The sequence below is a fragment of the Stomoxys calcitrans genome, chromosome 4 (genome assembly GCF_963082655.1).
Source record: "Stomoxys calcitrans chromosome 4, idStoCalc2.1, whole genome shotgun sequence".
NCBI lineage: Eukaryota > Metazoa > Arthropoda > Insecta > Diptera > Muscidae > Stomoxys > Stomoxys calcitrans.
This window is the reverse complement of record NC_081555.1, coordinates 30,515,340-30,587,428: the sequence shown is the minus strand read 5'-3', so window position 1 is coordinate 30,587,428 and position 72,089 is coordinate 30,515,340. Positions and strand designations below refer to the sequence as shown.

General features: G+C 40.6%; 1 protein-coding gene across 1 annotated transcript; it reads right to left on the bottom strand.

Annotated features, from left to right (window-relative positions):
* Window positions 1–21,021: 21,021 nt before the first annotated feature.
* On the bottom strand, window positions 21,022–69,623 carry LOC106087652 (homeobox protein unc-4). The gene is made up of 4 exons (XM_013252765.2): window positions 68,865–69,623; window positions 26,892–27,070; window positions 22,500–22,639; window positions 21,022–22,308 (listed from the first exon to the last, which is right to left on the bottom strand). The coding sequence occupies exons 1-4, from the start codon at window positions 69,448–69,450 to the stop codon at window positions 21,747–21,749; spliced, it is 1,467 nt and encodes a 488-aa protein (XP_013108219.2). The 5' UTR covers window positions 69,451–69,623; the 3' UTR covers window positions 21,022–21,746.
* Between the last annotated feature and the right edge of the window lie 2,466 nt (window positions 69,624–72,089).

Sequence of the window (72,089 nt, the reverse complement as noted above, 5' to 3'; positions counted from 1 at the left end):
CTATGGCAGCGGGTCTCGTAAATTAATAAAGATTTCTTATTGATTTTAAAGTGTTTCTCGTTGTCCGTTCACATGTTGGATTTAAGTTTTATAGCTCACAGTTGCAGTTTTTTCTTTACTGTACGTCTTCGAATGTGCGATATGCGTGATGGGGGACTACCACACCGAATGTGTGATCGTTTGCTTGGTGATTTCATTGAATTACCTTTGCCTCTTTATGGCAGAGATCGTAAATTCGTTAGCATTTTCTTTGAATTAAGTCTCATTTTGTTTGCTAGTGGGTATTTTGTTTTTTTTCTCCTACAAAAATCCTTTGATATAGCTTGAAAACTTACCAGATTGCCAACTGTTTAATTTTGGGTAATGTCTTAATTTGTTATTAGCGTCAGACTGGGATGTTCAGTTTAGGGGACCCACGCTTTAGTTTACTTTGGAGGAATACTTAAGTTTGGAAAAGATTTTCTAGCCAAGTCAAGGCTCTTTTTAAAGTTTCAAAAAATTAATTAACGAATAATCCTTTATCACTAAGCTAAAATTTTAATCAAACTTTTAATATAGTGGGCTAAAAGGCAAAATATAGCCTACTATTGGTAACTCTTGCTTTATAAAAGTTTGAAACTATCATCCCCACGGTGCCACTAATTAAACTTCCTTTAATATCTTTAAAAGGAACAGAGCTTTGAGCCAGAGAACAAGAGAATGGTAACAAATAAGAGCGTGCTAAGTTCGGCCGGGTCGAATCTTATATACCCTCCACCATGAATCGCATTTCTCGAGTTCTATACGCAGTATCTCTTTTTAGGCAAACAAAGAATATTGAATAAGTACGATTCGGACCATAAATGAATGCTGAACATTGTTGAAGCCATTGTGTAATATTTCAGTTCATTCGGATAAGAATTGCGCCTTGTAGGTGCTCAAGAAGCAAAATCGGGAGATCGGTTTTTTATGGGAGCTGTATCAAGCTATTAATCGATTCACACGTATGTTGAAGGTCATGAGAGAAGCCGTTGTACAAAATGTCTTCCAAATCGGATGAAAATTGCGCCCTCTAGAGGCTCAAGAAGTCAAGATCCCAGATCGGTTTATATGGCAGGTATATCAGATTATGCACCGATTTGCGCCATACTTAGCACAGTTATTGGAAGTCATAACAAAACACCTCATGCAAAATTTCAGTCAAATCAGACGAGAATTGCGCCCTCTAGAGGCTCAAGAAGTCAAGATCCCTGATCGGTTTGTATGGCAGCTATATCAAAACATGTACGGATTTGAACCATACTTAACACGGTTGTTAAAAATGATACCAAAACACCTCATGCAAAACTTCAGTCAAATCGGATGAGAATTGCACCCTCTAGAGGCTCAAGAAGTCAAGATCTCAGATCGGTTTGTATGGCAGCTATACCAGATTATGAACTGATTTGAATCATACTGAACACAGTTATAGGAAATGATACTAAATTATCACGTGCAAAATTTCAGTCAAATCAGACGAGAATTGCGCCCTCTAGAGTCTCAAGAAGTCAAGAAGTCAAGACCTAAGATCGATTTATATGGCAGCTATACCAAAACTTGGACCGATTTGAACCATACTTAACACGGTTGTTAAAAATGATACGGAAACACCTCATGTAAAATTTCAGTCAAATCAGACGAGAGTTACGCCCTCTAGAGGCTCAAGAAGTCAAGACCCAAGATCGATTTATATGGCAGCTATATCAAAACATTGACTGATTTGAACCATACATAGCACAGTTGTTGGAAGTCATAATAAAACACGTCATGAAAAATTTCAGTCAAATCGGATGAGAATTTCACCCTCTAGAGGCTCAAGAAATCAAGACCCAAGATCGGTTTATATGGCAGCTATATCAAAACATGGACCGATTTGGATCACACTGCGCACAGTTTTTGGAAGTGATATCAAAACACTATGTGCAAAATTTCAGTCAAATCGAATAAGAATTCCGCTTTCTAAAAGCTCAAGAAGTCAAGACCCAAGATCGGTTTATATGGCAGCTATATCAGGTTATGGACCGATTTGAACCATATACACGGAACAGTTGTTGAAAAAGATACCAAAACACCCAAGATCTGTTTATATGGCAGCTATATCAAAACATGGACCGATTTGGCCCATTTACAATCCCAACCGACCTACACTAATAAAAAGTATTTGTGCAAAATTTCAAACGGGTAGCGACAGACAGACGGACGGACATGGCTAGATCGACTTAAAATGATATGAAAAGCAGGAATTTATATACCTTATGGGGTCTCAGTCGCATCTTTCGAGGTGTTACTAACAGAATGACGAAGTTAGTATAGCCCCATCCCATGGTGGAGGGTATAAAAAGGACATCCCAAAGTTGACTCCTTGCAAACTAATTGGAGACCATGAGACACGAATCTGCAGCTGGAAAGTCCAAACTCTGTGCAGAGAAGATGCTCCTGAAACTCTATACAAAAGAAGACATCCACCGATGGAAACTGAAGTATGTCTAGCTCTTGGGTTCGAGGTACTGGCTGAGACACATTTCTTTGGTTGTTCGGACGTAGTGACGATTTATTCTCATAATAACGGAAAGTAAGGTAGTCTGGGCGGGATATTATTTGTAAACTGGACCGGGTGGCCTGCTTTGTTGGAAAGGTCGTGACCGTATGCCATGTGACTCCTTGGGGCGATTTTTAAGAGCTGCGTTTTGATGGACTATGTGACGATTGGGGCGGGAGATGAGAATGATTTTCATCTACTACCAACCCAAGGAACACCGGGGAAAGACCCGCAGTATGGCACTGTGCCCGGGAGGATGTTCGGTAGGAAGTGGGGGGTAACCCCCAAAATGGTTTATTGTAGGTATACGGCCATCGTGAGACCAGTACTGACCTATGAAGCACTGGTATGGTGGAATGCCGTAGAGAAGAGGACGCGTGCGAGGGAGTTCAGTAAGGACAAAAGACTGACCAGCGTAGGGGTCATAGGAGCATTGAGATCCGCACCGCAGTCATTCCTGGAGGCGATGCTGGATATGCAGCCCATTGAGGCTTATATTCGGAACTGCGCCGCAAAGGTCGCGCTTAGGCTGAGGGAGCTCGGCATGCTGAAGTAGGATGGTTGCGGCCACAGTTCGATTCTGAGTGTTATGGATGCGAAGGGTAGACTGAAGAGGATCTCCGACTTCCTGGCACCATTGCCGACTGTAGTGAGGGCATACGCGATTCGTTTTCCTAGGAGGGATAAATGTAGGGCGAATGGTGTACAAGAGGAGGATGACCCCTTCATCTACACTGATGGCTCCAAGATGGAGTCAGGGACTGAATTGGGGGTCTACTCTGACACACTCAATATCGGTATGTCTCTGAGATTGCCGGACGAGTGTACGGGCTTTCAGGCAGAGGTCTTTGCCATAGCAGTGGCCGCAAGGGAAATTCTGGTAAGGGACTTACCGCCCTCAAAACTCAGAATTTATGTGGACAGTATGGCGGCACTCAAGGCCTTTGGGGTCGAGGAGGGTGAGGTCGAGGTGCGTGGCGGATTGTTGGGAGTCCCTGGATAGGCTCCGGCCCCACGATGTGACACTGACATGGGTTCGTGGTCATGATAGGATTCCAGGAAACGGGAGGGCGGACGGGAGCGCCAGGAGGGGTTCTTCTGCGCCTGGCGGACCAGTCGCCGGTCTTGCCTACGTGCCATTTGTCGAGCTACTGAACATAATAGAGGGGATGACCAGGGCGACGTCGGTGGCGAGATGGAACCCGGTGAATGGTTGCCGGACTGCAAAGGCGCTCTGACCTGCCGTCGACCGTAGGAGGACGAGAGTGTTACTGGCGTTCGATAAGAGATCGTTGAGTACCTTAACAGGGTTCATAACCGGGCACTGTGCCATAGGCCGCATGGCGGCGCGCATGGGAATACCGCACAATGACTTCTGTAGTAGTTGCCTCGATGAAGAGGAGACTATTAAGCACTTGCTGTGTTCATATCAGGTTCTGCAGGGACGTAGGCTCTCCTTTCTGGGGAGCCGTTTCTTTTGTGATCTGGATGAACTTGCGAACGTACCTCTGGTAAGTCTTCTGAGATTTGTTGAAGGAACAAAATGGTTCCGACGCGGGGTGCCAAAAGCTCCGTCGTAGGTACATCCGTACTTCCGTGGGGATGGGTGTTTTTTAACCCCCGCTCAGGTTCTCCATTCCTCCTGTTTTTTTTTTATTCGTGTATAACTTCTAGTCCGTGGTCTCACATCTTCTTTCTCTTCCCTTTCATTCTTCTTTTATTTATTCGTGTATAACCTCTAGTCAGTGGTCTCACATCTTATTTCTCTTCCCTTTCTTTCTAGGGTACCGAAATGGGCCGGACTGGCCTCCGAGTGAACTCACCTATGGTGGACAACCCATTCAACCTAACCTGACCCAACACAAGGATTAGAAGCCAACACGCAATACTTGACAATGAGCTTCATAATATGATTTGCTACATTGCAGGAATATTGAAGGTGAGTGATTTTGACTTTGACGGTCTTCTTGGACATTGAATTTTTTGATTTTTGTGATGGACATGAGGATCCCACGCTATTAATAAATAAGTTGAATCGCGTTGACTGAAAAGGCTTCACTGACGGAAGGTTCGTTTACGAAGAGTACGAAGATTTCGACTAAGAGAAAAACTTCGGGGGTAGGTTTTTTACCTTATTTTGCGACTCAATGGAATTTTCAAGTCTTTTGGGTTCTGTGAACATAAAGGAGTCGGTCTGGAGGGGGTAAACCAACGGGCTTGGCATAAACACCAAAAAACCGAGCTGGTGCTTTTAACTAGGATGCTAAAGCTGTGTGTAGGGGATCTGTTCTGGTTGGATTGGAGCCGTTGCTCTTTCCAGTGGACAAGGGTCTGGCCCGCTTTTTAGTGTTTGTACTATCGCTACGATATGTGGTGAGAGTTCGCATGGCACCCTATTTGTGACTCATTTCCTTCCTGCCTTGCCTTTATCACCAGCCGTTGCTCTTTCCGGTGGACAAGGGTCTGGCCCGCTTTTTAATTTTTGTACCACTTTTACGATATGTGGTGAGAGTTCGCATGGCACCCTATTTGTGACTCATTTTCTTCTTGCCTTGCCTTTATCACCAGCCGTCGCAGCTCCGACGTGGGTGGCGGTGGCGGAGAGTAGAAAGGCCGTCTCCCTGTCTCATCACTGTTTCATCCAACGGAGAATGATTGTGAGTAAAGAATAATTGGTAGTGAGCAAAGAATAATTGGTAGATAATATGGTCAGAAACTTTGTGCCGGGTCATCCATGGCTCATGAATTAAGACAATATGAATCTTGTCCTTGGTGATTTTCACCATCAGAGCATGTGGAGCTATCTCGCTCCGGTGGAGTTTTATCCGGATGAGCTCAATCATTAGTCCTCTAGTAAAGCTTATTGGGATTGGGTGATGTCTCATCGTCTGCTCTTTGTTCTTAAGGCTGCATTGAGTTTCCTGTCACTGCTCTGCCTGATGTATGCTGGTGGCATCATTGGACCGTACTTCTTTAAAGATGATGCGAATCTTAATGTAACTGGGAATGGTAAGCGTTATCGTGAGATGATATCCAACATGTCGTTTCAACAAGACGATGCTACATGCCACACAGCACGCATAACAATGCTGGGCTTATTGAGAGGCTAGTTCGCTAAACATTTTATTATACGGTCGAGAGCGGTCAATTGACCGCCTAGATCGTGCGATTTAACGCCTTTAGACTATTTTTTGTTGGGCTATGTCAAAGCTCATGTCTATTGAGACAAGACCGCTTCAATTTACGCATTGGAAGACAACATTGAATCATTTATTGGTGAGATACCGGCCAAAATGTTGGAAAGAGTATTCAAAATTTGACCTAGCGGATGGACCATTCCAAGCGTAATCACGGACAACATTTGCATGAAATAATCATCAAAAATTAAATTATATGCACTATCGATTCAAATAAAGATTTTATGCATTTTTAGGAGTTTTATGTGTTTTTTGCTTTGAAAAAATTTCCTATAGCTCTTAAAAAGTTACCCTCTACAAATACAACACATTAGTTCTCGCATATATTAGCCTTATAAACATTTGTCAACATTTTGGAAGAGCACTCGTCCCCGCGATGAATAAAACAATCTTCTTTGAGGTTTTTACGCAATTGTTCTTCCGTATGAGTCGCTCTTCTATGATATCAATGGGCAATCCCTTGCGTCTGCGAATGTTTTTGTAATTCTTCTCTTACAACCAATTGCGTTATAATCGTCCGTATGACTCGTGCAACACTCTTCTAGGTTACTATTGGACACCCCGTGGCGTGTGCGGAAGTTTAAGCATCTCTTCGCGACGATGCACAACCGATTGCGTATAGTCGTCCGGAATATTTTTTATACCCACCGACATAGGTTGGGGTATACTAATCTCAGCATTCCGTTTGTAAGACCTCGAAATATTCGTCTTAGACCCCATAAATTATATATATTCTTGATCGTCTCGGCGTTCTGAGTCGATCTAGTCGATCATGTCCGTCCGTCTGTCGGACGACCTCACGATAGCGGTCGAACGCGCAAAGCTTCGTACAGATACTTTCTATTGATTAAGGTAGTTGGGGACTACAAATGGGCCATATCAGTTTAGATTCAGATATAGCTCCCATATAAACCGATCTCTCAAATTGACTTCTTGAGCCCCTGGAAGCCCCACCTTTTGTCCTTTTTGGCTGAAATTGTGCATGTGGCGTTCTGTTGTGACTTTCATTAACTCTGCCAAGTACTGTCCGAATCGGTCAATACTCCGATATAGCTCCCATATAAAGCGATCCCCCGATTTGATTTCTTGAGGCTCTGGAAGCCCAACCTTTTGTCCCTTTTCGCTGAAATTGTGCATGTTGTGTTCTCTTTTGACATTAACAATTGTGTGAGGTGAGTTCAAAATCGGTATATAACCTGATGTAGCTCCCATATAAACCGATCCCCCGATTTGATTTCTTGAGCCCCTGGAAGCCCAACCTTTTGTCCCTTTTCGCTGAAATTGTGCATGTGGCGTTCTGTTGTGACTTTCAATAACTATGCCAAGTATGGTCCGAATCGCTTAACACTCTGATATAGCTCCCATATAAACCGATCCCCCGATTTGACTTATTCAACCCCTGGAAGATGCAATTTTTGTCCGATTCGGCTGAAATTTTGCATGGTGTGCTCTCTTTTGACATCCAACAATTGTGTGAGGTGAGTTCCAAATCGGTATATAACCTGATATAGCTCCGATATAAACCGATCCCCCGATTTGACTTATTCAACCCCTGGAATGCGCAATTTTTGTCCGATTCGACTGAAATTGTGCATGTGGTGTTCTGTTATGACTTTCAACAACTGTGCTAAATACAGTCCATATCGGTCTATAACCTGATATAGCTCCCATATAAACCGATCTTCCATCTTGACTTCCTGAGCCCTTTTAAGCCGCAATTTTTGTCCCATTTGGCGAATGCTTTGCATGTAGTGTTCTCTTATCAAATCCAATAATTGTGCCAAGTACGTTTCAAATCGGTCAAGAACCTGATGTAGCTCCCATATATACCGATCTCCTGATTTGACTTATTGACTCCTTACAAGCCGCAATTTTTTCCGATTTGGCTGAAATTTTGCATTCGTTGTTCTGTTGCAACTTCCAATAACTATTTCAAGTACGGTCCAAATCAGTCTATAACCTGATATCCTTGTTCGGTTCGTAGAAGCTTTAAGTTTTGCTGGTTCGACATAGGTTTGGTATACAATTCTAGCTGAATCCATGGTAGTGGGTTTCCAAGATTTGGCCCGGCCAAATTTAGAACGCTTTTAGTTTTTTTATAAATCGCCTGAGTTAACTTTTCTCGATTGTTTTTATTTTCATGTCTGGTGCGTTTAGGACATGTATTGGATTATGTTATTCGATGTTTTGTTTTGAGTGGACAACTTCCACAAAACCAAACAGAATTCTCACTTGGCTTATATGAGAATTGGTACTTGGAATGGCGAACATGATGAGTATACAAATCTTCCAAAAGACTCATTTGTTACAAGACCACATGATTCTTGCACGATTCTATGATCTTCCAAGGCTCTTCTGACTAACTCTTTGGCAACTCTCATGGAAGATTCGCGGAACACTCTCTCAGGAGATTCGTCCTTACAACGGGGGAATCATCTACGATTCTTAGATGAGCTTGTCCGCGATCATAACCCTCATCTAGAAGATTCGCGGAAGATTATTTGGCGATCAGAAATGTTTGCAGGGAGATATCACTGGTGTTGTATTAGTGCACTAGGATGGTGTTTTTAATGACGCCGTTTTAGTTCGAAATTTGCCCCAATCAATATGTGTATGTTTGGCTGCCAGACTGGGTGACTGGTTGGATGGTTGGTTGGCTGGCTTGCTGGCTGGCTGATTTTCGTTTATTGTTAATTTGTTCAGTTATTTAATTAACATCCATAAAAACCAGATTTCCTGTTGCAAATTGATTTATGGCCAAATTAATTCTGTGTTTTTATAACTGCTTCTGCTGAAGTCGTCGTCGCCGTTGTATTACGATTTTATAACCATGTTTTTCATTTCTCATTTAAATTTGTCGATTCGTTTTTTTTTTGGCTTTTTGCTAGGCTTTGTATTCGTATATCGATGGTTTAATGGTTGTTGGGTCTTTGGTGTGTATGTCTGAGTGTGTTTTTCATTTGGGGTTTTGCGACCGAAATCAATTTGTTTATTATGACCATTAGTTTTGGCTGCAAACAACAGCCTCTCAAAACTGACCCACATCATGCACATGCCAGCCAAGCAGCCATTGAGCCAGTCCACCATGTTCGCCGAGATTGTGTGAATAAGTGCTGAATTCATTATAAATCAATTCTATTGAAGATAAACAACGACGGATCAGATTTTACGATCGATCGTTCGAAACTAGGTCCAACAACCAAATCCCATTGATTAGGATTAACAAAATGAAGCGTAAAGAAGCGTTGCTAGTAATAAATTTCGAATTTTGGCCACAGCAGTTCTTATAATGATTTAATTTGTATACCTGGTATGTATATGGCGCGTTTGGGGAAAGCTTTGTTAACAAATTAGTACCCATGGGAAATATTTGATGAATTTATTAATTTGGTGTTGAGAAATAGGTAGGTGATGATCAGTATTTGGGATTTGGCGAAATGTATGATGAGGAATTCCCTAAAATTTTGAGGATTTGTTCTAAGACAAAGGTTATGCTCTTAGAAGCTGTACATGTGTATGCGTACATTAGACTGTCCCATGCCATAAAGCAAACAATTTTTTGGCAAATAGGAAAACTGTTTTTCCATGTTTCGAAACGAAAATACGAAATATTATGACGATCGGTTAAAAGGCACACAAAGTTGGATGTAGTACTTTCTAAGCCATCCAGTTGACGATTTTAGTTCCTATCAAATAATTTGTAAACACAGTTCTCATTTTATGGCATTTATGACTTAAAAATAAATTATACCTTAAGCTTTTACTGTGGCTGTGATAAAATGTACGCTTTGACTCAAAAATTCTTTCTGATTCGACTTAGTCTATCCACATATCCTTTCTGTGCTGTCCGTCCGTGCTTCCGAGATCGGAATTGTTATCCAATCATCACCAGATATTCCACATATCACCCTTTCATTTTTTTATACCCTCCACCATAAGATGGGGGGTATACTAATTTCGTCATTCTGATTGTAACTACTCGAAATATTCATCTGAGACCCCATAAAGTATATATATTCTTGATCGTCGTGGAATTTTATGTCGATCTAGCCATGTCCGTCCGTCCGTCCGTCTGTCCGTCCGTCCGTCCGTCCGTCCGTCTGTCTGTTGAAAGCACGCTAACTTCCGAAGGAGTAAAGCTAGCCGCTTCAAATTTTGCACAAATACTTCTTATTAGTGTAGGTCGGTTAGTATTGTAAATGGGCCATATCGGTCCATGTTTTGATATAGCTGCCATATAAACCGATCTTGGGTCTTGACTTCTTGAGCCTCTAGAGTGCGCAATTCCTATCCGATTGGAATGAAATTTTGCACGACGTGTTTTGTTATGACATTAAACAACTGTGATAAGTATGGTTCAAATCGGTCGATAACCTGATATAGCTGCTATATAAACCGATCTTGGGTCTTGACTTCTTGAGCCTCTAGAGTGCGCAATTCTTATCCGATTGGAATGAAATTTTGCACGACGTGTTTTGTTATTATACCCAACAACCGTGCCAAGATGGTTCAAATCGGTACATAACCTGATATAGCTGCCATATACACCGATCTTGGGTCTTAACTTCTTGAGCCTCTAGAGGGCGCATTTCTTATCCAATTTGAATGAATTTTGGCACGTAGTAATTTGTTATGATATCCAACAACTGTGCCAAATATGGTTCAAATCGGTTCATAACCTGATATAGCTGCCATATAAACCGATCTGGGATCTTGACTTCTTGAGCCTTTAGAGGTCGCAATTATTATCCGATATGCCTGAAATTTTATACGACGGATTCTCTCATGACCATTAACATACGTGTTTATTATGGTCTGAATCGGTTTATAGCCTGATATAGCTCCCATATAAATCGATCTCTCTATTTTACTTCTTGAGCCCACAAAGGGCGCAATTCTTATTCGAATTGGCTGACAATTTACACAGGTCTCCAACATATAATTTAATTATGGTCCAAACCGGACCATATCTTAATATCGCTCTAATAGCAGAGCAAATCTTTTCTTATATCTTTTTTTCCTAAGAAGAGATGCCGGGAAAAGAACTCGACAAATGCGATCCATGGTGAAGGGTATATAAGATTCGGCCCGGCCGAACTTAGCACGCTTTTACTTGTTTTTGCCTACTCAATTCCCTACATATATTGGGGACATCCACTTCGTGTTGATTACGAGAAAAAAAGAAACAAACTCGTCATCGCAAACACTGCAAAAGTCTTACTCGCCTTGAGCGCAGCTCGGTCTCAAGGACTGACTTTGCCATGAACAGTCAGTCTTGGATCAGCTGAACAAAGATATGCTTTCCCAGCTTTATCCAGGATTAGCGACGTCTAATTCTAGGCCATAGGGCCTTCGCTACGCTGCAACCCACAGCAACACTCCACTGCTCAAACGCAAGATCACCATAGAAGGCATCCACCCTACCAAAAAGTTCGAACAGAGGATGGCTCACTGATTACGTTTCATAATCTGCAGTAATCAGCGATTTATTCAATGCACGGCTCGTGCGTTTCCCCAGCGATTGGGTCTATGCACCGTAACAACCATGTTTCGTATAGGGATTTTGCCAAACGCAAGGTCACCATAGAAGGCATCCACCCTACAAAAAGTTCGAACAGATGTTGGCTCACTGATTAAGTTTCATTATCTGCGATAATCAGCGAAACGGCTCGTGCGTTTCCCCAGCGATTGGGTCTATGGACCGTAACAACCATGTTTCATATAGGGATTTTGCCAAAGATAACTACTGCCACATGCAGGTATGTGGCAAGAACTTTACCAGTCTTGAACTCTCATGGGCCGAAGCCAAACTCTTAAGCGGCGACTGATTGTTCATGTCCTGATCGAGCCACCGCTCATACATCGACATCGTCTCCAGTGCTTTCAGAACCGCAAAGTCCTACGCCTGAAAGAAGCTGCACACCTGCAGACGCTTTTGCGAATCCCTGATTCCAATGAACTCAATGAAGACTTCTGGGTACAGAGCTCAATACCATAAAAGACATCCATAGGTGAAAATAGTCCGAACAACCGCAGATTAAAGATTAGATGTACCTTCCCCTCAACTCTCTCCTAACGAGCTGTGACAAGGGTAAAGCTTATTTAGTCCCCTTTGACCTTTTCTTCAACATTCCTTCTGCAGTTTAGTCTATGGCCAAGAATCTTGCCCAGGTACCTGACTTCGAAAAGAGCTGTAGCTCTAACCCATCCAGGACAGGTCCCCTGAAGACACGCAGCTTTCATTCTCACGCTGCACTAACATGCCGCTCTTGGAGTAAACCTCCCTGTTGCAAAGATCAGCACCGCTTCGGTAACGACTACCTTCTCGATCATCCTGCGGAAGGCCCAGTTGACCAGAGCAAGGTGCCACAGCAAACATCCATAGGTGAGAATCGGTCGAAACACATCCGTAAACTTGCAGTGTACCCTGACCGGCATAAGCCCCCGACTCCTCTTATCAAGCTACGACACTAGTATAGCGCAATCAGTCCCTTTTTGACCGTTTCCTCAAACAAATATGATGCACAGGGATGGGTTAACCTCATTACCATTCACTCCAAAATTGCGGCTTGTAAGGACTAAAGAAGCCAAATCTGGAGATCAGTTTATATGGGAGCTATATCAGGTTATACACCGTTTCGGACCGTACTTGGCACAGTTGCTGGAAGTCATAACAGAACACCACATGCAAAATTTCGGCCACATCTGACAAAAGTTGCGGCTTGTAAGGACTAAAGAAGTCAAATCGGGAGATCAGTTTATATGGGAGCTATATCAAGTTATACACCGATTCGGCCCATACTTGGCATAGTTGTTGGAATTCTTAACAGAACACCACGTGTAAAATTTCAGCCTAATTGGAAAATTGTAGCTTGTAAGAGCTCAAGAAGTCAAATCAGGGGCTCGGTTAGCATAGGAGCTATATCAGGTTATATACAGATTTGGGCCGTACTTGGCACATTTGTTTAAAGTCATAGCGGAACACCACATGCAAAATTTTAGCCAAATCGGACAAAAATTCCGGCATCCAGGGGCTTAAGAAGTCAAATCGGGAGATCGGTATATATGGGAGCTATATCAGGTTGATGACCGATTCGGGCCGTACTTGGCATGGTTGTTGGAAATCATAACGAAACCTCATGTGTAAAGTTTCAGCCATATCGGTCAAAAATTGAGGCTTGTAGGTGCTAAAGAAGTCAAATCGGGAGATCGGTTAATAAGGAACCTATATCAGGTTAAAGACCGATTTGGATCGTATTTGCACCCTTATTGGAAATCATAGGAAAATAATACATGCTCAATTTCAGCCAAATCGGACAAAAATTGTGGTCTGTAAGGGCTCAAGGATTCAGTACGCTTTTAGTTGCTATGCCCACCACCAAAGGATGGGGGTATATTCATTTTGTCATTCCAACACATCGAAATATCCATTTCCGATCCTATAAAATATATATATTCTTGATCAGCGTAAAAATCTAAGACAATCTAGAGATATCCGTCCGTCTGTCTGTTGAAATCACTCTACAGTCTTCAAAAGTAGAGATATTGTGCTGAAACTTTGCACAGATTCTGCTTTTGCTTTTGCCGATCCTCCGATTTAGGGTCTTAGGCCAATAAAAGCAACATTTTTTATTCGATTGTGCTGAAGTTTGAGACAGTGAGTTGTGTTGGGCCCTTCGGCATTCTTCGTCAATTTGGCTCAGATCGGTCCAGATTTGGATATAGCTGCCATATAGACCGATCCCTCGATTTAAGGTTTTGGGTCCATAAAAGTCACATTTATTATCCGATGTCGCCGCAATTTGGGACCGTGAGTTGTGTTAGGCCCTTTCAAATACTTCTGCATTATGGCACAGACCCGTCCAGATTTGGATATAGCTGCCATGTAGACGATCCCTCGATTTAAGGTTTTGGGCCCATAAAAGGCGCACTTATTGTCCGATGTCGTCGAAATTTGGGTCAGTGAATTAAGTTAAGCCCCTTGACATACTTCTGCATTATGGCACAGATCGGTCCAGATTTGGATATAGCTGCCGTAAGGACTGATCTCTCGGTATTTGACACATCAAACTTACCTTTTGAACAAATAACATACCCATTATTAGTTTTGATTTATATTTGATATATTTTGTCATTTTATTTTCCATTTGCATAGCATTGTTCTCGTCTTCACATTATTATCTAATGAATTGTACACATCTTAAGTGATAAACTAAATATAATACAATTTTTGATAGTACTTATAATCATTATACTAATAATTTGCAAGTGGCAACACAACACTCCAAACTCTCATTACAACTATTAGTTATATAAGAGAGAAGGGTGGATGAAAAACTTCCGTTTTAGCACACACCTGCTTTTTGAATACATAATACATTATCGTACATACATACAAATTAATAGGAAACATTGCTGTTGAAAGTCTTTACAGGATATACTTGGAGAAATTTTTAGAATAGCTCTCACTGGTTTATGTTTTGTTTTTTCATATGTTTTCTTAAAAGATAATTTGGTTTTTCTTTTTCTTATATACTTCAACTAATTTATACAATTGCGAATGGGGGGGGGGAGGGGTTTGTATTATTTTTTTAATTTAAAATTATAAAGCAATTCGCAAAATAAATATATTACTTAAAATTATTTTAAAAATTTACAAAAATTAACTAAATTTGTAATTTGAAAAATCTAATTCCTAAACATAAAAGGAATAAAACATTGATTCAGTTTCTTTTTTTTTAATTTAGTGTTTCAAAAAAATAATAATTACATATCATGTCTAATTTGCACTACATTACACTTATCCATCGATTTAAACCAAATTCCAAAACACTATTTACATTGTAGGTGATATGTATGCAAGCACGTAATAAGTGTTTGGGGGAAGTCTTTAAAATTATGTACAATGGAACATATTTTACAAAACAAAAGTCAAATTAAGAGGTAATTACTTCAAAAACACTAAAATTTTGTCATTCGACTCATTGGTGCATGGAAATTAAACGATCCCATTAAAGTCAAATTTTTTTCTGCATTTCATTAAGCACTTCTCAAATTGAACCACGAATAGCCACACAATCTTACAACGATTTAAAGTTATTCAAAATCAAACATCGGCCCTTTAGAAGGTTGCATCACCTTTCGTTAAACGAAAGTGGTAAGATCCCATGTTCGGTCTATATGGCAGCTATATCCAAATATGGAAAGATAGAGGCCATATTGCACACCGATATGGAAGAGCCTAACACAGCTTACTGTGCGAAGTTTCAGCGAAATCTGTCTATATGGCAGCTATGTCGAAATATAAAACGGTCGTGACCTTACTCGGTACAAAAGTCGAGGAGTTTAACGCAGCACTTTGTGCCAAATTTTAGCAAATCAGATTATACATGTGGCATTAATGCGCCTAAGACATTGAAGCGTCAGATCGGTATATATGGGAGCTATGTCTAGATAAAGTCAAATATAGCCCATCCTCGAAATTAACCTGCCTACAGATAAAACATGTAAAAGCATGCTAAGTTCGGCCGGGCCGATTCTTGGGAACCCACCACCATGGATTCTGCTAAAATATGGCAGCTATATCTGGTTATTAACCAATTTGAACCGTACTCGGCACAGTTGTTGAGAGTCACAACAGAAGACTTTATGCAAAATTTCAGCCAAATCGGATAAAAATCGCGGCTTGTAAGGACTCAAGAAGTGAAATCGAGAGATCGGTTTATATGAGAGCTATATCAGGTTCTTGACCGATTTGAAGCGTACTTGGCACAATGCAAAATTTCAATTATATTGAGACGATTCATGTGCCAGTTGAAGAAAGCAACAACACTAACACTCACTTACCACCACCACCCACATTTACTCAACCAAACATATTGAGAGCAATCGATTTGTTAATAATGCCAACAGCCACTACGGCTGATGCAGGCTTTATTTATATTGAAAGATACCAAATACACAAGAATACACAGTGAAACCAACACTCATCAACATCCACTGTACTCTCTCTATCCTAAACAATGAGAGAGTAATCGAAGTTCTTTAACTCTTAACAGTCACCACAGGCGATAAAGGCTTCACTAACACTCACTCAACACCACCCACATTTACTCTCCCAAACATAATGAGAGCAAACGACTGTTAATAATGCCAACAGCCACTACGACCGTTAGACTTCATCGTATTGAAAGATATCAAATACACAGTGAAACCAGCACTCATCAACATCCACTTTACTCTCTATCTCTCTCTCTCCTAAACAATGAGAGAGTAATCGATGTTCTTTAACTCTTAACAGCCAACACAGTCGATAAAGGCTTCACTAACACTCACTCACCATCACCCACATTTACTTTCCCAAACATAATGAGAGCAATCGATTTGTTAATAATGCCAACAGCCACTAAGGTCGATAAAGGCTTCATTTATATTGAAAGATATTAAATACACAGTGAAACCAGCACTCATCAACACCCACGTTCTCTCTCTCTCTCTCTCTCTCTCTCGAAGTTCTTTAACTCTTAATAGTTCTTTAACTCTTAACAGCCACCTCAGACGATAAAGGCTTCAATTACATCAAGACTCAGTTGGGAGTTTAGAGAACACACACAAGAAAGCAAGAAAACCAACACTCACCACTACCACCACCCACCTTTACCCTTTGCTAAATCCAACGAGAGTAACCTTTTTTTTTTTTTGTTACAAACAGCCACCACGATTGATTGCCCAACAAAATACAAACCCAACATGAACTTTAACTAGCGGTATTATCGATACTACCGGTCAATAATGGACACAAAAACACCCCATTGACCACTGAATGAGAGGGTCATCGACATGTGTGATTGTAATAAGTCTTGTGGGTATTATGGCCAAACAGCCAACAAAATATCAAAAGTCCAAAAGGCCAATAACAAAACAATGCCAGCCTTAACCATGGCGGAAATGAGCCGAATTGGTTTGTATATTTTTGAGGCAGACATTCTCTTTCATAGGTGTTGTGTAGTTATGTACATGAATTTCCCCCTCCCCTACTAATAACTGGCATAAATCAATTGATGATATTTTATTTAATATTCTCATTTGTAGTTTTGTTGTAATCAAATTACCAATTACCTTGTTTTGGTGATTTTTACCTCAGTGGCCATATAATGCCATTATTTACAGAAATTACAGTTACAATAGATATATGAAATGGACAGTGGCCGAGGATAGAGCTCGATAGAGAGAGCTTGCTGATGCCCTATGCTTATACTGAATTGTCACATTGGTAACAATTGATTATATTTTAATGTAATATACTCCAATTTTTAATAAATGTATACACTCAAACAAATTTGTTATTCAAAATAGCAAAAATATTTGCTTAAACAGCAGTTTTTGTCTGCTGAAAATGGGAAAGCAGTCATTAATGCTGTTTTAGCAAACATTGGGCCGCTGTATTAGCAAACATTATGGTTAGATAAATCAGCTAACAAAATCTGCTGCATTAAGTACAAAAATCAAACATTGGGCCGCTATATTAGCAAACATTGGGCCGCTGTATTAGCAAACATTATGGTCAGCTAAATCAGCTAACAAAATCTGCTGCATTAAGTACAAAAATCTGCTGAAAAAAAATTTCATGCTATTTTTTATGTTCGCCTATTACTTGTGTTGTCAGTTATGACTTCCAACAACTGTGCCAAGTATACTCCGAATCGGTCTTTAACCTGATATAGCTCCCATATAAACCGAGTTCCTGATTTGACTTCTTGAGCCCCTACAAGCCGCAATTTTTGTCTGATTTGGCTGAAATTTTGTACGAGGTGTTCGCTTATGACTTCCAACAACTGTACCTAGTACGGTCCAAATCGGTATATAAGCTGATATAGCTCCCATATAAACCGATCTCCCGATTTGACTTTTTGAGTCCCTGGAAGCCCAATTTTGTCCGATTTGGCTGAAATTTTGCATGTGGTGTTGTGTTATGACTTCCAACTACTGTAAATAGCACAGTTCAAATCGGAGTATAATCTGATATAGCTCCCATATAAACCGATCTTCTGATTTGACTTCTAGAGCTCCTACAAGCCGCAATTTTTGTCCGATTTGGCTGAAATTTCGCATGTGGTGTTCCGTTATGACTTCCAACAACTATGTCACGTATCGTTTAAATCGGTCTATAAGCTGATATAGCACTCATATAAACCGATTCACCGATTTGACTTCTTGAGCCCTTACCAGCCGCAATTTTTGTCCGATTTGGCTGAAATTTTGCATGTGGTGTTCCGTTGTGACTTTCAACAACTGTGCTAGGTGCGGTCCAAATCGGTTTATTATCTGATATAGCTCTCATATAAACCGATCTCCCGATGTGGCTTCTTGAGCCCCTGGAAGCCATATTTTTTTGACCGCTTTGGCTAAAATTTTGCAGATAATGTTCTGTTATGACTTTCAGCAGCAGTGTTAAGTACGGTCCAAATCGGTCCATAGCCTGACATACAGATATGAACCCATCTCCCGATTTGACTTCTTGAACTCCCGGAAGTCGCAAGTTCGCTATTACTTGTTTTATTTAAGGTTTTCAAAAAATCTTCGTTTTTAAATTATTTTTCAAAAAAAGACCGTAAATGGGAAGAAGGTTCTATATGACAGTTATATCTAAATATAGTCTGATTTGGATCATATGCTGGTCGGATGACGGGAGGCTTAATACAAGTCACTGTGGCAAATTCAAATTTGCTATTCGGGTAATAAATGCAGCTTTTATGGGCCAAAGGCCGTTAATCGGCAGATCGGCCAATATGCCAGCTATATCCGACCAAAGACCGATCTGAATAATATTTGAGTTGGATATCAGGAGGCTTTAATCATCTCACTTTTTCAAATTTCAGCGAAATCGGATATAAAATGCGGCTTTTATGGGCTTAAAATCCTAAATCGGCAGATCGGGTCTGTAGCAGCTATATCTTAATATAGTCCGATCTGAACCATTTTAAGGGGTGATGACGGAAGCCTTAAACTATCGCACTGTTTCAAGTTTCAGCGAAATCGGGATATAAATGCAGTTTTTATGGGCTCAAGACCCTTAATCGGCGGATCGGTCTATATGGCAGCTATATCTGTATTTAGACCGATCTGAATCATAATTGAGTTGAATAAAGGGAGACTTTAATCAACTCATTTTTTCAAATTTCAGCGAAATCGGATATAAATTGCGCCATTTATGGACCCAAGACCCTAAATCGGCTGATCGGTCAATGTGGTAGCTACAGCAAAACATAGTCCGATAGTCCATATTAAGTTGTGATTACGGAAGTCTTAAACTAACTCACTGTTTCAAGTTTCAGCGAAATCGGGTTATAAGTGCAGTTTTTATGGGCTCAAGACCCTTAATCGGCATATCAGTCTATATTGCAGCTATATCCGAATATAGACGATCTGAATTTAAGTCGAATGTCGGGGGACCTAAAGCAACACTGTTTTCAATTTCATCGAAATCGGATAATTAATGCGCCTGTTACAGGCTTAAGACCCTTAACCGGCATATCGGTTAAGGGCCATATTCGGTTTGAATATAGGGGCCCCTAATACAGCTTCCTGTTTCAAATTTCAGCGAAACCGGACAAAAAATGTGGCTTTTACGGCCTTTAGACCCTTAATCTCCAGATCGGTCTAAATGACAGCTATATCTAAATATAGTCCGATTTGGCCCATTCAAGAACTTCACCTGCGTATAGAAGAAGTACGAGTCTGTGCAAAATTTCAAATCAATTTCTCAAAATTTAAAGACTGTAGAGTGATTACGGTGGGAGTCCAGCGCAACACACAGGTTATCATGTCCTCCTATTACACTGAACGCCAGGGTTCGATTCCTGGCGAGACCATCTGAAAAAAATTTTCAGCGATGGTTTTCCCCTCCTAATGCTGGCAACATTTGTGATGGTTTTTCCCTCCTAATGCTGGTACCACAAAGGTTAGCATGTCAGCCTATTACACTGAACGTCAAGGTTCGATTCCTGGCGAGACCATCTGAAAAAATTTTCAGCGATGGTTTTCCCCTCCTAATGCTGGCAGCATTTGTGAGGTATTATGCCATGTAAAAACTTCTCTCCAAAGAGGTTTCGCACTGCGGCACGCCGTTCGAACTCGGCATTAAAAAGGAGGCCCCTTATTATTGAGCTTAAACTTGAATCCGACTGCACTCATTGCCACATGAGAAGTTTGAATCTGCTTTTTGGTGGAATGTTCATGGAAAAAATTTGCATTTGCAGAGTGATTACAACTGACGAACACACGACGAGGATCAGAAATTTATACACTTTGTAGGGTCGGAAATGGATATTGCGAAGTGTTGCAAACGGAATGACTAAATGAATCCTATAGTGGTGGGTATGAAAATAAGAAATATATATTGGGTTGCCCAAAAAGTAATTGCGGATTTTTTAAAAGAAAGTAAATGCATTTTTAATAAAACTTAGAATGAACTTTAATCGAATGTACTTTTTTTTCACTTTTTTTCTAAAGCAAGCTAAAAGTAACAGCTGATAACTGACAGAAGAAAGAATGCAATTACAGAGTCACAAGCTGTGAAAAAATTTGTCAACGCCGACTATATGAAAAATCCGCAATTACTTTTTGGGCAACCCAATATATTTTTTTTTAATTATGTTCCACAAAATTATGCATATAATTAGTAAAATATTTTTTTAATAGAAATTTCTCAAAGAATAGAATATTTTGCCAACATTTATTTTAATTTCACCAAGTTTCCACAAAATCCAGAAAAATCAAAACTCTGAAAAAAATTGACTCTCATTTCCAATTCTCTTTAATACTGAACTTGTATATATTGTAGACATTCCTACTGTCCCCATCTAGTGTTTGACGAAACTTCTTCAAAGAGAACCAGGCTTGAAATAATAGCGGTAAAACAAAACCCTTGTAAGCCTGGTTCTTTAAGTTTAATTCTGTACCATATATTCTCTCAAAGTTTATGCCTTCACTTTTTCTCTGCATCCCACTGTGCCATTGTGTAATACCCATGGCGCATTCAATTTTTGTTTTCCTTTTTCGCCTTATTTTACCCAAATCGCCCTTGATGATGACTTGATGCAAGTACAAGTCAATTATTCATAATATTGAGGCAATTTGTTTTGCATTTACTTGACATTAAATATAATGATGGCCAACTATCGGATTTTGACCACGGTAGCCAAATTGGATGGATGGCTGGCTGGTTGAATGAATGACTTGTTAATTTCAAGTGTTTTTTTGGACCAAAGCAAAGTGAGTGTGAGTGAGTTAGTGGTTCACCTTCTGAAGGCAATAACTTTAAATCGATGTGGTGGCTGGCGAAGTACGCAATACAATTATCTCATTATGTGATGATGTTTTGGATTTTTTTTTCAAAAACTTTCTTCATTCAAGGTAAAGAAAATTTTAATGAAGTGGTAGTGAAAAAAAAAATAATACAACATAAAATAAAAATTTTAAACTTTCAACTAAAGATTGCTGCTTGCACAGTTAAAAAAAAAACTAAAAACACAAAAGGAACATGGTTGTAGGTAAAAGTTTGTTTAGCCTTAATGATTATGTCTCGTATTCAACTTGCTTCCCCTTCACTACCCCCTGCACCAAACTCTTATAAACTCCAAGTCATACTGCATTTCTTTGCCTTGGGCTTTAAGCCATACTTAACACATGATACAATGACTGTGGTATGTTAATGAGTCGCCATTTGTCATACAAGCCTGAAGTAGGAGTATCCTCTTTCTCTGTTTCTTTGGTAGAAGGCGTTGCGTGGTCTGCTGGGATGCTTTTGAGGGTAGTCGAAATGTAAGTGTCTTAACTAACTATTTATTTGTAGCCCATTTGATTAACTGCCAACAAAACTCACACATTTTGCTGTTTGATAATCTTGCTAGCTAGCCTTGTTTTTCGTTCTCTTTTTGGTCTAACTCTCTGTCTGTCTAGCCTTTAATGCCATCTGCCAGGGGCTACAGCACTCACGTGTTGTTGAACAGCAGCGATTCTATGCTGAACGGATTGCTGCGTCTTATGCTGATGGGTGAGGTCTGCTGGTGATTCGGCGAGGGCGATGAGGATGATGAGGAGGTGTTTTGCAATTTGATCTGGAAGTTGGTGGCTCTTCCGGGAAACAGGAACGGTTTGACATCACAACCTTCATTGCCATTGGCCATATGCATGTGCATTTGATGATTGCTGTTGTTATCATCCTCCCGCCCAGCATCTAGGCCGCCACCATTGGACATGGGACTGCCCAGGCCATTGGGACTGCCGCTGGGCGAATAGCTGTTGTTGGCCAGATCACTGCCACGCGGACTGCGAAAATCGAAATCATCACATTCATCATCGCTTTCGGTGCCACCCACCACATCGATTTGTATGCTATCATCTTCGAGATCAGAATCGGAAAAGGTGCCATTCGCCTTGTGCTGTGATATGTATTCGGCCTTGAGGGCCTCCAAATCGACGGTAATGCCTTTGGCTTGTAACTTGCGGGCTTGTCGATCAATGGCCTTGGCAAGTTTCTTTCGCCGGCGGGCTCTGCAATTAGGAAAAGAAAAGAGAAAGCGGGGGAAAAAGTTAGAAATTTGTTCAAAATTATTGAAGAAACAGAATATCAAAAATATAGAAAAAAATTCGAATTCGGTTGTGCTGACGAAAATTCGACATTGCCGATTTTTTTTCTCTCCTCTCTCTCTCCCTGTTTTTTTTTCTTCTTCTTCTTCCCTTACCTTTCTTTAGCTTTCAGTTCATTGGGCGGGATTGGTTCACCAGAGCAGGTCTGTGGCTGTGCATTATGGGCAGGTCTTCCAGGTCCTTTTTTGGTATGCTCGCGTTTTCTAACTTTGGCACGTCGATTCTGGAACCATACCTATCTGAAACAAAGCGTATAATATTAGAAAACTATCAGGAGAAAAATTTGTACACTGTAAGAAATAAGCCAAAAATTCTGAAATAATTGGTTGGTGGAAGTGAAATTTCGAAAAAATTCGTTCGGGCGCTTCATTAGTTTGGTCACAAAAACAATTTCATTTGGTTGTTGGATTAATAAGCTTAGATCAATGAGTTTTCATTTCTTGCCTCTATTTCAAAAAGAAAAGCAAAGCAACAAAAACTCTTTAAAAAATCTCAGCAATCTGCAAAGATCGCAATTTCGGCCTTTGTCAGGGACCTCATCAGCTTGCTATGCCACCAAAAGTTTATATGCTTCCACCCACTCACTAATTAGTGAGCAAAGCAACAAAGCAAAGCAACAAAAACTGTTTAAAGAGTCTTAACAGTTGTGGTGTGTTAAATGTATTGGGGGCAGACTGCAAAGATAGCGATTTCGGACTTTGCCAGGGACCTCATCAGCTTGCTAACCAAATGCATATTAGCCCATGAACATGCCATTAAGGAACAGGGGCAAACTTCTCACATATCAATGAGTACTGCCCGATTCAAGTTTAAGCTCAATGATAAGGGGCCTCCTTTTTATAGCCGAGTCCGAACGGCGTCCCGTAGTGCGACACTTCTTTATGGAGAAGTTTTACATGGCCGCCATACCAAATGGTACAGTACCTCCAAAATGTCGCCAGCATAAGGAGGGGATAACCACCGCTGAAAATTCTCATGATGTTTTCATCAGAATTCGAACCCAGGCGTTCAGTGTCATGCTAACCTCTGCGCTACGGTGGCCTCCGATGGTCGCTATGCCACTCACGCATTGGTGAGCAGTGCAAAGGCGGGTCCGTGGGCGATGCTGAATTTGCAACCTTTTGAGGTATGTATTCGGGGCTGTGCCGCTAAGCTAGCGCTTTGTTGGGGGGAACTTGACATGCTAAGAGAAGGCGGATATGCTCTAGAGCGATGGATGCAGCAGGTAGGCTGAGGAGGCTCTCAGACTACCAGTCGCCGAGACTGATTCGGGAGGAATTGTTCCAGATTCACTTCCCGCAAAGAGAGAGTAAGAGGCGGATGCTGTGTTTGTGTGGAATGAGACCCCGGTCTTCACTGGTGGCTCCAGGATGGGGTCAGGGAATGGACTGGGGGTTTTAGTCGCAGGCACTCGATATCGGTATGTCAGTTAGACTGCCAAACGAGTGCACGAACTTTTAGGCAGAGTTCTGAGCCAATACGTTGGCCTCAATGGATATCCAGAGGATGTAGACAGTATGGCGGCCCTCAAGGCCTTGAGTTCGAAGTGAGTGGCGGAGTGTTGAGGGGCCCTGAACGGGATTTTGGCGCATGACGTTGTGTTGGCCTGGGTTCCCGGACACATTAGTGTTCTGAGATAGGAGAAGGCGAACGTGTATGCAAGAAGGGGATCCTCCACACCAAGCAGACCTGAGGCCGGGCTTCCACATTTGCCGAACTACTGAACATTGTTGAGGAGATGGCTACCGCGGAAGCGGTGGCGAGGTGGCAGTCGGTGGATGGATGTTGGGTACTCTGGCCAGCTGTTGACTGGAAGAGGAGGAGAGAGTTGCTGGTCCTTGATAAAGGATCTCTGCGATAGGCCATATGATCGCACGCATAGCAGTCCCGCACAACGACTACTGTGGACCACGTCTTGATGAGAATGATGAGGAGACGATCGACCACCTGTTCTGCTAATGCCCGGTACTACAGGGACACAGGCTTTGCTTCCTAGGGAGGCTGTTCTCCACGGTCGGTCTTCCACATTTGCCGAACTACTGAACATTGTAGAGGAGATCGCTAGTACAGAGGCGGCGGCGAGGTGGCAGTCTGTGTCGGATTGCCAGGACACTCTGGCCAGCTGTTGACCGGAAGAGGAGGAGGGAATTGCTGGTCCTTGATAAGGCCATATGGCCGCGCACATAGAAGTTACTCTGCGATAGGCCATATGGCCGCGCACATAGAAGTTACGCACAACGACTACTGTGGACCACGTCTTGATGAGAATGATGAGGAGACGATCGACCACCTGCTCTGCTAATGCCCGGTACTACAGGGACACAGGCTTTCCTTCCTAGGGAGGCGGTTCTTCTCCGATCTTCATCTTTAACACGCTGTCATGTATGCGCCGACGCGAAGCACCAACGCTTGGCACTTGGCGAGTGTATACTTGAGTGAGTTGGGCTTACGCTTCGTGGAAGCCCTTGCGTGGTATCGTGATAGATAGGCGCTTGCTCTCTATTCTACTCCCATATTTGTTGTATTTTTCAACACTCGTCATCTCCGTGTCTCCCCTTCGCCTCGGAGCGGGAGGCATTATATTTTATCAGCATAATTATTCACCAAGGGAGGCCACCGTAGGGGAGAGGTTAGCATGTCCGCCTATGACGCTAAACGTCTGGGTTCAAATCCTGGCGAGACCATCAGAAAAAAATTTTCAGCAGTGGTGTTCCCCTCCTAGGTTAGGTTGCGTAAGGGTGGCAGTCCTTTACAGACTCACTTAGACAATTTTAAGTCCATTGTGATGCCACACTAGCGACAGACCAAGGCTTCTGGCGGGAATTGAACTCACGACCCCTGCATTGGTAATCCAAGCACGCTACCTACTCGGCTACCGGGGGCCCCCGTTCCCCTCCTAATGCTGGCAACATTTGTGAGCTTCTATGCCATATTAAAAAGTTCTCTCCAAAGAGGCGCCGTACCCCTAAACTTGATATATTTACCGATAAAGGCAATATGGGGCTCAAATGAGCTGGTAGAGCACGAATATGTTATTGATTTTCGGGGTTTAGTAACTGAGTTGACACCCCACCTCCAAAACACCACCGAACCGGACATATTTACCAACCATGACAATATGGTACCGAGTTATTTTAAAGTAGAGCAGGAATATGGTATCCACATTCAGGGCGAAATGACTGAGGAGCCATTCAACCGCCGGAATACCCCGAAATATCCAAATCGTTGGTTTTATTAACCGTTCAATACAGGGCTCAAATAAAAGATATTAGAGATTGAAAGGAGTTGCAGCGGAGCGAGACCGTTCCAGCTAGACTTTCATATAAAAATCAATTTTGTGCTTGTTTGTCGGTTTGTTTGTTAGTTCCGTATTGTCCTGAACCGATTACCTTGAAATTTTCACAGATTATGTAGATTGTTGGACTGGAAATAAACATAGGCTATATAATTTTTTGATATCGTAAGGGGGGCGGACTCTCCCCCTTACCCCAAAAGCACTACCCAACAATTAAAGCGTACCGTTCGGGACAATATTGGACTCAAATGAAAGCTATTCAGCGGTAGAGTACGAATTTCATATTAAAAATTGAGTCCAAATAACTTGGGGGCCGCCCCAATCCCAAAACCACCCAAAATAGGTTTATTGGACGATCATGACAATATGGGACTCAAATGAAAGGTATTCGGGAGTAGATTGCGAATATGAGCAGTAGGGAGGGACAGGCTTTATAATTTGTTAATATCGGAAGATGGCAGGCCATTTTTTGGGGTAACGGGGGACCCCAAAAACTCCACCCAAAATCAAAAGTGTACCGATAATGACAATATGGGTATCATACAAGAGCTATTGAAGAGAAGAATGCGAATATGGTATTAAAAATTGGGTCCAAGTACCCAGGAAGTTGCCCAAACCCCAAAACTCCTCCAAATAGACAAATTGAACGTTCATATCAAAATGGGGCTTAAATGAAAGGTATTCGGGAGTAGATTACGAATCTGGCTTACAAAATCAGATCGAAGTATAAGAGGTCCACTTCGCTTCGATATCCACATTCAGCGCGAAGAGTCCCCAGCCTAAAAAGATATTAGACTGTTAAAGAAGGAGGTACTTGTCGGTTCGGCAGGTAGCTCCCATATAAACCGATCTTCCAATTTAACTTCTTGAGTCCCTGGAAGCAGCAATTTTTGTCCGCTTGGGCTAAAATTTTGCACATAGTGTTCTGTTATGACTTCCAACAACTGTGCCAAGTACGGTCCAAATCGGCCTATAACCTGTTATGGCTCCCATATAAACCGAACTTTCGATTAGACTTATTCGGTTACTAGAAGCTTTAATTTTTGCTGGTTTGACAGTGGTTTGGTATGTAGAATAAACAAATTATGCCCTTCAGCTAAATTTATTTTGCATAATTTTTTTACCAGAATCCATGGTAGTGGATTATCTCCCTTATCTGCCATTAACTCCCTTCATTTAAAACTAAACTTACCGCAACACGACTCTCCTTCAAATCCAAACGCATGGCCAAAGCCTCACGCATAAATATATCCGGATAATGGCTGGCTGAGAAGGCTCGTTCCAATTCCTCTAACTGCCATGAATTGAAGTTGGTGCGTGAACGTCGACGTTTGGCAGCACTGCTTTCATCATCGCCGTCGGCTGAGAAACCTGCAAAAATAAAAACCAAAAAATATAAAAATTAATAACTCTATAACACCATAGTTTGGGTATACGAGTATGCCAAGGGAAGGCGACAGAGGCAAGCACAAGGGGGTGATAACAAAAACATATTCATTTTAATTAAATATAATCAAAACTATTAGGCTGCTAGCCCCAGGAGCTATCCCCCATCTCTGGCTCCATAAATACAGAACAACTAACAGGAAAAATTCCCATATCGAGTGAACAGATGGCCCAAAAACTACAAAACTCAATTAATAACCTGAACCACAAATTGTTGCAACGCCAACAACAACAATAACAATTCATTAATTTACATATCAAACATTGCCCTCTAGTCAGTCAGCCATCCAGCTATTTGTCCCTTTGGAACCCATTTGCTGTGTGGGAGTTGGGGCAAGTGGCCCACTTGCACACACACACACACACACACATTTATTTTGATTTTAATTACGCTCAACAGCAAGCGGCAACATAGCCATAACCAGCTGCTAGGCAGTCAGGCCAAAACATTCGCTCATTCACTCGACAATAATAAATATTCATAATCATATATTTCAATTATCTACATTAGGGTGGCTTGTAGCCGCCAGGGGTATGGAAATGCAACCAACGATTTTTATGCCACACCAATAGATTAGCCATTGTGAGTGCGAATGCCTGATTCCATGGCAAACGAACGTTTAGTTGTTGTGGCTTTTATTGTTTGCTTTTGGTAACAACAAACATGGCAACAACATTTTAATTACATAGCACTTTGTTTTACGCACCATTGTAAATGGCAGATGAGGGGGTGGGGCCTACATAACCTTTATGGCCTGGTCGAGTAAAATGGGCAGTATAGAAAGTTGCTTGACTGCCGTACATATTCCCTAAATCCCTATTTCTCTAAGGCAGGAGGCCTACAACTGAAGCGATGGGACAAATATTGAGAGAGGGGATGATAATAAATGAAAGTTTTAATTATTTTGGTTTGCGGGTTTGGAATAAATCATATTGGTCAAAAAATGGATGTAAACGAAAATTATGAATAATTTTAAATTTCAGTATAGACGAAGGTAAAAAATCTGTCTAATCGTTAAGGTGCTATCAAACAAAATGTATGGTCTGGATACAGAAAGTGACAGATATGTCACTTTCTGTAGAAGAAGGATGTCGAAGGGCCCAATGCAACTCACTGTTCCAAATTTCGGCCAAATCGGAAATAAATGCGCCTTTCATGGGCGTAAGACCTTCAAATGAGAGATCGGTTTATATGGCAGCTATATCCAAATCTGAACTGATCTGGGCCAAATTGAAGATGTATGTCGAAGGGCCTAACACAACTCACTGTCCCACATATTGGCGAAATCGGACAATAAATGCGCCTTTAATGGGTTCAAAATCTTAAATCGAGAGATGGGTCTATATGGCAACTATATCCAAATCTGAACCGATCTGAGCCAAATTGCAGAAAGATGTCAAGGGGCCTAACACAAATCAATGTCCCAACTTCGGCGAAATGGCACAATAAATGCGCCTTCTAAAGGTCCAAGACCTTAAATCGAGAGATTGTTTTAAATGGCAGCCATATCCAAATCTGGACAGATCTGGGCCAAATTGATGCAGGATGTCGAAGGGCCTAACACAACTCACTGTCCTAAATTTTCGCGACATCGGGCAATAAGTGCGCCTTTTATGGGCCTAAGACCCTAAATCGGAGGATCGGTCTATATGGCAGCTATATCCAAATCTGAACTGATCTGGGCCAAATTAAAGAAGGATGTCGAAGGGCTCAACACAACTCACTGTTCCAAATTTTGGCAAAATCGGTCAATAAATGCACCTTTTATGGGCCCAAGACCTTAAATCGAGAGATCGGTCTATATGGCAGCTATATCCAAATCTGGGCCGATCTAAGCCAAATTGAAGAAGAATATCAAAGGACATAACTCAACTCACTGTCCCAATCTTCAGCACAATCGGGTAAAAAATGTGTCTTTTATGGGCCTAAGACCTTAAATCGGCGGATAGGTCTATATGACAGCTATATCCAAATTTGGACTGATCTGGGCCAAGTTGAAGAAGGACATCGAAGGGCCTAACACAACTCACTGTCCCAAATTTCAGCAAAATTGGATAATAAATGTGGCTTTTATGGGCCTAAGACCCTTAATCGGCGGATCGGTCTATATGGCAGCTATATCCAAATCTGGACCTATCTAAGCCAAATTGAAGAAGGATGTCGAAGGGTTTAACACAACTCACTGTCCCAAATTTTGGCAAAATCGGATAATAAATGTGCGTTTAATGAGTCCAAAATCATAAATCGAGAGATCGTTCTATATGGCAGCTATATCCAAATCTGAACTGATCTGGGCCAAATTGAAGAAGGATGTCGAAGGACCTTACACAACTCACTGTCTCAAATTTTGGCAAACTCGGACAATAAATGCGCTGTTCATGGGCGCAAGACCTCAAATCGAGAGATCGGTCTATATGGCAGCTATATCCAAATCTGGGCCGATCTAAGCCAAATTGAAGAAGAATATCAAAGGACATAACACAACTCACTGTCCCAGTCTTCAGCACAATCGGATAAAAAATGTGTCTTTTATGGGCCCAAGACCTTAAATCGAGAGATCGGTCTATATGGCAGCTATATCCAAATCTGATCCGATCTGGGCCATATTGAAGAAGGATGTCGAAGGGCATAACACAACTCACTGTCCCAATCTTCAGCACAATCGGATAAAAAATGTGTCTTTTATGGGCCTAAGACCCTAAATCGGCGGATCGGTCTATACGGCAGCTATATCCAAATCTGGACCGATCTGGACCAAATTGAAGAAGAATGTCGAAAGGCCTAACACAAATCACTGTCCAAAATTTCAGCAAAATCGGATATTGGGCTTTTGGAATGGGCGGAATGACAAAATGAATATACCCCCATCCTTCCAGTGGAGAGCAGTGGAGCGGGCCTGGTTCAGCTTGTTTTCTATGAAAAACCAAGCAAAAGCGTGCTTTCGTTAGTCGGGTCGAATTTTATATAACCTCCACCATGGATTTGAGACGAGGCATACTTGATTTGGATTTAGGTAACCATAGTAGAAGTCATTGTGCAAAATTTCACCCAAATCAAATAAGAATTCCGCCCTATAAGGAGATGGTCAAGAAGTAAAATCGGGAGATCGGTTTATATGGGAGCTATATCAGGTTATGGACGGATTAAGACCATATCTGGTACCTAAAGGGTGATTTTTTTGAGGTTAGGATTTTCATGTATTAGTATTTGACAGATCACGTGGGATTTCAGACATGGTGTCAAAGAGAAAGATGCTCAGTATGCTTTGACATTTCATCATGAATAGACTTACTAACGAGCAACGCTTGCAAATCATTGAATTTTATTACCAAAATCAGTGTTCGGTTCGAAATGTGTTCATTCACCGTAACGTTGCGTCCAACAGCATCTTTGAAAAAATACGGTCCAATGATTCCACCAGCGTACAAACCACACCAAACAGTGCATTTTTCGGGATGCATGGAAGTTCTTGAACGGCTTCTGGTTGCTCTTCACTCCAAATGCGGCAATTTTGCTTATTTACGTAGCCATTCAACCAGAAATGAGCCTCATCGCTGAACAAAATTTGTCAAAATTTGAACACATTTCGAACCGAACACTGATTTTGGTAATAAAATTCAATGATTTGCAAGCGTTGCTCGTTAGTAAGTCTATTCATGATGAAATGTCAAAGCATACTGAGCATCTTTCTCTTTGACACCATGTCTGAAATCCCACGTGATCTGTCAAATACTAATGCATGAAAATCCTAACATCAAAAAAATCACCCTTTATATTGAAGGTCATAGGAGAAGGCGTTGTGCAAAATTTCTGTCAAATCAGATAAGAATTGTGTTCTATAGGGGAAGTAAGATTAGTAGTAAAATCGGGAGATCGGAAGTTCGGTTTATATGGGAGCTATAGCAGGTTTTAGACCGACTCAGGCCATACTGTGTATAATTTCAGCCAAATCGAAAAAGAATTGCGCCCTCACGAGGCTCAAGAAATGTATTCGGGATATTGGTTTATAGGGGACCTATATCGGATTTTGGACCGATTCAAATCATATTTAGCACAACTATTGAACGTCATAGTACAAAATTTCAAAATTTCTTATCCAAATCGGTTAAGAATTGCGCCCTCTAGAGGTTCAAGATGTCACGAATCGAGTTCGGTTTATATGGGGCTATTTCAAAGTATGGACTGATATGGTCCTTTTACAAACCTAACCGAGGTTTGACTCAAGAAGTCAAGATTCGAGATCGGTTTATATGGGAGCTATTTGAAAACATCTACTGATATGGGCCATTTAGAACTCTAACCGACCTACTCTAGTAATATTTGTGCAAAATTTCAAGCGCCTAGCTTTACTCCTTCGAAAGTTAGTGTGTTTTCGACAGCTAGACAAACAGACAGACAGACGGACATCGATTTAAAACGTCATGACGATCAAGAATATATGTACTTTATGAGGTCTTAAATCAATACTTGGATGTGCTACAAATGGAATGACGAAGTTAGTATTCCTCCATCCTATGGTGGAGGGCATAAAAATCAGCGAAATTTTCTTTAACATGAAAATTTCAGACGCTGAAGTAAAAGTTGTGAAAGTTTCTAACGAAAAGTGATAAAATCATTCATGTCTATGGGGGCAATTGATTTAACTTAAACTTAGATTTAAAGCTTAATCTATTAGATTTAAAGCAAAATCTAATATTAAATAGCTTTGTTTTATTTGAGAATTTTTATTGACCACCAAACAATGGCTAGAAACCACCACCAATAAAACTTCTCGATTTATTTAAATTCCATTTAGTTGACCAAACCTATCGCTGCAACATCATAAACTCCATTATTAGACTTTTTTTTCTATAAAAAATGGAGCAGTGCCTTGAAAAAAGCTCGAAGACGAAACCAACTCATGCTAATAAAGTCATTAGCGATATTTAAATATGTATAGACTATAATTTTAATTTCAAAATAAATGCTTCTGGCAAAAATAACAGCCTGGAATTAAAATGAAGTGGGTTTAACCTGTAGCAGGTCTAACAGGCAAAGTAGCAGCAAAAACAGAAAGACATGTAAGTAGTCAATGAAAGCAAGCAAGGACGAATTGGTGATACACTACATGATTTAAAGAAAATATGCAAGGTGAAGGAAATCAAACGTTTGAAAAAAATACCCACCAACATAGGATAGGGGTATACTAATCTAGTCATTCCGCTTGTAACACCTCGAAATATTGATCTAGGACCCCATAATGAGTGTATATATTATTGATCGTCTCGAAATTCTGGTTCGAACTAGCAATATCCGTCCGTCCGTCTGTCCGTCGAAATCACGATAACGGTCGAAATCATAAAGCTACCCGCTTGAATCTTTGCAAAGAAACCTAATATTGACATAGGTCGTTAGAGATTGCAAATGGGCCATATCGGTTCAGATTTTGACATAGCTCCCATATAAATCGACCTCCCGATTTGAGATCTTGAGCCCCTGGAAGCCTCACCTATCATCCAATTAGGCTGAAATTATTCATGTAGTGTTCGGTTCTGACTTCCAACAACTGTGCCAAGTACGGTTAAAATGGGTCAAGAACCTGATTAAGCTCCCATATAAACCATTCTCCCGACTTGAATTCTTGAAGACGCAATTTTTGTCCGATTTGGCTGAAATTTTGCACATAGTGTTTTGCACAAAGAACCTGATATAGCTCCCATATAAACCGATCTCCCGATTTGATTTCTTGAGTCCTTACAGACCGCAATTTTTATCCGATTTGGCTGAAATTTTGCATTTAGTGATCTGTTATGACTCTCAACAACTGTGCCAAGTACAGTTCATGTCGGTCTATAACCAGATAAAGATCTAGGCTCTAGGAGTGAAAATCGGGCGACATATATTGGGTTGCCCAAAAAGTAATTGCGGATTTTTCATATAGTCGGCGTTGACAAATTTTTTCACAGCTTGTGACTCTGTAATTGCATTCTTTCTTCTGTCAGTTATCAACTGTTACTTTTAGCTTGCTTTAGAAAAAAAGTGTAAAAAAAGTATATTTGATTAAAGTTCATTCTAAGTTTTATTAAAAAGGCATTCACTTTCTTTTAAAAAATCCGCAATTACTTTTTGGGCAACCCAATATATATGAGAGCTATATCTAAATCCCAACCGATTTTCATGAAATTCACCATTTATGTCGAGAGTGAAGAGAATATCCTTCCTGCCAAATTTTAAGAAAATCGGTAAACAAATGACCATTTTATTGCAATATTACTGCAAATCGGACGAACATATATATGGGAGCTATATCTAAATCTGAACCGATTTCGACCAAACTTTATAGATATTGTGGAAGTCGTCGAGGAGAGCGTTGTTAAAAATTTTGGCAAGATTGGTCAATAAATGCGCTTGCAGTGGCTCTAGGAGTGCAAATCGGGCGATATATATCTATGAGAGCTATATATAAATCTGAACCGATTTCTATGAAATTCACCGGTAATATTAAGAGTTAAAGGAAAATCCTTCCTGCCAAATTTCGAGAAAATCGGTTAACAAATGGTCATTTTATTGTATTATTACTGCAAATCGGACGAACATATATATGGGATCTATTTTCAAATCTGAACCGATTTCCCCCAATTTCAATAGGCTTCGTATCTAGGCCGAAAAATATGCCTGTACCAAATTGTAAGACGATCAAATGAAAATTGCGACCTGTACTTTGTATACAAATTTACATGGACAGACAGACGGACATAGCTAAATCGAATCAGAAAGTTATTCTGAGTCAATCGGTATACTTATCATTGGGTCCAACTCTCTTCCTTCTGGGTGTTACAAACAAATGCACTAAGTTATAGTACAGGATATTATACACAGCACTGGTGTAGGGTATAAAAATGATATTCCTCTTTTTTTCTCACGAATTAAAGACAAATTCACTCATCTCATAGAAGCTGTCCAATATATATTTCTCATCAAACTCCCTATCTTCAAGGCGTTACATACAATTCCTCTAAATTATAACAACCTTTGATCCCAAGTAGTGTAACGAATAATTACGCATGTAAAATCCTCCATCTAAAAGGGGGTGTAATGGGCAAATAATCGTGTTTTCCTCTAGCTTGATAAATAAAACCCGGAATCCTCAACCACTAAACTCAGCAAAAAAACGACCAACATATCCTTTTCCCAAGTTGCCCATTTACCTTTGTAACTCCCCCTCCAAAAAAAAAAGCAAACACGAATGCATTTTTGCTCATAAAGGAGTATACTTTGATTGCACTTCATTGCCGGTTGCAGCGATACTCGGTAGTAATGCAAATCATAGACCTGCCATTGGTGGTAGACATGCATCATCATAAAATATAATTTCTAACATTAGCAGTATAGCCTACAATGCATTCCTCCATGAGCTATGTGGGATGGTGGGTCGTGGTTGCATTGCATTGCATTATTTGCGCCTGGGTCATGGATGTGCAATGAATCTACAACGAGCAGCCAAGGTAATTGAAATTTATTATGATTATGTTTTAAATGATGAAATGCACCATAAGGAATCAGCAGTTGCATAATGGATTGCAAATTAAAGAGGTGGTGTATGAAGAAGCAAATGTGAAAAATTTGCTGGTGAGGTTACAGATTTAGAAGAGGATCGAGAATTTAATAAGATTTTGTCAAATTTTCGACAGAAATCTACTTCCTGGCGAAAGGTTTCCATAGGAGTACAATTTTGACATACCTACCCATAAAAATAAAATTGTTCAAAAAATTTGGATTTTTAAAAAATTAAAAAATATTTTTATAGCCACCACAATAGGATGGGGGTATACCAATCTAGTCATTCCCTTGTAACACCTCGTTACACCCCCATAAAGTACATATATTCTAGATCATCTCGACGTTCTGAGTCGGTTTAGCCATGTCCGTCCGTCTGTCGAAATCACGATAACGGTCGAACGCGTAAAGCTAGCCGCTTGGAATTTTCACATATACCTAATATTGATGTAGTTCGTTGGGAATTCCAAATGGACCATATCGGTGCAGATTTACATATAGCTCCCCTATAAACAGATTTCCCGATTTGACTTCATGAGAATCTGGAAGCCTCAATTTTTGTCCGATTATGCTGTAATTTTGCATGTGGTGTTCCGTTATGACTCCTAATGACTGTGCCAAATACGGTCCGAATCGGTCTATAACCTGATATAGCTCCCATATAAACCGATCTCCCGATTTGGCTTCTTGAGTCCTTACAAACCCCAACTTTTGTCCGATTTGGTTGAAATTGAGCATGTAGAGTTCTATTATGACTCTCAACAACTGTGCTTAGTAAGATCCGAATCGGTCTATAACCAAATATAGCTCCCATATAAACCGATCTCCAGATTTGATTTCTTGAGCCCTTTCAAGCCGCAATTTGTGTCCGATTTAGCTGAAATTTTGCCTGTAGTGTACCGTTATGACCTCCAACATCTGTGCCAAGTACGGTCCAAATCGGTCTATAACCAGATATAGCTCCCATATAAACCGATTTCCCGATTTGATTTCTTGAGCCCTTTCAAGCCGCAATTTGTGTCCGATTTAGCTGAAATTTTGCATGAAGTGTTCTGTTATGACTCTCAACAAACTGTGCCAAGTACGGTCTAAAGCGGTCTATAACCAGATACACCTCCCATATAAACCGATCTCCCGATTTGATTCTTGAGCCCTTACAAGCCGCAATTTTTGTTCAATTTGGCTGGAATTTTGCATGCGGTGTTCTGCTATGACTTCAAAAAACTGTCAAATACGGTCCAAATCGGTCTAGCCCCTGGAAGTCGCAATTTTTTGGCTGAAATTTTGCATGAAGTGTTCTGTTATGACTCTCAACCAAGTATGGTTCATATCGGTCTGTAACCTGATATAGCTCCCGCATAAACCGATCCACCGATTTGACTTCTTGAGCCCCTGCCAAGTACGGTATATAACCAGATATAGCTCTTATATAAACCGATCTCCCTTTGACTTCTTGAGCCCCTGGAAGTCCCAATTTTTGTCTGATTTGGCTGATGCTACTAACTCGGCTACCGAAGCGCCCAAGAAAAGAAACCAGGGGGCTCTTCAACAAGTCGAAAAGGGAGAACACGACTAAGGGAAGGGACGAATATCTTGGGCAAGTTCAAGAAGGCGACGAGTATAGGGAAGAGGAGTTCCTGGGCCAAATTCTGTGTAGAATTAGAAGCTCTCTGAAGTGAGAAGACGAAACTCACAACGAAACCAACCAGGAGAAGGTGATATTGATAGAAAAACATTTTCCAGGCAGTCAGAAATAGATTGGCGATCAGAACATCTTTATACCCACAAGAACTGAATCCATGAATGACATCATCAGTAAAGTCGTTGATGAGGAGAATATAGTTAGGGCGATTGGCACCTTCCAGCCGTTTAAATCGGCTGGACCAAACGGAATAAACCCAAAGCTGCTGCAAGAGTCCCTTGCAGTCACTCGGCCATGTATGTGAGGGCTTTCAGGCGAGCCTGGCATATCAAGGGTTTTGAGGGTGGTATTTATCGGGGAAAATAAACTACAGTACTGCGAAGGATTATAGGCCAATCAGTCTATCTATGAAGGGGGGAGGGACTGATACCGGCGAATTTCATTAGGGCACAACATGCTTACCTCAAAAGCAGGTCGGTGGAGACGGCCCTATATGAAGTGGCACGAAAGGTCGAGATATCTCTCCAATAAAAGAATTACACCTCCCTCAATATTGAGGGTGAATTTAACAAAGTAGAGATAGGGTGGATAGTCCCTGACTTGGACTGCGAGCAGATCCAGCCGAGCGTCTCCCGGTGGACGAATACTATGCTTCACAGTAGGATAATCAATGCCGACTTGGGGAGAAAGTGTGGTCAGAAAGCCATTGAAAAGGGGCACGTGTGAGGTGTGTTCACGCTGATTCTATGGAACCTGGGGATAAACGAAGTCCTATTTCAGCGGCAATGACGTGAAACTTATCGCTGTGAGCACCACACTGGCTATAACCAGGATTTTAGAGGCCCCTTCCGCGTGTTGTTCATAGCTGTCACGAGAAGCTTAGTTGCTAGCCACCGGACACATCCAAAGGTTGCGGATGGTGGAATGCTCCACACGGAGTAGTTGCAATGACAGTCGCGGACAATCAGCGGTATCGAGCGGAGAGTCTTAGTGAGAGGCCGGGCGGCACTGGATCCTGCATAAATACTGAAAGCCAATGATGCTCGATATGAGAAGGCGAGTTATGGGCACTTTAAATAATCAATTGTTCCCTCGACGATCGATCCTTTGGACCGGAACGCGCTTCCTCACCTACAGGAGCTTGAAGATAATCGCCATCTCCACGTGCAAATTTGCCTACAATAACAGCAACAAGTCGCTCTAGTGATTTGAGGCAGATTTCTGTCGACCATCAGCGCGAAGGACACTGTGTAGGCTTTCGGGATAGGCTACAACAAATGTTCTGAGGACCAACCCAAGGAAGACGGAGCTGGTGCTCTTCTCTTGGAGATATAAGATAATCGATTTCAGACTCTCGTCTTTGGACTAGACCACTCTGCAGTTGTCAAAGAAGGCGAAATAACATGACCTAGTCCTCGTTTCGAAACTGTAAAGGAAGACGGAGGAAAGGTGCCAAAAGGCGATGTACGCCTTCTAGTAAGGCAGAAAATCAATACTGTATGAACACGATCATTGTAAGACCAGTGCTGACATATGGAGCACTGGTATGGTGGAAGGCTTCGGAAAAGAGCACATGGACCAAGTAACTTCGAATGGTACAGAGACTGGCCTACTTCGGAATCCTGGGGGCGTTAAGATTTACATCGCAGTCGGGTCTGCAGGCGATGATGAATCTACAAACTGTTGAGGCATATATTCGGGTCTGTGCCGCTTAGGTAGCGCTTAGGCTGAGAGAACTTGGCATACTGAGAGAACTTGGCATGCTGAGAGAAGGCGGACATGGCCACTGACCGTTCTGGAGGCCATGGATGCAGGAGGTAGTCTGAAGAGAATCTCAGACTACCTGTCACCATAACCGATTCAGGGAAAATTTTACCGGATTTGCTTTTCCGGAAGGGGGTAGTGGAAGGCGGATGTCGTGTTTGAGTTGTATGAGGCCTCGGCCTTCACAGAAGGCTCCACGATGGAGTCAGGGACGGTACTGGAGGTTTACTTGGAGACACTCCACATCGGTAAGTTAGTTAAACTGTCGGACGAGAGCACAGTTTTTCAGGCAGAGTTATGTGCCATATGGTTGGGCGCAAAGCAAATCGAAAAGATGGGCCTGCCACCTTCGAAACTCAGGATATATGTGGACAGTATGGCGGATCTAAGGCCTTGAATTCAAGAACGATCAGGTCAAAATACGGTGCAGAGTGTATTGGGGGGCCCTGAAAGGGCTCCTGGCTCATGACGTTGTGTTGGCCAGGAGAAAATCCCCAAGGCAAGTGGTCGGTCCTTTGTCGAACTACTGAACATACATGTGCGGAGGCGCTGGCGAGGTGCGAGTCTGTGGAGGTGGGAGTCTTTTGGATTACCAGAACACTCTGCCTATCTGTTGTTTGGAAGAGATCGAGGGAGCTGCAGGCACTTGGTAAGTAGTCAGTGAGTACGATTACAGGAGTCATAACCCGACTTTGTGCGATAGGCCATATGATTGTGCGCATGGGAGACCCGCACCACAACGGCTACTCTGGACGATGTATTGAAGAGGAGAAGATTGAGCACCAGATATGCTCATACCCAGGTCTACAGGGGCCTAGGCTTCCCATCCTCCGATTCCTCTTCGATCTCGACGAACTTGCAGATGTGTCTCTGGGGAGTCTCCTAAGATACATGGATAAAACGTGTTTGATTGGACGACGGATGCGCTGAGATCTACAACACGCAAAGCAGACACGGAGCCCCAATGCTTGACACTTGACGAGTGAATATACTAAGTATCAGGATAAGGAATATTTTCGTCCTTGAAATATTGAAACATTGAGTTCTGGACACTCTTAGCACTGTCTGACCTTGGTCCATAGTAGAGTTTAATGATCCCAACAAAGAATCCACGCAGGCGGGAGAAGGTTCACAACCCCTACAGTGTGGACCTGATCTGGCCTGGAGTTACTCCGACCACACCCTGACAAAATAAAATATCAAATGATTGGCATTGGAAAAAATTTTTGGCCAAGTAATTGTCTCAGATCAACGTAGCCAAAACCCCACATGGATAGTATCTAAGAAATGTTATAAAGGCTGCTGATTTAAAGTCTTTGTTTATTTAGCGCCTGCCGGAATTTTTCTTTGAGAAATGAAACCTTTCCAGAAAAACTGTCAAATGATTATTAACCTGTGTTCTAACATGACAATATGTCGCTCCAAATAACTTCAACATATTTGATATACCACTGTGCTAGTTTTAGTCTGGCAATGGTGCTGTTGCATATTATGCCAAACATGCAACATAATCGAGTTTTTTACTTTCTTTTCTACCTATAGGAACCTACATTTAGAACTCCTCTCTCTCTCCGTCTCTCCCTCTCTCTTTTAAGCCACATCCTTACATACCAGTGGTTACAAAAAAAGGAGCAAAAACATTTTCCTAAGCAAAATTCTAGTGAAATTCTTTGATTGCCAGCTCCTTTGGGGTGTTGTTATTGAATGAAACATTGCATGACACAGTGTCAAATGACTTAATGGCAAAGAAAATGGCTTTTCCACATGCATGCTAAGTCAACCTCAAAGTAAGTCATCTAGCCAACTATACCAAAACAGAGGTGGTATCAAGGGATTGCTAAAGGCCTCTATAGGGGACTGACAAACTCAGGAGAATAATACAGGGTGCGTCAGAGAAACTTTCTCATTTGAGAAATTTCGGAGCGGTGAGTAGGGCGGGGAGGGGTCGAGAAGAGTCGCATTTGGAGGGGGAAGTCCCCAAGTTTTTTTCTCTCTGCTCATGCCCTGGACCAGGGAACAGCAGGCCTTCGCCGTCAAGAGCTTCTTTTCCGTGTTACCGTGAATGCAGCTCGTTATACGAGGCCAACGTAGCACAGAGGTTTGCATGTCCGCCTGGGTTCGAATCCTGTCGAGACCATCACAAAAAATTTTCAGTGGTGGTTTTCCCCTCCTAATGCTGGCAACATTTGCGAGGTACTATGCCATGTAAAACTTCTCTCCAAAGTGGTATCGTACTGTGGTACGCCGTTCGGACTTGTCTATTAAAAGGAGGTCCCTTATCAATGAACTTAAACTTGAACTCATTGATATGTGCGAAGTTTGCCCCTGTTCCATAGTGGAATGTTCATGGGCAAAATTTGCATTTGCTTAGGTGCATAATTCAGGAATTTTTTCTTCCAAGCCTCGTAGAAATGAACGTAAGAAACGAGCGGTTTCAGCATGATGGACCCCCAGCACACACAACACAAGACTCAACGAATTTGTTGCGATCATATTTTCCCGACCGCCTCATCTCTCTCAGAGGCGATCTCCAATGGCCGACGCGCTCTCCAGATTGGAGTTCATGCGATTTATTTTTAAATTCCCTCAAGAACAACATTTGCGACGCCATTGGCGATAATTAATCATCATGCGTCAGTGCATGCGCAATGGAGAGAGCTATTTACCGATGTCTTCTTCAAGACAGCATGGAAAAGATGGAATTTTGTATTCTGAAATAATAAAATAATCAAAACGAAAACTGAAGTAACACACACCAAGCACTATGGGACGCGTTTCGTCTTTGGTTAGAAAACTTTTTTACCATATTAGGTGTGATAGCTTCAAGGGCCGTGCGTTGGTATGTTGTATTTGAATCGTATTTATTGGGAAACGCCGCTATGATAGAAATACCACATTAACCACGCTCGACAACCCTATCTATAAGCTGTACTTTTTCCCAATGCATGTGTTTTTGTGTAATGACAAACTTTTTTTCTGTGACCATTACACTGCTTCCGTGGTACACATGATTCTTTGCATCTGTTTTCTGGCATTCCAACAGATGCACAGAATCATGTGCACTATGGAAGTAGTGTTTGGTGTTCGCAGAAAGAAAGTCTGTCATTACACGAATGTAATGAATGTGCAACAGATGCACAGAATCATGTGCACTATGGAAGTAGTGTAGTTGTCGCAGAAAGAAAGTCTGTCATTATACGAATGTAATGAATGTGCTTTATATGGACCAAAGGATATAAATCGGTAGATTGGTTTTTATGACAGCTATATCGAAACATAATCCGATCTTGACCATAAATGTTACAGATATCGAGGGGCCTAACACAAGTCCCTGTGTCAAATTTCGGCGAAATTCAGTAATAAGTGCTACTTTAGTTGCCTTAAGACCTTAATTCAAAAGATGAGTCTATATGGGGGCTAAATAAAGTTATGGTGCGCTTCCCACCTTCAAACTTAATCTGCCCATGGACAAAAAAAGAATCTGTGTAAAGATTCAGTTCAATATAGAGGGAGCAACTCTTACCCAATTTCGCTGAAATTTTGCACGATAACTTTTTTTATGATCTCCAACAGATGTACCAAGTATAGTTTGAATCGGTCTAAAACCTGACATAGCTCCCATATAAACCGATCTCCCAAATATACTTCTTGAGGCTCTAGAGGGTGCAACTCTTATCCAATTGCGCTGAAATTTTGCACGATGGCTTCTACTATTACTTCTCACAGACGAATTGTCGAAATCGGTCTATAACCTAATAAAATACCTTATAAACCGAGTTACCGAATATACTTCTCCAGAGTTACCGAATATACTTCTCGTTTCTTAGAAAACTATACAAAAAACTTGACAAATGCGATCCATGGCGCAGGGTATACAAGATTAGGCCCAGCAGAACTTAACACGCTCTTACTTGTTCTTGTTATATTGATAAAGAAGGCATGTTAGAAGGGCTCCCTATGAAGTTATTCTCTTTTTTGTAAAAAAGAAGAAGGCCTTACTGCATGACTTCTTTAATAAGACAGAATGAATTCCAGCAAAAGTCTCGAAAAGGTTCAAAATTCTCCCTACCTACTACTTCTACAAGGAGTTGTTAACCATTTTGGATAAAAGTAGAAGGTCCTACAGAAGTTTTTAGTTTGAACAAGAGAAAAGGCTCAAAGTTCGACCAAGCCGAATCTTGGGAACTCATCACCATTGATTCCGCTAAAAATTTGATTTTATTAACTCAGTTCCTATTTAAATCACTTTACAAGAAACAAATCGGGAATTCGGTATTGGTTTTTATGACAGCTATATCGAAACATAATCCGATCTTGACCATAAATGTTACAGATATCGAGGGGCCTAACACAAGTCCCTGTGTCAATTTTCAGCGAAATTCAGTAATAAGTGCGACTTTAGTTGCCTTAAGAGCTTAATTCAAAAGATGAGTCTATATGGGGGCTAAATAAAGGTATGGTGCGCTTCCCACCTTCAAACTTAATCTGCCCATGGACAAAAGAAGAATCTGTGCAAAGATTCAGTTCAATATAGAGGGAGCAACTCTTACCCAATTTCGCTGAAATTTTGCACGATAACTTTTTTTATGATCTCCAACAGATGTACGAAGTATAGTTTGAATCGGTCTAAAACCTGACATAGCTCCCATATAAACCGATCTCCCAAATATACTTCTTGAGGCTCTAGAGGGTGCAACTCTTATCCAATTGCGCTGAAATTTTGCACGATGGCTTCTACTATTACTTCTCACAGACGAATTGTCGAAATCGGTCTATAACCTAATAAAATACCTTATAAACCGAGTTACCGAATATACTTCTCCAGAGTTACCGAATATACTTCTCGTTTCTTAGAAAACTATACAAAAAACTTGACAAATGCGATCCATGGTGCAGGGTATACAAGATTAGGCCCAGCAGAACTTAACACGCTCTTACTTGTTCTTGTTATATTGATAAAGAAGGCATGTTAGAAGGGCTCCCTATGAAGTTATTCTCTTTTTTGTAAAAAAGAAGAAGGCCTTACTGCATGACTTCTTTAATAAGACAGAATGAATTCCAGCAAAAGTCTCGAAAAGGTTCAAAATTCTCCCTACCTACTACTTCTACAAGGAGTTGTTAACCATTTTGGATAAAAGTAGAAGGTCCTACAGAAGTTTTTAGTTTGAACAAGAGAAAAGGCTCAAAGTTCGACCAAGCCGAATCTTGGGAACTCATCACCATTGATTCCGCTAAAAATTTGATTTTATTAACTCAGTTCCTATTTAAATCACTTTACAAGAAACAAATCGGGAATTGATTACGGTTGCTATAGACTCAAGTAGTCATATTGGGAAATTGGTATTTAAGTGGCCTATATCAGTATATAGACCCATTCGGATACCTGGCAGGACGCTGGAAGTCATCCCAGAAGTATTTGCGTTAAATTTCATCCAAATCAGATGATATCTGAGGGCTGTAGGAGCTCAAGGAGGCCTTCGTAGCGCAGAGGTAAGCATCTCCGCCTATGATGCTGAACGCCTGGGTTCGAATCCTGGCGAGAACATAATGAACATTTTCAGCGGTGGCTATCCCCTCCTAATGCTGGCGACACTTGGGAGGTATTGTACCATTTAGTATGGTAGCCATGTAAAAACTTCTCCACAAAGAGGTGTCGCACTGCGGTACGCCGTTCGGGCTCGGCTATGAAATGGAGGTCCCTTATCATTATCATTGAGCTTGAAACTTGAATCAGACCGCACTCATTGATATGTGAGAAGTTTGCCTCTGTTCCTTAATGGAATGTACAAGGGCAAATTTGAAATTTGCAGGAGCTCAATCCGGGGATCGATTTTTATGGCAACTATATCAGTATATGCATCGGATCATACTTGGCATGGATGTTCGAAGTAATAGCAGAAGTATTTGTGCTAAATTTCACCCAAATTAGATAAAAATTGAGACTTCTAAGGGGTCAAGAAGTCAAATCTGTTAATCGCTTTATGTGGGGAGTATACCAGTTTATTGACCGATTCAGATCATACTCTGCCAAATCGAAAGAAAATAGAGGCTTTAAGGTACTCAAGGAGTCAAATCCAGGGATCGGTTTTTAGGGGGTCTATACCAGTTTATAGACAGATTCGGACTCGTTATTGACATTGGAAGCCAGAACCCAAGCCCTTGTGCCAAATTTCAGCCAAATCGGAAAAAAATTTAGGTCTTTAGGGACTAAAGAAGTCAAATTGGGGGATCGGATTTTATGGGGGTTATATTAGTACATAGACCGATTCATATCATTCTCAGCAAAGAGTTTGGAAGTACGAACAGAAGTCCTTGTGCCACGTTTCAGGGCTCAAGAAGTCAAATCGGGATCGGTTTATATGGAGACAATATCTGTTTATAGACCGATTCGGATCATTCTTGGCATGCATGTTGAAAGTCATAACTCAAGTCTTTGTTAGAAATTTTAGTCAAATCGGATGAAATTTAAGACTACTAGGGGCTCAAGAAGTCAAATCGGGGGATCGGTTTATATGGGAGCTACCAAATCTGAAGCGATGTGGCCCATTTGCAGTCTCCAATGACCTACATCAGCCCAAAATTTCAAGCGGCTAGCTTTACGCGTTCGACCGCTATCGTGATTTCGACAGACGGACGGACGGACATGGGTAGATCGACTCAGAATGTCGAGACGGTCTTAGACCCTATCGTATGGTGGTGGGTATAAAAAGGTCGTCTGACAGAACGCTTTGGATGATAAGCGTTTGTTTGATTCTTAAGGGCCTTTGTACTGTAAGGCCTCCGTTCGTCTGACTGAACGCTATGTTAGATAAACTTTTGTTTCATTCTTAAGGGCCTTTTTACTGTAAGGCCTGCGGAATTTTACAATGAGGCCAATCGCGTTGGCAATCCCTCACATTTACATCAAACCAAAATTCGTGTCTATTTGCCACAAACATCAAGCAGCAGCAACAACAACAACATCAACTCCTCATCACGTACCTCACTGCATGACCCAAGTTTGCTGTTGTTATTGTTTTTTTTTTTTTTTTGTTTTGTATCGAAGGAGTGAAGTTTTTAATCATTTCCAATTATGCCACTATTTTATCTTGATTTTTTAATTATAATCGCCAACAACGTTTAAAAAAAATGCTAAAACAACTCGGAAAATAACGAACGACGAGCCAATGGTTTATAAGATAATTGCCACAGCGAAGGCTGAAGGGGAGGAAAAGTTAAAGCAAAAGCCCTCATTGCTAGTAGCTCAAATGTGCTAATTTTCAATATTTGCAAAATTTTAAATACTTGGCTTGTTCCACTTGGGAAGAGAGAGAGACTCCAAAGGCTTTGCCCCTTCATTACCCAATGAGTAATTAAGGAAAATTGTAAAAATAGAAAAACTTCATGTACCTAGGCAATTTGTGAGCTAAAGGGAAAATTTCCCTGGCTTTTAGTTTGTATGTGTGGCTGGACAATTACAAGTTTTTGGAAGACTGGGTAGCCGAATATGGGACTATAGCTAAAGAAATTGGTAACATAAAAATGGGAGAGTGTTTTTATACCCTCGTCTAAGATCCCATAAAGTATATATATTCTTGATCATCATGACATTTTAAGTCAATCTAGCCATGTCCGTTCGTCCATCTGTCCGTCCGTCTGTTCGTCCGTCCGTCCGTCTGTCCGTCCGTCTGTCTGCCCGTCCGTCTGTCTGCCGAAAGCACGCTAACTTTCGAAGGAGTAAAGCTAGCCGCTTGAAATTTTGCATAAATAATAGGTTGCCCAAAAAGTAATTGCGGACTTAGAATGAACTTTAATCAAATATACTTTTTTTACACTTTTTTTCTAAAGCAAACTAAAAGTAACAGCTGATTACTGACAGAAGAAAGAATGCAATTACAGAGTCACAAGCTGTGAAAAAATTTGTCAACGCCGACTATATGAAAAATCCGCAATTACTTTTTGGGCAACCCAATACTTCTTATTAGGTCGGTTGGGATTGTAAATGGGCCTTATCGGTCCATTTTTTGATATAGCTGCCATATAAAACGATTTTGGATCTTGACTTCTTGAGCCACTAGAAGGCGCAATTATTATCTGATTGGAATGAGATTTTGCTCGACGTGTTTTGCTATGATATCCAACAGCTATGGGAAGTATGGTTCAAATCGGTCCATAACCTGATATAGCTGCCATAAAAACCGATCTTGGGTCTTGACTTCTTGAGCCTCTAGAAGGCGCAATTATTATCTGATTGGAATGAGATTTTGCACGACGTGTTTTGCTATGATATCCAACAGCTATGGGAAGTATGGTTCAAATCGGTCCATAACCTGATATAGCTGCCATAAAAACCGATCTTGGGTCTTGACTTCTTGAGCCTCTAGAAGGCGCAATTCTTATCCGATTGGAATGAAATTTTGCACGACGTGTTTTGCCATGATATCCACCAACTGTGGCAAGTATGGTTCAAATCGGTCAATAACCTGATATAGCTGCCATATAAACCAATCTTGAATCTTGACTTCTTGAGCCTAGAGGGCGCAATTCTTATCCGAATTGAATGAAATTTTGCATGACGTATTTTATTATGATTTCCAACAACTGTGCTAAGTATGATTCAAATCGGTTCATAACCTGATATAGTTGTCATATAAGCCGATCTGGGGACATGACTTCTTGAGCTTCCAGAGGGCGCAATTCCTATCCGATTTGGCTGAAACTTTGCATGACTGTTTTCGTGATGGGTTCCAATAACAGTGCTAAGAATAGTTAAAGTCGGTCCATAACCCGATATAGCTGTCGTATAAACCGATCTTTAAGCTTGACTTTTTGAGCCACTAGTGGGCGCAATTCTTATCCGATTTGACTGAAATTCGGCACGACATGTTTTGTTATGAATTTCAACAACTGTGCTAAGTGTGGTTCAGAGCGGTCCATAACCCTATATAGCTGCCATATGAACCGATCTGGGGTCTTGACCTCTTGAGCTTCTACAGGGCGCAAAACGTATCCGATTTGGCTGAAATTCGGCACGACATGTTTTGTTATGACTTTCAACAACTGTGCTTAGTATGGTTCAAAGCGATCCATAACCCTATATAGCTGCCATATGAACCGATCTTTAAGCTTGACTTCTTGAGCCACTAGAGGGCACAATTCTTTTCCGATTTGGCTGAAATTTTGTACAACGACATCTCTCATGATGTGTCAAATATGGTTTGAATCGGTCTATAACCTGATATAGCTCCCATATAACCGATATCCCTATTTTACTTCTTGAGACCCTAAAGGCCGCAATTCTTATTCGAATTGGCTGGAATTTTACACAATGACTTCTACTATGGTCTCCAACATTCAATTCAATTATGCTCCGAATCGGACCATAGCTTGATATAGCTCCAATACCATAGCAATTCTTCTCTCCTTTGTTTGCCCAAAAAGAGATACCGGGAAAAGAACTCGACAAATGCTATCCATGGTGGAGGCTCGGCCGAACTTAGCACGCTTTTACTTGTTAAATGTCCAAACTTTTTTCATAAGAAATTTCAATTAAGCCCCATTTGGAAGCTTGGAGGCCACCGTAACACAGAGGTTAGCATGCTCATTTATGACGCCGAATGCCTAGATTCGAAACCTGACGAGATTATCAGAAAAAATTTCAGCGGTGATTATCCCCTACTAATGCTAGCGACATTTGTGAGATACTAAGCCATGCATAGATGCCATGTAAATACTTCCCCTAAAAACATTGAGGACTGAGACAGGCCGTTCAAACTCGGCTATAAAAAGGAGGGCCTTATCATTGAGCTTTTACTTGAATCGGACAGCACTCATTTACATGTGAGAAAATTTTACCTTTTCCTTAATGTTCATGAAAAAATTTGCACCATTTGGAAAAAAGAATTGATTGAAGAAAGTTTAAGCATATGAAAAACTCATCTCAAGTCCTCTTTTCATTATAAATTAATCTTGTCCATGTGTGCAAGCCTTAACTATATATTTGCTTTTCCCAAAACAACCCTTTATAGATATTATCTTTTACAAATATCTTAATAGAAATTATAAGACAATCACTTTCGCCCATCTCTAGTTGAATGATTTAAATCTTTCAATCTAATGATGGATGTCCACTGTCCAACCCTAATGGAAAAACATCAAAAAACAAATCTAATTTAAATTCATAATCCATATCCATGCCAGCTAGTCCTGTGTACTTCGGGCGGCATGCTCAGGTATATGCTAGAATTCACAACTTAAGCGAATGATGAATGAATTCGTTCAATTTATGACATTTCTCATTTCCGGCCGTTAAAAAACAGCAAAGAGAAACAAAAGAGCAAAAAAAAAACAAATAAATGATGTCTTCCAGCCAACCAAAAAAGAATCAACGCATACATGTACATGAAACATGGTAAAAAGTTTTTCTTGGCTTTTCTTTGCCATGTAAGGCGGTAAAAATTAATAGTCTCTTGTAGTTTGATATAAAGTCAAATCATGGCTATCTTCCCTGTCATCATCATCAATATCCCCACACATGGCCATGCACGCAATGATGGAAGACTTTTCCTTGGTTTGCTTTGGTGCATCGGGGATGATAAAACAAATCACTTATTATTATTTTTTTTTTTTTATTTGCGGTACTATGAAGTGTGGGTAAAAAATGTGTGCAAGTGAATTTTGAATATCTTGAGAAGTATTATATCAAATCTAGATTTTATTACGAGGACCATATCATGTAGGGGTAGACTTACCACCACCATAGGATAAGGAGTTTACTAATCTTGTCATTCCGTTTGTAAAATTGAAAATTTTGCCCATGAACATTCCGGTAAAGAACAAAAGCAAACTTCTTACATATCAACGAGTGCAGTTCGATTCAAGTTTACGCTCAATGTTAAAGGGGCCTCCTTTTTATAGCCGAGTCCGAACGGCGTGTCGAACATGCGACACCTCCTCGGAGAGACGTTTTTCCAAAGTACCTCACAAATGTTGCCAGCATTAGGAGGGGAAAAGCACCGCTGAAAATTTTTTCTCATGTTCTCGCCAGGATTCGAACCCAGACGTTCAAGGTCATAGGCGGACATGTTATCCTATGCGCTATGGTGGCCTCCGTTTGTAACAACTCGAAATATTGATCTGATATATGTCCTTTATCGCCTAGACATTCTGTGTCGATCTAGCCATGTCTGTCCGTCCGTCCCTCCATCTGTCGAAAGTGTAAAGCTAACCGCTAGAAAATGTGTACATATACTCCTTGTAGATGTAGGTCGTTGGGGATTGCAAATGGGCCATATCGGTCAAGATTTGAATATAGCCCCCATATAAACCGAACCCCGTTTTTGACTTCTTGAGCCCCCAGGAGCCCCAATTTTCATCTGCACAGACTTCCGTTATGACTTCCAGCATACGCATCGAGTATAACTGGAATCGGTCTATATACTGATATAGACCCCATATAAACCGATCCCAAAATTTGGCTGAAACTTGACACAATGACTTCTGTTCTGACTTCCACTATGCGTGCCAAGTATAATCCAAATTGGTCTATAAACTGATATATAGCCCCCACATAAATCACTCCCCGGATTTGACTTCTTGAACCCCAAGAAGTCTCAATCAATACTCGATTTGATTGATTACAAAATAATTCAAATACAAACTGTCTTAATAATGGTAAATTTTTAGGGGAACCCATGGTGGTGGTTACGCAAGACTCGACCAGGCCTAACACGAACCACATTTTTACTTGTTTCATATTAACTCGATCTACTTATGTCTGTCCGATGTAGATAGTTTGGAATTCAATGGACCATGACCATGTGGAGAAAGACATCTCGAAACTTAGTGAGACAGAAACAGACAACAAATATTAGAGAAGGTGTTCCGCACCATCCAGGAAACTAAAACTCAAATCCTGTGTGCAAATTTATGCTCACGATACTAAGGGGAACGCCCCACCCTAAAATCCCCCAATTGGAAATGTAGGCCTATAGAGAAAATACAGTATTCAAAAAAATATATTTGGGACATAAGTTGGAATTTGACTTTAAAACTAAGGGCCAAGTATCAGGTGACCTACCCACTCCTCAAACGGAGGTGGGCAACATGGAATGTCAAGATAATATATTTTTGAGTAAAGTAAAAAGGGGGAGGCCACCATAGCGCAGAGGTTAGCATGTCCGCCTACGACGCCGCACGCCTGGGTTCGAATCCTGACGGGACCATTAGCAAAAAAAATTTGCCATTGGTTTTCCCCTCTTTAGTCTGGCAACATTTGTGAAGAACTATTCCATATAAAAACTTCATTCCAAAGAGGTGATGCACTTCGGCATGCCTTTCGGACTCGGCTCTAAAAAGGAGGCCACTTATCATTGAGCTTAAACCTGAATTGGACTACACTCATTGATATGTGGGAAATTTGCCCCTGTTCCTTAGTAAAATGTTCATGGGCAATATTTGTTTTTTGTAAAAAGGGGCGAGCTCCATCCCAGGAAGATGCGATACTTCATATCAAGGCCTTCCAAAACGCGCTCGGACAACCTAAGCTCTAACCATTCCATATGTCAAAGAGATATCTGTACCCGTTCTCCCACGGCGTTTTATTTACAAGTTTTTTTTTTCGATTCCATCCCACTGTGTGTCGCCAGGATTAGAGGCGAAAACCATCGCTGAAAACTTTTTTTTTTAGGCTAGGATACGAACTCAGGCGTTCAGCTCAAAGGGGGACATGCAAACCTCTGAAAGAAGAATAATAATCTGATATCAACATTTTCGATCATATGCCAGTAAGGCTACCCAAATATCTGCTAAACTGCCAATCAAAGGGGGCCCCACCCAAAACGGACATGTTTACCGATTGGGACAATATGGGTATCAAATCATAGGTATTTAGGAGTGAAGTACGCATATGAGTCTGAAATGAATGGTTTCTTGGAGAAGAATACGAATTTGATAGCAAAATTTGTGAATAAGTGCCAGAGTTGCCGCCCCATTCCAAAATTTTGAGTCATGATTCAAGAAGGCCAATGCAAAGTCTGGTTAACTGGCAATCAAGGGGAATATCCCACCCAAATTGATATGTTTACTGATTGGGACATGTTTAGCTTTTGAGACAATATGGTTATCAAATAAATGGTATTTAGGAGTAAAGAACGCATTTGAGTCTGAAATAAATGGTTTCTTGAAGAAGAATACGAATATGATAGCAAAATTCGTAACTACATACCAGGGTTGCCGCTCCATCCCCAATAAATACTTAAGCGGATATATAGACCGAAGGAAAAAATCTGATATCAAAGTTCGGTGTCATGCGTCAAGAAAGCCATTGCAAAATCTAGTAAACTGGCAATCAAGGGGAACGCCCCACCCAAACGGACATGTTTACCAATTGGGACAATGTGGATATCAAATAAAAGGTATTTAGGAGTAGTGCACCAATAAAGGTCTTAAATTAGCTGTTTTTGAGAAAGAATACGAATTGGATACCTAAGAAACACTCAAGCGGATATAGAAGACCGATTGCGACAAAATTGGTCTCAAATGAAAGATACTTGAAAGAAGAGAAAAATAATCTGATATGAAAATTTTGGATCATGTAGAGGAACAAGGAGGAACGCCCCACCCAAATGGACATATTTATCGATTGGAACAATATAGATATCAAATAAAAGGTATCTAGGAGTAGAGTACGAATAAAGTCTTACATGAACGGTTTTTGGGAGTAGAGAAGGAATCTGAGAGCAAAACAAAGTGCCAGGGTTACCGCTACATCCCCAAGAAATACTTGTGCAGATATATAGACCGATCGGGACAATGTAGGTATCAAATAAAAGATATTTGGAAGATGAATAATAATCTGATATCAATATTTTGGATCATGCGACAGGAAGACTATCCAAATATCAGCTAAACTGGCAATCAAGGGTGAACGCCCTACCCAAAAGGACATTATTACCGATTGGGATATGTCTAATAAAAAGTATTTAGGAGTAGAGTACCATTTGGGGTCTTATATGAACGCATTCTGGGAGTAGAGTAAAAATCTGTTTTCGAAATTTGAAAACAACTGCCAGGGTTGCCGCTCCATCCCCAAGAAACACTTAAGTGGATATATAGATCGATACGAAAACATCAAATAAAAGAAACTGGGAAGCGGAATAATAATCGAATACCAAATTTCGGATAATGAGTCACAAAGGCTAACCCATTATCTGCTGAGCTGGGAAAGATCTTTGAGTAGAGTACAAGTTTAAACCAAAATTTTGATTTAAAGTAGACTCAGGCAGGACATGAGAATGTTTTCTAATGTTGTATCGAATTGGTATCTTAGTGGGAATTTAAAAAGTACAAATACATGATCCGAAGCGAAGCGAAGTGCCCGACCCAAGAGGGCAAAACAAAGCGGGCGAGGTTCATAGAACTTTTGTGTTTGGATTTTTTGTCCAGATGAGACCAATAGGTATCATCTTTGCTACGGTTTATAAAGAAATCACACTAAGATCCCTTAAAAAAGGTTAAGGCAAAAAATGTGCTGTTGCAAAATGCCTTGGGCAGTTTCCAGTGATCGCGATTTCGAACCGACCAGGACTCTCATCAGACTGACTTTTAGAGGCATATTACTATCGATCTATCAGTTTCTGGTAAAAACACCAGAAAGCGATGTTTTTAGAAAATTTTCATGATGATTTGGCAGTTCCTTTTCTTGGACTCTACGCTTTCACATCAATGAGCTGCAATTTAAGAGAAATCTATCTGATGTACCGAAACGGGATAAGCATTATTTTCAGGCTGATACCTGTTAGACCTCAAACAGTCAAAGACTGGCAATAAAAAACTGAAATACTCCCAAATATTCCCAGTAGTAGCGAACACCCTAAGTACATAGAAAATGAGCCGCTTTATTTACTTTGTTATTTGAAATCAAGCGCACAGAACATCTGAGTTCAAATTTTTGAATAAATATTAGAAAAGACTTCCAAAGGTGGTTATTTCATATTTTCATTTAATTTATTGGTTATTCGAAATCGAGCGAACTTCATCAAATCACCCAGCCAAGCATGTCTCCTTAAGACGCTGAACTTCTGGGTTCAAATGCTTGAGTAAAAATTAGACAAAATTTCCAAAGTTGATTATTCCATGTTTTCATTATTATCATCTAATCTTTGCCCCTTCACAATATATTTTCCTTTTCGTTAGGGTACCTTTTTACTCAATTTGGCACATTTTTATCTATCACCGTCTTCGTAAAACATTGTAGCAATGTCAACGAGTTACTTATTTTGGCTGCTCCTTGAGCAAATCATATTCGCAGATCTAAAGCAAGCATATATGCAGTTGACAGCAGGCGGGCTTAGTTGAATACGCATGGTTGAGGTTTCAAATTGAAGCCGTGATTTTGACATTGCGTAGGTAACAGTACAGCCATGCCAGCTTTTTTCATACATTTCATTATAGCTTTTCCAGCCAGTTTGCCTATAAGTGGTAGTTATTGTGAGTTGTTGTTGTTTGTATATAATTTTCATTTTCAATTTTTCGAAAAATGTGCGTTTTTTTGCTATTCTTCTCTTTGCTGGTTATTATTTTTGTTTTTTTTTTTTTTTTAGTCTCTGCAAAAATTTATTTTGCCAAATGATTAATGACTTGCGGCATACAAAAGCCAGCTATGAATATAAACTAAGACCCCTGCCTTCTACTCACCACTCTCCACTCCTCACTCGGCAAATGATTAATAACCCAAATGTGTGTAGATGCCATTATATTGTATTTATATACACTCCTAAAAATTGTATTAATCTATTTTACACATCTCAAATGATTTTTTTTTTCCTGTGTTAATACATATGTTGGTGCTCATGTCTCCGCATCTACGTATGTATGTTACGAATTTATTTATGTATCATAATATTTATAATATGGCTTAGCCGACTTTATTAAGCCATCTGTAGTCTCTGTTGAGTTGATGCCATGAGTTGTTGTCGATGGATGTTGTGATGGAAGTTATTAAAATGGCTTTTTGTCATTTTTCTATTGGCAGATATTGATCGAAATAATCAATGGATTGAGTTCATCATGAAGTTATTTTAACAGAACTCAAATGCAGAGACTTGATGATATGATGACTATATTTTAGAATGCTAAGATTGCCAAAAAGGCATTTAGCGAAATGCTGTTGCTAAGTAAATTAGTCCCAAGATATATTTTTAGGAAGGGATTTTCATAATTGGAAGGATATATATTTGCCCACAAGTATACCATTAAGAAAGAGCCCCTTCGAAACCTTTTCCAAGAAAACTCTTGCAAGCCTGGAAACTTCACAAATATGTTTTTTTGGCACTGCATGTTGATCTACCTAAAATGATGACCTATTAATCAAACCTATCAATGATTTCTTATTTTTTATGTTTCTATACAACAGAGGGCAACTTCTTCCAAATAAGTTTTATTTGGGTAAAATACTCACAAATAATCAGGGAAATGTTATAAGTCTTCTCTCATATCAGCGTGCAGCATAAGCATGATAAGGGTGACCTTTTTACGTATCATATACTCTTTGCCAAAACAAAGGATGGTGAATTGACATCTAAACTCAGTCACAATAATGTTTCATATATGCTTACTAGGATTCGAACCCAGGAGTTCAAATATTAATATTTAAAATTTACCCCACATTAGCCTGTCGATGATATGGGAGACAACCTCAATGCATCCTAATTGTATCCCACAAACTCGAATGTATTGGTTGCCCAAAAAGTAATTGCGGATTTTTCATATAGTCGGCGTTGACAAATTTTTTCACAGCTTGTGACTCTGTAATTGCATTCTTTCTTCTGTCAGTTATCAGCTGTTACTTTTAGCTTGCTTTAGAAAAAAAGTGTAAAAAAAGTTTATTTGATTAAAGTTCATTCTAAGTTTTATTAAAAATGCATTAACTTTCTTTTAAAAAATCCGCAATTACTTTTTGGGCAACCCAATATCATATACTCTTTGCCGAAACAAAGGATAGTGAATTGATATCTGAACTCTGTCACAATAATTGTTCATATGTTACCCAGGAGTTCAAATATTAATGTTAACATATTAAAATTTACGCCACATTGGCCTGTCTAAGATATCGGAGACGGCCTCAATGCATCCTAATGGTATCCCACAAACTCGAATATAGTAAAAAACAAATTAAAGCATATTAAGTTCAGCGGGGAACCACCACCATGGATTCTGCTAAAATATGGCAGCTATATCTGGTTATAAACCGATTTGAACCGTACTTGGTCAAGTTGTTAAGAGTCATAACAGTGATAACTATGCAAAATTGCAGCCAAATGGGATAAAAATCGCCGCTTGTAGGGTCTCAAGAAGTCAAATCAAGAGATCGGTATATACGGGAGCTATCAGGTTATAGACCGATTTGAAACCTTCTAGGCACAGTTGTTGGAAGTTGCAACAGAACACCGCTTGCAAAATTTCAGCCAAATCGGATGTAAATTGAGGCTTCCAGGGACTCTGGAAGTTAGGTTAGGTTGAAAAGGGGTGTAAATATTAATCCGCCCCAAGCCACTATGGACATACACCTAAGCCAATAATTGGCTTGTTGTGCGCTCTGAAATGTATAAAGTAACCTCTAGAAAGAAAATTTTAAGTTAGAAATTGCGCTTCTTACAAAATCCTTAATTGTTTTCAATACCACTTCCCTAAGTTGGTTCATGTCTGGTATTGTATCTCCACCTAAGTGCCAGTATCTGACAAAGGAAATGCTCCAACGTCTCACCATCTTCCCCCATGCCCTATACATGATATCACTTGCCGCACCGATTTTACATAAGTGAGCTCGTAGTCCTATGTGTCCCTTTATGATACCAATAGCTATACTGACCTCCTTCTCACTTCCTTTCAGTAATAGCCTCGTCTACTCACGATCTGGATCCTCCCATAGGATTTACGCCGTCCTACCGACCGTTTCGCTGTTCTACAATGTTGCATGCGCATTCGTCGCTCACGTCCTTAACTTGGGTTAACCAAGTTTATTGACGTCAGTCCTCTGGCCTTCACCGCCAAATCATCTGCCCTTTCATTTCCCCTTACTCCGTTATGGCCCAGCACCCAAACGATGCGGATTTTCCTATCCTCAGAGAAGGCGTTAATCTCCTTCTTACACTGCAAGACTGTTCGTGACCTTACCGTCCTGGTTGTTATTGCCCTTATGGCAATTTTGCTGTCGGTAAAGATGTTCACACTCGACGTCCTCGCGTTAGCACCACACCACTTTATGAATTCCGTGATCGACCAGATCTCCGTCAGTCTAAAATAGATCTCAGTCCCTGGGTTCTCAATGTAGACTTCCAGGCCCACTCTGTCCTCTAGCTTTGATCCATCCGTGTAACATGATCTTCCAGACGGCAATACTAGGATTCCGTCAATCCAAGATTGTGCCGATGGCAGCAGTGCCTCGCACTCGACTTCAAGGTTCATCTCAGGTATCCGATCGGAAACCTCTCCACTTCCTTCTAGGTTTCCTATCGTCGCCTCGATTATACCGCGATGGTATGAGCTGCTCCCATCCTCAATCCAATCTCCCATCGCCTTAAGTCTTATAGCCTTAGTGGCTGCCTCACACTTAATCTGTATGTCAATGGATCGGATATCTAGAATAGTCTCCAGTGCCCTAGTGGACGTGGTCCTCATCGCGCCTATGCCAAGACAACATGTTCTCTGAACCTGTTGTATGGTCCTTATGTTACACTTTTTCTCCATAGCAGTCCACCAAACTACTGAGGCGTAAGTAAGTATTGGTCTAATCACGCTCTTGTAGAGCCAGTAGACTATCCTAGGATTTAGGCCCCATTTCGAGCCTACGGCCTTTCTATTGGGTTGCCCAAAAAGTAATTGCGGATTTTTTAAAAGAAAGTAAATGCATTTTTAATAAAACTTAGAATGAACTTTAATCAAATATACTTTTTTACACTTTTTTTCTAAAGCAAGCTAAAAGTAACTGCTGATAACTGACAGAAGAAGGAAGGCAATTACAGAGTCACAAGCTGTGAAAAAAATTGTCAACGCCGACTATATGAAAAATCCGCAATTACTTTTTGGGCAACCCAATACATAGTGCCCAAGATCTGTGAGCCTTCTCAGTACTCTCCTGAATGTGATACTTCCAATTCAGTTTCCTGTCCAAGATCACACCTAAGTACTTGACCTTGTCAGATATCGAAATCGCCTTCGTCTTCCTCGTGAACAGGCATATTTCAGTCTTCGCTGGGTTAACATTGAGACCTCTGGGTCTAGCCCTGCTTATGGACAAACCAGTAAGGAAGGGCAAAAGTCGGGCGGTGCCGACTGTATAATACCCTACACCTACCCTTTAAGTACAATGAGGGAGCTGTATCCAATTCTGAACCATTTTGGATGGACCTCGGCGACCAAAATATGTTCAAACTGTAATAACTACGGTTGACAAATGACAGCATTATTGCAAATTAATCAAAATCTGACGAACATATACATGGGAGCTATAACTAATACTAAACCGATTTCCAATGAAATTAACCAGTAATATCGAGAGTCATTAGAAAATCCTACCTGCTAAATTTCGAGAGAATCGGGTAACAAATGACGATTTTATTGCATTATTACTGCAAATCGGACGAACATATATATGGTTGCTATATCCAAATCTAAACCGATTTTTATGAAATTCACGTGTAATGTCGGGAGTCATAAGAAAATCATTCCTGCCAAGAGAATCGGTCGAGAGAATCGGTTTACAAATGACCATTTTATTGCAGTATTACTGCAAATCGGGCGAACATATATGTGGAAGCTATATCCAAATTTGAACCGATTTTTTCCAATTTCAATAGGCTTCGTCTCTAGGCCGAAAGACATGCCCATACCAAATTTGAAGATGATCGGATGAAAATTGCGACCTATAGTTTGTACACAAATTAACATGGACAGACGGACAGACAGACAGGCAGGCCAACAGACGGACATAGCTAAATCGAATCAGAAAGTGATTCTGAGTCGATCGGTATACTTATCAATGGGTCTATCTCTCTTCCTTTTGGGTGTTACAAACTAATTCACTAAGTTATAATACCCATTGTAAAATGGATTTGTTTGTCAAATGAATTCAGTTCTCGGAGTGTTTTTTTTTTCCTGTCAGCCAACACGCAGGGGATATCTCCTATGAATGCAGTGCATTGCGTTGGCGAGAGGAAATTAGGAATTGGAGGGAGGGAAAAGGATGTAGTGCTTATTGACTTTTGTCTTGAATCTTTGGATGTCAAAGTGGGTGGGAAAAATATTAGCCGGAAGTCGATTCCACATACGAACGGTTCGGGCGGAATATTGGGCGCTGGCCAATCAACTACAAACGGGTGTGAGTTCCTGGAATTTCTAGTATCCCTGACATACATCCTTACATCAGGAATAAGAAGACGAATATCTGACGAACACACACCATGAAAGTACCGATAGAACAATGCCAAACAACCCATATTGCGACGATGATGAGGGCAGGCAATAGAGTTGGATACCCCACTGTCCCCAATCAACGCCATCGCTCTCCTTTGTATGCGGTCCAGTAGCCCCAGGAATGATTTTGAAGCTCCAGCCCATACATGTGAGTTGCACTCCATTTTCACACTTATGAAAGTGGCGTAGATGTTAAGAAGATCAGACGGAGTAAAGTTGTTCTTACATCGTTAAAGGAGGCCTAAACACTTCAATGCTTCTTTCGACACTTCAAATCTATGTTTAGCCCAACGGACATTACTTTGTATTTCCATACCCAGAACATCAAGAGCTTCTGATTGCTCAGCATCTACACCGTTGATAGACAAAGACGATCGTAATGGGTCAGCGAATGGTTTGTGTGACAACAAGCAGCACTGAGTCTTCCGTGCATTAAATGTTCTTCATGATCACATTTAACATCTCTTCCATTATGATGTCTGTAATAATCGCTGACACTGGGGATCGCATTGGCATGCCTTTTCTTTGCTCGCATATCCTGTCAATGTATGTACAATAATAAACCTATAAAAATTCCTTAATCAAATTCTGCCGAAAATTTTATGTATTTTTAAAAGACAAAGAAATATTAAAACTTTTAATGAAAACACCACATTAATATGCGACGAACTTTAAAAATCAAAGTATGCCCCTCTTTAATAAAGACATTTGTAAACGTTTAAACAATTTTTGTTTTGCAAAACCGAAACCCTTAAAAATTGGGTAAGTCGTCATGGTTTTAAGCCGATTGCATATTTTAAAATTAGAATTTTAGATGGCAACATTGACATTAAAGTTTTAATTTTCCCAAAAAAAAAACGTAAAATAAAAACAAATACCTTGCACTAATCGGATTTAATTTGTCAATAAACCAATCTAGTTTATTTTGATATTATTGATGAAGATCATAAATTGGCACCAATTCAAAACGATTTTGAAAATTATTATAAATATTTAAAATTGAATTAAAACATTGGCCTGATAAAACCAGTAAGGAATAGCAAAAGTCGGGCGGTACCCACTATATATTGTAATACCCTACACCACCGAGTCCATGCAGTACCTTTTATATGTAGAACTTATCTCGAAATCTAGTAAGACTTTAATTTGTATACCAATTGAAATTGCAATTTAGGACCTTGTAAGATTTTCCTACCATAGGACAAAATATTTGGATTTCCACATCTTTAAAAGGCCATATCGGATAAATGATTATATGGAAGTTATATTGATGATGGTTTTTACTGCCTTAAAAGTCCATATCGGATGAAATATACACATTGGAGCTATTGTATATCTAAATTAGGACTGATTTTAATGACATTTTGCGCTCGTATTGGAACGTAAATTTAAACGTCCCATGTCAAATCGGGCGAAAATTGTGGATTCTACAGCCTTAAAAGGCCATATCGGATGAAAGATATATATGGTAGCTATATCGAAATCTAAACCGATTTTTATGAAATGTTGTACAAATATCAAGACGTCAAATAAAACACCTCATGCAGAATTTTGTAAAGATCGGACCAAAATTGTGGCTTTTACAGTCTTAAAAAGCCAAATCAGATGAAAAATATATATGGGAGCTATATCTTAATCTGAACCGATTTTCATGCAAAAAACGTGACATGTTCAACATGTCGTGACAATCGGACAACAAATACGACCTGCACTTTGATTACAAGAATACATGGACTCACAGACGGACAGACGGACAGGCGGACATGGCTAAATCGAATCAGAAAGTGATTCTGAGTCGATCGGTATACCTATCAATGGATCTAGCTCTTCTCCTTCTTAGCGTTGCAAAAAAATGCACAAATCTATAATACCCTGTACCACAGTGGTGGTGCAGGGTATAAAAAGGAATTTCACTGTGACTTTTTAAACCCACCACCATTGGATGGGTTTATACAAATCTCGAAATTTTCGTCTAAGACCCCATAAAGCATATATATATTCTTGATCGTCTCGATGTATTGAGTCGATCTAGACGTGTCCGTCCGTCCGTCTGTCGAAATCACGATAGCGGTCGAACGCGTAAAGCTAGCCTCTTGAAATTTTGCATAGATACCTAATATTGAATGGGGGTTGCAAATGGGTCATATCGGTTCAGATTTAGATATAGCTCTCATATAAACCAACTTCTTGAGTCCCTGGAAGCCGCAATTTTTGTCCGATTTGGCTATAGTTCTACATGTAATGTTTCGTTATGATTTCCAACAACTGTGCCAAGTACGGTCCAAATCGGTCTGTAAGCCGATCTTCTGATTTTTTTCCGATTTGGCTGACTGGTTTTGCATGTGGTATTCCTTTTTGACTTTTAACAACTGTGCCAAGTACGTTCCGAATCGGTCTATGACCTGATATAGCTCCCATATAAACCGATCTTCTGATTTGATTTCTTGAGGCCCTGGAAGCCGCAATTTTTGTCCGATGTGGCTGAAATTTATACATATATTATAGCCTGATATAGTTCCCAAGTAAACCATTCTCTCGATCATCCATCCTTGTTCGGTTTCTAGAAGCTTTAAGCTTTGCCGATTTGTCAGGAGTTCAACTAAATTTATTTTGTACAAATTTTTAGCAGCATATCCTTGGCATTCGCATTACTGTTTGTTTACATTTAAATTTTAGTATTTAACAGTTGGAGGCCACCGTAGCGCAGAGGTTAGCATGTGACGCTGAACGCCCGCCCATGACGCTGAACGTCCGCCTATGACGCTGAACGTCCGCCTATGACGCTGAACGCTCGAATCCTGGCGAGACCAAAGGAAAAAAATTTTCAACGATGGTTTTCCCCTCCTAATGCTGGCAACATTTGTGAGGTACTATGCCATGTAAAACTTCTCTCCAAAGAGTTGTCGCACTGCGGCACGCCGTTCGGACTCGGCTATAAAAAGGAGGCCCCTTATCATTGAGCTTAAAATTTGAATCGGACTGCACTCATGGATATGTGAGAAGTTTGCCCCTGATTCTTAGTGGAATGTTCATGGGCCAAATTTGCAATTTTATTAAACAGTTCTGTAATATGCTGGTGGATGTTGTCTTGGTGTCTAAGACCATATTCTTATCAACGTATCTTAGATACGCCGCCGGGAGGCTCCAATGTAGCGCAGATTTTAGCATGTCCCCCTATAACGCTGAAGGCATGGATTCGAATCCTGGTGAGACCATCATAAAAAATTTTCAGCGGTGTTTTCCCCTCCCAACGCTGGCAACATTTGTGAGGTACTATGCCATGTAAAATTTCTCTCCAAAGAGGTGTCACACTGCGCCACGCCGTCCGGACTCGGCTATAAAAAGGAGGTCGCTTATCATTGAGCTTAAACTTGAATCGGACTGCACTCATTGATATGTGAGAAGTTTGCCCCTGTTCCTTAGTGGAATGTTCATGGCAAAATTTGCATTTGCTGAAGGTTCCTGAACTTTTTCGACTATGTCATGAAGGTCCGATTTTTTCATGTCCTGCAGTGATTGGTTATTGTTGTTGTAGCAGTGTGTTGTGTTCTAACTTTCTACTGCTTGGTTCGGTGGAATATTCAGATCCAGAAACTCTGCGACTATGTTGGGTGTTTCCAGAGGAATACGGATCTGGCTGTGGTTCCAGGTCACAATCGGGACACACATCCTGCACGTTGCCATCAATCCTTGCTCTGTAGGAGTTGAGGTGGCTGCATCTCCTCCAATACTCCTGTTTCCCTCAGACGAGGCTATTATTGAAATGAGGTAAGAAGTAGGTCAGTATAGCGCTTTCACTATCATCACGGGCACATAGGACTACCAGCTCAGTTATGCAAAATCGGCACGGTAAGTGATAGCATATGTAGGGTATGTGGGGAAGATGATAAGACGTTGGAGCATTTAATATGTCATTGCCCAGCTTGCGCGTCTAGCAGACACCATCACTTAGGTGAGCACACAATACCAGACATGAACCAAATTAGGGCGTGGTATGGAAAACAGTTGAGGATTTTGTAAGTAACACGAAATTTCCTAACATAGATTAATCCCATGGCAGCCGGTTGTACGTCCCGGATTGACCCCAAGGAGTCCTTCATGGGCAGGGGCGGCTGCCTCAGTGTTCAATACACTGCTACAACAACAACAAGCTAACATAGATTTTATTTTTCGAGGTTACTTTTTATACCCTCCACCATAGAATGGGGGTATACTAATTTCGTCATACTGTTTGTAACACCTCGAAATATGCGTCTAAGACCCCATAAAGTACATATATTCTTGATCTTCGTAACATTTAAGTTAACATTTAACTAGCCATGTCCGTCCGTCTGTCTGTCCATCCGTCTGTCCGTCGGTCCGCCCATCTGTCGAAAGCACGCTAACTTTTGAAGGAGTAGAGTTAGCAGCTTGAAATTTTGCACAAATGCTTCTTATTAGTGTAGGTCGGTTGGGATTATAAATGGGCCAAATGGATACATGTTTTGATATAGCTGCCATATAAACCGATCTTGGGTCTTGACTTCTTGAGCTTTTAGAAAGCGGAATTCTTATTCGATTTCACTAAAATTTTGCACATAGTGTTTTGGTATCACTTCCAAAAACTGTGCGAAGTATGGTCCAAATCGGTCCATAACCCGATATAGCTGCCATATAAAACGATCTTGGGTCTTGACTTCTTGAGCCTCTAGAGGGCGCAATTCTCGTTCGATTTGACTGAAATTTTGCACACAGTGTTTTGATATCACTTCCAACAACTGTGCGAAGTATGATCCTAATCGGTCCATAACCAGATATAGCTGCCATATAAACCGATCTTGGATCTTGACTTCTTGAGTCTCTAGAGGGCGCAATTCTCGTTCGATTTGACTGAAATTTTGCACATAGTGTTTTGATATCACTTCCAACAACTGTGCGAAGTATGATCCAAATCGGTCTATAACCCAATATAGCTGCCATATAAACCGATCTTGGGTCTTGACTTCTTGAGCCTCTAGAGGGCGCAATTCTCGTTCGATTTGACTGAAATTTTGCATACAGTGTTTTGATATCACTTCCAAAAAACAGTGCGAAGTATGATCCAAATCGGTTCATAACCCGATATAGCTGCCATATAAAACGATCTGGGGTATTGACTTCTTAAACCTCTAGAGGGCGCAATTCTCCTCCGATTGGATTGAAATTTTGCACAAAGTGTTTTGATATCACTTCCAACAACTGTGTGAAGTATGATCCAAATCGGTTCATAACCCGATATAGCTGCCATATAAAACGATCTGGGGTCTTGACTTCTTAAGCCTCTAGAGGGCGCAATTCTCGTCCGATTTGACTGAAATTTAGCACATAGTGTTTTGATTCACTTCCAAAAAACAGTGTGAAGTATGGTCCAAATCGGTCCATAACCTGATATAGCTGCCATATAAAACGATCTTGGGTCTTGACTTCTTGAGCCTATAGAGAGCGCAATTCTCCTCCGATTGGATTGAAATTTAGCGCATAGTGTTTTGATATCACTTCTAACAACTGTGCGAAGTATGATCCAAATCGGTCTATAACCCAATATAGCTGCCATATAAACCGATCTTGGGTCTTGACTTCTTGAACCACTAGAGGCTGAAATTTTGCACGAGCCTCTAAAGATCTTGGGTCTTTACTTCTTGAGCCTCTAGAGAGTGCAATTCTCATGCGATTTGGCACACATTTTGTACAACGGCTCCTCCCATGGCCTTCAACTTATGTTGTTGCAATATGGTCGCAATCGATTTATAGCTTGATGCAGCTCCCATATAAACCAATTTCCAGATTTTGCTTCTTGAGCCTTGAATCCGACTATAACTTGATATAAGCTCCTCCTCGGTCCGTATTCATTATTCTTTGTTTGCCTACAAACAGATACTGCGCAAAGAACTCGACACCTAAGTCTGAAACGATGGGCTGCGTTCGTTTTCTAATGATAACATTCAACAGGCAGCTATTCTTCGCATATTCTACCGTGTCTTCATGAATGTTGTCTAGACCCGCTTGATATGCCGTTCGATCTAGAGGTGATCTCTTTGTGGCGCTGAACCTTTCGGTGTAGATCATGTTGATTCACCTAAGTTGGAAGACGGTTGATTCACCTAGGACGGCCCGTAGCCTCGAAATAGGGCCTGAATTCTAGATTAGTTCACTAGCTCTACAGAAGCGTGAAGCGTTACTTACCCTGCGATGGAGAAAAAGTGCAACATAAGGATAAACAATAGGTTCAGAGAATATTTTATCTTGGCTTAGGCGGGCGATGAAGACAACACCCACTAGGAAACTGGAGATTATTCTAGATATCAGACCCACAGACATATAGATTGAGTGCAAGGCAATCACTGCGGCTTTGACTCTTAAGGCGATGGGAGAATATTTTATCTTGGCTTAGGCGGGGCGATGAAGACTACACCCACTAGGAAACTAGAGATAATTCTAGATATCAGACCCACAGACATGCAGATTAAGTGCAAGGCAATCACTGCGGCTTTTAAGGCGATGGGAGAATGGGTAGAGGATAGGATCAAGTTAAGCCATCGTGATATGGTCGAGGGGACGATTGGAATCCTGGAAGGAAGGGAAGAGGTTTCCGATCGGATACCTGAGATGAACCTTGAAGTCGTGTGCGAGGCACTGTTGCCATCGCCACAGTCTTGGATTGACGGAACCCTAGTCTAGATCATGTTGATTCTGACTTGTTGGTCAGAATTGTTACTCCATCGACTATCCCATTCAGCTCCTTACACAACTCATGCGTTGCTGTTGTGGTAGTGCTTGTACACTGAGGCAGCAGCCCTTGCGATAGGATTGACACCTCATGCGTGTATGTAGGTAGTGAACAATGTGGCTGAAGATTTGGTAGTGGGTCCCAAGATTCGGCCCAGCCGAACTTAGCATGCTTTTACTTGTTTATGTTAACTCTGCTATTCCACATTCATGCTTCTTCTATTGTAGCAAATATTGAATAATTGTTTAAACATCTACAATTAATACAGCAATTCGATGTAAATATTATGAATGTTTATACTGTCATCATGTCTATCATATATACGTGCTTCAAAAAAAATTTTTTTTTATTATAAACTTTCATAATTATTTTAATTTTGTCTTAGTCTCAAATTGATTAATTTTCTATTCCAAATGTATGGACTATTTTGTTTAGATCACTGAATGAATTTTTACTGTATGTTAATCAATTAAATGCAAGTACAATTATAACAATCACATACTCATATGGTCGCATATATAATTTTACATTCAAATTTAGCTTGAAATAAATGTCATTTTGGACTGACATTGAAATACTCGAATGTGAATTGTGAATTTATTATCAGCCCAGCAAAGGCATGACTAGAGTGGCCTGTAACCTCTTGTGGCTGCGATTTAAGGAAATTAATTTGTATTTGAATAATAGAAATCTAGACATACAAGGTTGATTGGCAATGCGAGATATTGTAGGCGAGAAGGAAAACAGCGTCCGAGTACTTAGAACAAGTAAAAAGGCGTTAAGTTCGGCCGTGCCGAACTTTGGATACTCACCACCTCGGGTATATATGTAAACCACCATTCATCAAAATCCTTATGTCCCATAGCAGTTATATTGAAACAATGTACAATTCATTGTTCAATTGTGTATAACAAAATATTGGTCCTTTTTGGTAGCTATATCTAAAAACAAACCGATCTGAAACATAAATTGGGTTGCCCAAAAAGTAATTGCGGATTTTTTAAAAGAAAGTAAATGCATTTTTAATAAAACTTAGAATGAACTTTAATCAAATATACTTTTTTACACTTTTTTTCTAAAGCAAGCTAAAAGTAACAGCTGATAACTGACAGAAGAAAGAATGCAATTACAGAGTCACAAGCTGTGAAAAAATTTGTCAACGCCGACTATATGAAAAATCCGCAATTACTTTTTGGGCAACCCAATACAGCATGGATGTCGAAAAGCCTAACATAAGTCAATGTTTCAAATTTCAGTTAAATCGGTCAATAAATACGCCTTTTTGGGGCCAAGACTTTAAATCGAGATATCGATCTATATGACAGCTATATGCAAATCTTGATCGATCTAGTCCAAATTGCCGATACATACGGAGGGGCTTAACTCAACTCTCTGTCCCAAATTTCGGCAACATCCGACAATAAATGCACCTTTTATGGGCCCAAAACATTAAATCGAGAGATCGGTTTATAAGGCAGCTATATCCCAATCTCAACCGATCTGAGTAAAATTGAAGAAGGATGTCGAAGGGCTTAACACAACTCACTGTCTCAAATTTCAGCAAAATCGGATAATAAGTATGGCTTTTTATGGCCCTAAAAACCTAAAACCGAGAGATCAGTCTATATGGCAACTATATCCAAATCTGGACCGATCTGTGCCATAATGCAGAAATATGTCAAGGGGCTTAACTTAACTCACTGTCCCAAATTTCGGCAACACCGAGCCCAAAACCTTAAATGAGCCCAAAACCTTAAATCGAGAGATCGGTCTATATGGCAGCTACCGGACCGAATCTTGAGTACGCACCACCATGGATTCCGTTAAAAATTTACCCTTATTAACTGAGTTTGTATTTGAATTATTTTGGTCTCAAAAAGTCTTATCGGGATATCGGCATTTAGGGGGGCCTATATCACCATATTGACCGATTCGGATAAAAATTGGCACTGATGTTGTAAATCATAAGACAGCTTTTTGGGCCAAATTTGAGCCAAATGGGGGCTCAAGAAGTCAAATCCGGGGATCGGTTTATACGGCGGCTAAATCTGTTTAAAACCCGATTAGGGTCATACTTGGCATAGATGTTTGAAGTCATAACTTTAGTCTTTGTTCCAAATTTCAGCTGAATCGGTTGAAAATTGAGGCTTTTAAGGGCTCAAGAAGTCAAATCCAGGGATCGGTTTATATTGGGGCTATATCTGTTTATAGACCGATTAGGGTCATACTTGGCATAGATGTTGGAAGTCATAACTCAAGTCTTTGTTTCAAATTTCAGCCAAATTGGATGAAATTTGAGGCTCTTAAGAGCTCAAGAAGTCAGATCTGGGGATCGGTTTATATGGAGGCTATATCTGTTTATAGACCGATGCGGTTCATTTTCTTACCATGGATATTGGAAGTCATAACTTAAGTCTTTGTTCCAAATTTCAGCCAAATCGGATGAAAATTGAGGCCTATAGGGGTCCAAGAAGTCAAATCCGGGGATGGGTTTATATGGAGGCTATATCTGTTTATAGACCAATGCGGTTCATTCTTACCATGTATATTGGAACTTAACTTAAGTCTTTGTTCCCAATTTCAGCCAATTCGAATGAAGAATGAGCCATTTAAGAACTCAAGAAGTCAAATCGGGGGATCGGTTTATATGGGGGCTATATCTGTTTATAGACCGATTCGAGTAGATGTTGGAATTATGACAATTCTGTTATTTGTTCCAAATTTCAGGCAAATCGGATGAAAATTGAGGTTTATAGGGACTCAAAAAGTCAAATCGGGGGTTCGGTTAATATGGGCGCTATACCCAAATCTGAACCGATATGACCCATTTGCAATCCCCAACGACCTACATCAATGGGAAGTATCTGTGCAATATTTCAAGCGGCTATCTTTACCTTTCGACCGCTATCGCGATTTCGACAGACGTACGGACGGATGGATGGTCATGGCTAGATCGACTCAGAATGACGAGACAAATGCTGAGTAATTTTTTTTTTCTTATAGAGGAGTGAACCATCGAACTCGTTGAAAATGTCCCCAAATTTACAAAATTTTTTGATTAGAGAACAAAGCTCCAAGTTTTTTTCCATGTTTATTTTGTGTTTTTTTAGTACTACAAAATGCAATCTACGATTAATTGGTTATTATTATCTGTTATCGCATGAAATCGATAACCATTCATTACAACATGGCACTGAAATTCAATCCATAATATCTGACTCGCACTAATCAGGACTGAAAAATTCACCTCAGTAGTTAACAAAAGTGAGCCTAATGGCTCCAAGAATTTCACTACAGGTCTTTTATATATCGGAAGTGATAGGAAAACCCATTCATAAATGTCCAGTTTCATAACAGGTCTTTCATATGTCGGAAGTGATTGGAAATCCATAGACAAGTGGTTGTCTAATTCTAAATTGCCTTTTTAGCTTGTTCAACACTTTTTTAAATCGTTTCTTACTCAGTTTCAGATTCCAACTTGGCACTAGAGATTAGATCTAATTATTCATCCCGTCTTACAAATATCATAATTTCTCCCCCTTCCTCAAAGACAAAAAATAGCTTGAACTTTTTTACTTACCGGCATCCTCATTGGATCCTTCGCTAGGTGGTCCCGTCGGTGGCATATTTTGACGATTTCCTATCATAAGACGATGTTGTATGGCCGCAGAGGCCACTGCCGCCGCTGCGGTAGTCTGGGCGGCGGAAACATTTCTCATGGCTGCACTTAGACCGGTCAAATTGGCAAATGCATTGCTGGCATTGACGGCCATTTGGGCTGCAGCGGCGGCATTTTGAGGACCATTGGCCTCAAAGCGAGGGCGTCCCAGGAATGGTGCACCTCCAAAGACACCGGGTACCCCGAATTGCAGAAAGGGATTCCAAGGCGGTACTCTAACGCCGCCGGGAGCCAATTGAGCGGCAGCCGCATACAGCTGTAAGGCGGCGGTGGGATGTAAAGCCTCCGACGGCATGTTGGGCGCCACAACACCACCGTTGCTATTGCCGGCGGAGTTGGTGGCAGCGGCAGGCGACAATTGTCGACCCAGCGGTGAGTGATGTAATGAAGTTAGCGATGGATGATGGGTAGGTGAATGTGTTGCACTGGGTGATTGATGTTGTGGTAATGATTGCTGCTGTTGTTGTTGTTGTTGTTCCAAAACCATTATTGTTTAAGCAATATGGAGGAGAAGGACAACACCCCAAAGGAGTTAGTCATACACAGGCAATAGGCAACTAGACACTTAATGGGAATATATTCTCAGCCGTTATATGTCACTGTATACGCTAATATTTCTTATTTGTTTAATTTTATTTTTCTTTGTTTCTGTTTTCTTTTTTTCACAATTTAATTACACAGTTTAATAATCAATTATTTATTAATTAAAAAAATTGTTTAAGACTTTTTTATTGTTTTGAGGTGTGATGTAGAGTTCGCGAAAAAAACCGGTAAATTCAATCAATAACCATGCCAAAGAATTTCAGCCTTCAGCTTAACCGGTTTTCAATATCGATATCCAATTCGATTTATAAGCTGTTTAAACTTTTTCTTTTTTGGATTTTTTTTTTTTTGGTATGCAAAAACCCGCTTGTTATTCGGCACTCTCTACGCTACAACACGGAACACTCTGCTCGAAGTCTGAACTCGTTTTATACGACTGGCATTGGAATTTTGTGTTCCTTGAGGTTTCTTAACAGTTGCGGCGGCGGCGAGAACTACGACTATGACGACGACAACGAGAACAGTGAACAGGCGATTATTCCAATAAGAATTTTATTCAAGTTGTTGTTGTTTTTGTTGCGAATGGCGAAATGCCATTGGTATGGCGAGCATGTTTTTATTTTCTATTGGACTTAAACCGCCGACGGTAAAAAGAAATTTACAGTTTCGAGCCGTTAAATGAATAACAAACATCCACAATGAAAATTCAATTTGAACTGAGAGCAGCAACGAACACCATTCAGCCAAGTAAGCGAGTCACAAATGTTCATCAACCACCAATCAGCCAACCAAACGCCACCAACATCATCCTCCGCAGTAGCAGCGTGGCAGACCAATACACACAGAACGACCCCCACTCCCATTAACAAAGTATTGTAGTAGCAGCAGCAGCAAAAGAAGTGCCTAAGCGAAGAAGCAGGAGGAGAACAAGAAATAAAACCACCGCCAGAGTTGAGTTATTGAAACGAATGGCATTGTAGGTTATTTAAAAGGCAACGCAGCAGAGCTGTTCATGATCAAGTTGATAGAGGTGGTTGTTCGTCTGTCTCTACAAGGGAGGGGTATTTGTTGGCAAGATTGTTGCCATTGTTGCATGCCAAACCACCATCCAATGATTGCTCTCACACCATGGCCACTTAACTGCTACACACGTACGCCACCAAAAAACCTACAACACAAGCGTCCAAAAATATTCAATGTTTAAATCTCTCACTCTACCGCTATACAACAAACAGCAGCACAGGCCAACAAAACTTCACCTTGCCTTAAGGCCCACCACTAACAAAGGACAGAGAGAGAGAGAGATAGAGCCAACCAAACAAGTGTCTGCCAGAGCGAGATAAAAATTCATAAAACCAAAACATTTAATTTTATTCCTCAGGCGTCGTACATTCAATTTAACAAACACTCAACTCCACACAAGAGTCTCACACACAAAGTAGTCTGTCTGTAGTAAGTAAGTGTGTGTGTGTGTGTGTACTTCTGAGGGGGAGTTGGTTGCTTTCTTGGGCTGTTTCATAAAATCGGCTGCTGTCCTCAAAGAGCAGAGAGCAAAGTGTTGTGGCTCGTTGCCTCAATAATTCATAAATGTCTGCACAACAGTAACAACAACTTTTGAAAATCAATTGGCCCATTGTTGGTTGGTGCTCTCTCTCTCATGATGAGTTTGACTCTCTGAAACTCTTTGCCGCAAATATGGCTGCCTTAATAGAAAAACAGAAAGAGACCTATATAAAAGGCAATACCATATTCTTTCTCTCTCTCTCGTAACATGTTGGGGAAGAAAATACCGGTATTTTTGTTTTTTGCTGCTGCTACTGCTTTTGTTGATGGTGCTCTAGTGGGTTGTTTTGTTTTAGCTGTTGTTGGCTTTTCAATTTATCACTTTCTTATTTAATTTGTTGTTGTGCTTGAGTGTTGTGCAGCATACGATACACTTAAGTCGTTGCCTTGCTGCCTCTTTGCTCTTCGTGCATTGAACATGTGAAACGAACGTACGTACATACGTATGTTTGTATGAATGTGCATATGCTGGCTGCTGTGGCTGCGTTTACTGCAGGGCGGAGTTTTTCGTGATTATTTCAATTTGGGCTCATAAAATTATTATTTGTGCATTTGTTGCTATAAGTGTCGTTTGCTTCGGCACTACTGCATGGCCAGCCATTTCAATTCTTTGGTTGGTTATTGTTGTGTTAGGGGGAATTGAATTTTACCCACTACACTATGTACACAACAGTGTTGCCACAAGCGATTTAGTTTCGTAGCAAATGTATTGTCAAGAAATTATTTCCGTGGGCGAAATATTGAATATTGATACTATGTGCTCGGTACTTTTAATATAACGCCTGGGTTCGAATCCTGGCGGGACCATCAGAAAAAAATGTCAACAGTGGTTTTCTCCTCCTTATGTTGGCAACATTTGGTAGGTATTAGGCCATTTGAAAACTTCTCTTCAAAGAGGTGTCGCACTGCGGCACGCCGTTTGGACTCGGCTATAAAAAGGAGGTCCCTTATAATTGAGCTTAAAACTTGAATCGGACTGAGATATGTGAGAAGTTTGCCCCTGTTTCTTAGTGGAAAGTT

What these genes read in the sequence shown, in the direction of transcription:
- LOC106087652 (XM_013252765.2), bottom strand. Translation starts at nt 69,450, where the DNA reads ATGGTTTTGGAACAACAACAACAACAACAGCAGCAATCATTACCACAA. An exon ending in AGGATCCAATGAGGATGCCG is followed by an intron (nt 27,071 to 68,864) that starts GTAAGTAAAAAA and finishes TTATTTTTGCAG; the next exon opens with GTTTCTCAGCCGACGGCGAT. An exon ending in TGAAGGAGAGTCGTGTTGCG is followed by an intron (nt 22,640 to 26,891) that starts GTAAGTTTAGTT and finishes TGTTTCAGATAG; the next exon opens with GTATGGTTCCAGAATCGACG.